The sequence below is a fragment of the Scyliorhinus torazame genome, chromosome 25, assembly GCF_047496885.1.
Source record: "Scyliorhinus torazame isolate Kashiwa2021f chromosome 25, sScyTor2.1, whole genome shotgun sequence".
In the NCBI taxonomy this organism is placed as follows: Eukaryota; Metazoa; Chordata; class Chondrichthyes; order Carcharhiniformes; family Scyliorhinidae; genus Scyliorhinus; species Scyliorhinus torazame.
Window position 1 is genome coordinate 17,594,615 of NC_092731.1, and position 72,089 is coordinate 17,666,703.

Here is a 72,089-nt window from a genome sequence, read left to right on the forward strand (position 1 = left end):
GCCACAGTGCTATCCACTTGTGCTACCGTGCTGACTTGTACCCATGGGCAATGCTCACAGGAGATTGACTAAATATTTCTTCTGCAAGCTTGAAACTTTTAACCTTTGAAGGCACCTACAGTTCGTACATAACTACGTTCTACTTGTATATATCCAGTTGTGGTTGGTAGCTACATTCTTTTCTTTACCAATCCCAGAGTTGGTTTGCAGTCTGGTCCACCACAAACTTCCAGACAGTCCTTGGTGAGGGGTGACTTTAGGTCACTCACCCCCAAAGATCTGGCAATTTGCCACCAATAATAATAATCATTATTGTCACAAGTCGGCTTACATTAACACTGCAATGAAAGGGGCAGCACGGTGGTGCAGTGGTTAGCACTGCTGCCTCACGGCGCCGAGTCCCAGGTCCGATCCCGGCTCTGTGTCACTGTCCGTGTGAAGTTTGCACATTCTCCCCGTGTCTGCGTGGGTTTCGCCCCCACAACCCAAAGATGTGCAGGGTAGGTGGATTGGCCATGCTAAATTGACCCTTAATTGGAAAAAATCAATTGGGTACTCTAACATTTTTTTTTTAAAACACTGCAATGAAGTTGCTGCGAAAAGCCCCTAGTCTTTAGACCCAAGCGGGAATCGAATCCTGTCCCTGGAGCTATGAAGCAACTGTGCTAACCACTATGCTACCGAGCCACCCATACTCCATCTGCATCTTGTTGCCTACTCACTCATCTGTCATATCTCTTTGCAGCCTTTGTGTCTTCCCCGCAGCTTGCATTCCCACCTAGCTTTGTATTGTCAGCAAACTTAGATTCATAACTCTCTGCCTCTCCAGATTCTAAACAGCTGAGGCCCCGGCATTGATCCTTGCGGCACTCTAATAACTCACAGCTTGCCAACTCAGTGATATTTGCTTGAAATCCAAATTAAATCTGTCTTCCTGTCAGGCTCGCGGGCAGCAAATGGAAGAGGAGGATGGAGGGGGGAGGGAACCTTGAGGCGAATCACAGATCAGTGAAGGAGATTACGCTTGAAGAAACATCCAGGTGCCTCTCACGGGTCAATTGGTAAGTCTACCCCCTCGAGCCGAGCTCAGCCATGCCAAAGCAGTTCAGACCACGGTCCAGTCTCTCAATCGTGCTGAGTTCATCGTTCCCAGTCAGAGTCGCAGTTGTGTGGGCTACGATTGGCCTCAGCATCTGTGGGCTGGTGGTAACGGGGAGTGGAGAATTAATCAGGGCACCAACTCCTCGAAAACATGCAATATTTTGGGCATTGGTGGGGTCGGGTTTGAGTGCATTTGTGAAGCCCCCTCCCCCGACATGGCTAAAGAAAAGTCACGGTGGCACAGTGGTTAGCACTGCTGCCTCACGGCACTGAGGACCCGGGTTCCATCCCGGGCACTGGGTCACCGTCTGTGTGGAGTTTGCACATTCTTCCTGTGTCTACGTGGGTTTTGTCCCCACAACCCAAAGATGTGCAGGCTAGGTGGATTGGCCACGCTAAATTGCCCCTTAATTGGGAAAAAAATAATTGGAGACTCTTAAACTTAAAAAAATGACAAGTCGCTTGACTGAGACATTGTAGGCCGGGATACGCTGCATTTCTGGAGCCCGTACCCTGGCACCAGCAAATGTTTGGAGGACCCATAATCTAGAGGGTGAGCGCCTATGGAACACGCACCCGAACAAGAGCCAGCACCTCCAAGAGAAAGCTTAGTCTCATTGGCAAAGAGAATAATTTGTGATGGGGGAGAAAATTCCAATGTTTATTTACTTCCAATAATGATTTGCAGGCAACACATAGAGCGCAGACTGAAAGAACTCAATTGCGAAATGTCCCAGCAGAGTTTATTTCCGAAGACCTGGCTGGCCAGAAGAGGGCCTCCGTATGAAAACATTCACTAATTTTGCACTGCTGTTTGCGAAGTGTTTTGCTGCAATTTGATCCCCACATCTTAACAGCCGCCTGCTGTTCAACAAACAGGAATGATCGGAAGGCTAAGAAACTGAACTCACAAATATTAAAAGTTATAAATACATCTCACAGGGGAGTTTCGGGGAGGGATAAACACAACAGAGGCAGAGATAGCAGTTTCAGGAGAGGGGTTATTTTGCCCTTCCCAGCCTGTGTTGACCCTCTCAAAGAACTGTCCAATTAGTTCCATTCCCCTGGCCTTGGAGCAGGACACATGCATAGGAACAGGAAGAGGAGCAAGAATGATCTGCGACACAGACAGATGAAAGCATTTTAAAGTTGATTTTTCCGTATCGTCTGCCAATCACCGTCCACTCACAGATTTCCTCTCATTATCCCTGATGTGTTGGGTGCTCTGGATCCGTGGATCACATACAGACCACCAACACTTAAAATAGTGCAACACTATTTTATTAAGTTAGAAACTGTTGAACATACTTTCACTGTGGGTTAACACGATGTTAGATTAAACTAAAGACCTATGCGTGTCTGAACCAGTCTATGCACTCAGCACATGGTGAGGATCTGTGCTGTAAGCTGTAAACTCTGATGCCCCCTGTCTATATAGTGAGTGCGCTCTAACTGGTGATTGGCTGTGGTGTTGTATGTGTTGATTGGTCCCACTGTGTGTCCATCAGTGTGTGTGTATCTGCACCATGATATACTGGTGTATATTATGACAATCCCAGCCTTCCAAAGTTGCAGATCCCAATAGCGAAGAGCACAGATCCAACTTCCCTTCCTCAGGGGTGTCGTTCCCTTTGGACGAGGTGGCAAATTGAATTGGCCACCCTGGCATCTTGGGTGACAGTAAGCTCACCACACCTTCAGGAGGACAACCCACCGGACGGGACAGGGAGGAAGGCTGTTTCTTGGGTGACAGGACTTCATAAAGCGCATCCTGGGCCGTAAAGCGCCTTGTCGGTTCTGAAAGGTGCTATAGAAACGCGGGTCCTCCTTTGTGCAAAAGCAAAATACCGGGGTTGTTGGAAATCTGAAGTGAAATCAGGAAGTGCTGGAAAAACCCAGCAGGTCTGACAGCATCTGTGGAGAGAGAAACGGGGTTAACGGGCGCAATTCACCTGGGAACAATGTCCCATAAGCGAGCGGGTTTAGCCGTGTGTTTCCCGGAACTCGCAGCGCCGAGAGTAACATGGCTATACAACGCGACTCACGACCTCAGTGGGGAACTCGCGGCTGAGGCCACACATAGCCCTGTTTTGTACAGTGGGGAGTTCCACTCGCTGGAATTCCCCAGTGTAGCAAGCCATCTGGACACCATTTTTTAATAGCATCCCAATCTCCTAGGTCCCCAAAGCGACACCCGAACCCCGAATCCCCCCTCCCCCGAGCCCAAACCCACTATGGGAGTGTCCCCGGCCTCCCCTGCACCCCTCAACACCCATGCAGGGCACCTCGGTCTGATCGCCCGTACACAAACAAAATGCCAGCTTGGTACCTTGGCAGTGGCATCCTGGCAGTGCTCATGCCAGCTGGCAGTCACCCAGGTGGCACCAGCAGTGTCGGCGTATGCAGCTCCGATCCCCTGAGACCCCTACGACTGCTATTCTGCCTGGTCCCTGTCTGTGGGGACCAGTGCTAAACAGCGCTCGCCCGAGGTCTCCGAGGTGAAGGGGATGAATCCCAAAGCCTCAGGTGCCTCGGGTATCTGGACATTAGAGGGAGACTCGCTGTCTCGTTCTAATATGCAGAACAAGTGATCCCGCCCACAATGGGCAGGGTTTACATCACATCATCTCGTGAGATGACGTTGGATCTCGCGAGGCGTTGGGAGCCAGGTAGGTCCCAGGAGCGGGGTCTCCCGGCTTTTATAAGCCATGCTGGGCCGCGGGCGAGCTGCTTTTCAGGCAGTGTGGCCATTGGTTCCCGCCCAACGTTTCAAGTCTCGTCATACGGACTCAAAACGCTAACGCTGTTTCTCTGCACAGACGCTGCCAGACCTGCTGAGCTTTTCTAGCATTTTCTGTTTTGAAGTCTTCCTTTGGGTTAGTCATGGCTTGGTGGACAGCACCCTCACCTCCCGGGGAGTAGGTTGGAGGCTCAAGTGGTGCGAGAGAGTGCTGCACTGTCAGAGGTGTTGTCTTTCAAATGAGCCATTAAAACAAGGTCCCGCGTGGTTGCTCAGGTGGGTGTAAAAGCACTTTTTTGAGGAAACGGTTGTCAAATTATAATAGTGGAATGCTACCGTGATCAGTGCTGTGGGCTCAACTATTTACAATCGATATTAGGGCAGCACGGTGGCGCAGTGGGTTAGCGCTGCTGCCTCACGGCACCGAGAACCCGGGTTCGATCCCGTCTCTGGGTCACATCCGTGTGGAGTTTGCACATTCTCGCCGTGTCTGCGTGGGTCTCACCCCCACAACCCAAAGATGTGCAGGGTAGGTGGATTGGCCACGTTAAATTGCCCCTTAATTGGAAAAAGGAATTGGGTACGCTAAATTTATATAAAGAAAAACTGTGATTGCCAATTCCCCATTAGCAATAGCCTTCAGCCACACGGCCAGAGGCCTCCGCGGTCAGTGGGAGTTATGGGTGGTCGGTGGGGCAGGCGGGCAGGGGATGGGGTTGTCCCCGGAACAGGAACACATGATCCAGGGGGCAGCTCGGCAGACCCACGGGGATTAGACACCTATTTCTCCCCCCCCCCCCCCCCAAATCCAGGCCTTGGACAGGCAGCACCCCCCCCCCCCCACCCCCACCCCCACCCCCAGCCCCCCAGGCCATGGGCAAGCACCCCCTCCCCCCCAACCACCACCAATGACGGGCCACCCCAATTGAAAGCTGCCCCCACCCCCTTCTCCGAGCACCGGGACAGGTCAGATTGCAAACTGATCGCCGCCCCCGCGGTTCTTGATTTTGGCCTCTTCCGCAATCTGACGTCCTTCGTCGCGCTCTCGCTTAAGCGCAACGCAGCCATCAAATCACACCCAATATATAAATGCAAGTCTTTTAATTTTATGCGACTACAAAATTGAATTTGCAGCTGACAACCAGCAGAGGGGGTTTCAGAACCAATTCACTCACATGAACAACTTGGGCTGGATTCATCGTTTTTGAGCCTAAATGCGTAGGATCTGTGGCATTTTACGTCAAAACAATCGGCACCAACCCCTCGCCGATCCTGCGACTGGCCGGCGCCGGGTAAAACTCCCCGCTCCCACGATATAAACGGCTGGAGAATGGCCCGGTACATGGTCGCCCATGCGCAATGCGATGACCTGCAGCGGTTGCGCTGTAAAACATGGCGCCGGCCTTGCACAGACCCGACCTGCCTGATAATGCCCTCCTGGCCAGCCCTCACCAGTCCCCGGGGAAGCAGCCCCCCCGGGCCAGCAGCACGGCTCCTGCCCGACTGTGGCGGCGCTGGACACGGTCCTCTGCCGCCACGCCGGGTTCCCGCCCGCTGAGAGCACACGTCAACCGCGCGGTCGGGAACTCGGCCCATCGGGGGGGGCGGAGCATCGGGGGAGGGCCTTCAGGTGACGCGCTGACTCCGTTCCAACGGCGAGCGGCGCACGGCACGATGATGCCAATTCGGGGGGGGGGGGGGGGCAGAGGATACAAAACCTGCGTCAGGCACCATCCCCCGATGTTGGCGTCAAAAGGGATTCTCCACCCGATCGCTGATTACAAAATTGCCATCGGGGGACGGTGAATCCCGACCCTAGTATTTGCATAGCACCTTTAATGTAGTAAAATGCCCCAAAGTGCTTCGCTGTTTCACTGCTAGTAAGCAAACAAAATCTGCTGGTGTGCCACACAAGGAAATATTAAAATAAAAGCAAATTACTGCGGATGCTGGAATCTGAAACAAAAACAGAAAATGCCGGACAATGTCAGCAGGTCTGACAGGGTCACAGAATAATACAGTGCAGGAGGCGGCCTTCAGCCCATCGGGTCTGCACTGACGCATGAAAAACACCCGACCGGCCTACCTAATCCCACTTGTCAGCACTTGGCCCATAGCCTTGCACGTTAAGACGTGCCAAGTGCTCATCCAGCTACTTTTTAAGGGATGTGAGGCAACCCGCCTCTACCACCCTCCCGGGCAGCGCGTTCCAGACCCTCACCACCCTCTGGTTTTTCCTCAAATCCCCCCCCTGAACCTCCCGCCCCTCACCTTGAACTTGTGTCCCCCTCGTGACTGACCCGTCAACTAAGGGGAGCAGCTGACCCCCTATCCACCCCGTCCGTGCCCCTGTGGACAGCCTCTGTGGAGAGAGAGAGAGAGAGAACGGAGCTCACGCTTCGAGTCTGGGTGACTCATTGTTCAACGTTTTCCATTATTGCTGACGGAGGAGAGGGTTAGGGAGGCGGAGGGGTTTAGGGAGAAAACTGCCAAACCTAGGGTCCAGGCAGCTGCAGGCACGAAGCGATTAAAATCAGTGACGTGTAAGATGATAACATTGACAAAAATGAGAGATTGTGGAGGCTTGGACATGACTCAGTCGCTGGATTTACACGGGTATTTGTTCAATATAAAGCACGTTGTGAAATCTTATGATTTAAACCCGACCCCCACCACCGCGTCAGGAATACAGTTAAAGTCTGTGAATGCGAGACTGGAGAGGTTGGGACTGTTCTCCTTGGAGAGAAGAAGGCTGCGAGGAGATTTGACGAGATGTTCAAAACCAGGAGGGGGCCGGACAGAGTCGCCGGGATGAAACTGTTCCCGCTCCCTATCGGAATGGAGAACGAGAGGGGCACAGATTTTAAAAAGTGTTTTGCAAAAGAAACAAATGAGGAAAGAAATATGGGCAGCATGGTAGTACAGTGGTTAGCACTGCTGCCTCACAGCGCCAGGGTCAATACCAGCCTTGGGTGACTGTCTGTGCGGAGTCTGCACGTTCTCCCCGTCTCTGCGTGGGTTTCCTCCGGGTGCTCCGGTTTCCTCCCACAGTCCAAAGATGTGCAGGTTAGGTGGATTGGCCGTGCTAAAGTGTCCAAAAAGGTTAGGTGGGGTTACGGGGATAGGGTGGAGGTGTGGGCTTAAGTAGGGTGCTCTTTCCAAGGGCCGGTGCAGACTCGATGGGCCGAATGGCCTCCTTCTGCACTGTAAATTCTATGCTGCTATAAAATAAATGCCCACAGCAAATGGCTGGGGTCTGGATCGCACTGCCTGGAAGTGTGGTGGAGGCAGGTTCAACCAGGGAATTCAAGAGGACATTTGACGATTCTAGAGTCCTACAGTACAGCCCATCAAGTCTGCACCAACAAGTGTTTGAATGGAAAAAGTTGAGCATCTCGTTGTAAAATGTTTTGTTTTGTCTGGCTGTTAGAAGACATGAGCTCATTGGTAAGCTGACCATCTTCCAGTGCCAAGAAAGAAAGCGATTCGCACCGAAATAGTGTCAGGACATTCCAAAACGTAGGCACTTGCAGCGTCAGGCAAACGTAGTCGCCAATCTCTGCACTGATTCCACAGTCAGGAAAGTGAGATAAAAGGAACCAACTTTGCCTTTTCCATGGGTTGAGGGTTGAAAAGCACGCTCGGAGAAACTGTTTCTGGATTTCCTGCCACCCCATTTCCCCCACTCACGCCCCCAGCCACGTAACCCTCTGACAGAGCACAGACAATCCCTGGGCCAATACGGCGGAGGGTGGGGGGCATTCTCCAGAATGTTCCTCCACCTCAGGCAGTGGGAACCAATCCAGGAGACGACGTGGACCTCGGGAATGCCGCTGACCTTCTCGATGTCGAAGATAAGTACAAATTAAGAAGAAAAACATGGGAAATAAGCATGTCGGTTAGCAGCTGATGGGTGCGATAACAATCAGCTGGCATCTTATGTGACATTATGTGAAATGTTCAGAATACAAATGGTTACTGCCATATCATAATTAACCACCAGGGAGGGTAGGCAATATGTTCCTGGAGGGGAGCTTTGCGAGTTTGAGGGGCGTGGAGGAAACATTTGGGCTGGTAAGGGGAAATGACTTTAGATACTTACAGGTGCGGGACTTTGTACGCAGACAGGTCCCATCCTTCCCACGCCTCCCGCGAATAGGGATCCAGGACAGAATAGTCTCTAGAGGAGAAGGAGGAGAGGGTAGAGTCTCAGATATTTACAAGGTGCTCATGAAGGGGGAAGAGTCCCAGACGGAGGAACTGAAACTCAAATGGGAGGACATCGGCGGGGAGATGGAGGACGGGGTATGGGCGGAAGCCCTGAGTAGGGTAAACTCAACCGCAACATGTGCCAGGCTCGGCCTGATTCTGTTTAAGGTCGTTCACCGGGCCCACATGATGGTGGCTCGGTTGAGCAAATTCTTTGGGGTAGAGGACAAGTGCGCTAGATGCGCGGGAGGACCAGCGAAACATGTTCACATGTTTTGGGCATGTTCTAAGCTTAGGGGGTACTGGGAGGGATTTGCGGGGGTCATGTCCCGGGTGCTGAAAAAAAAGGTGGTGATGAGTCCAGAGGTGGCAATTTTCGGGGTTTCGGAAGACCCGGGAGTCCAGGGGGAGAAAGAGGCAGATGTTCTGGCCTTTGTTTCCCTGGTAGCCCAGCGGCGAATACTGCTGGCATGGAAGGACTCAAAACCCCCGAAGACCGAACTATGGCTTTCGGACATGTCGAGTTTTCTGCCGGGGTAATTAGACGGGTAGTGTTTTTGGGAGAGAAGCGGGTATGTGCATTATGGTTTGGTTGAAGTGTTGGTTTTCCATTGATGTTTGCATATTTCTGTAATCTGTAACTGTTTACAATGCCAATAAATACCTCAATAAAATTGTTTGTTAAAAAAAAAAATTAACCACCAGATGGGGCTAGATGCAGAACTATATAAAAGCACCGACTCACAGGCTTCTGGGAGAAGGCTGGAGAGGAGCAGTGAGAGGGTGTAGAGTACAGAGTGTAAAGACTAGTGTTAGTAGATTGTAGATTATTGTTTACTATAGGAGTAAGTCGTTGAGCTTTAATAAGTAGTGTAAATAAAAGTAAGCTTCGTGAATGAACTTAGCCTCTGTGGTCTTTGTGAACACTACGACATCCATCCTGATAACAGAATCACAAAGAACACCATATCTTACTCTGAAGAAAGATCCCCCCCCCCCCCCGTTCGTTAGAGTTGGGTGCATTAGGGAAAATGTATCTGGTCAGGAGGAAGAATAGAGGGGTGGTGGGAGGGAGGGGAATCAACATTTTGTTCTGAAACATGCCAGGCCTTTTTAACAATCTAAGCAATGAGTTAGTTTCTATCCCGCACAGTATGTTGCATTATCCCTGGATTTGACAGTTTCTGATGTTCATTCCGGCACAAAGAAAAGCACACATTACTTTGGGGGAAAAAAGACAATTTAGTTTGACTTCTGGTGGTGTTTTATTGTCCAGGTATTTGCTGAATTGTCCACATTGCCAAAACAAACCCTCTTGAGCCTAACCCTGGACTCCGCCCCAGACTGATCGGTGTGGGGAGGGGTTCAGAAGGGGCTGCCCAATTAGACCTTACCTTGTCCAATTATGATAACATTTCAAAACACTGACAGAGACACACACGCACACACATACACACACCACACAATTGGCCCAAATGCAAGAGAAAAACACACTGTGCGTTTCGAAACATCCACAGACACACAGGAAGTTGCTATACCGCCACAAAATGGAAATTCGAAACATACAAGGTACAAATGCACATGACAGGAAACGGGAATACAACTGCACTTTACCAAGCGCAAAACACGAAAGCACCTAACACCATAATTACTCCCAGCCGTGAAGGAGACACGCCCCCCCCCCATCAAAGTGGAATCAAAGTTCCAGCACCTTAGGCCTAACCCCAGAAGCAAGTAAAGCCTTTGGCCTACATGGACTGAAACATTTGTATTTTCGAGCCTCAAGGGCCATAATTCCCAGGTCGCTCAAGTTGTCGTTGTGAAGCCAAGAAAACAAGAGAAAATCTAAGAGCCAAGGCTCCTCAAAAATTCAAACAGCACAAACAAGTGAGCAGAGGAAGCGTAGGTATAGGCCGAGATGCACTGTGTGTGCGTGTGTATCTATACCCCAAGGACCACGTCGATTCAAGGCTCACTGTCACCTCCTGAAGGACAATTAGTGATGGGCAATAAATGGTGGCCTTTCAAGTAAGGCTCACATCGCCTGAGAGAATTTTTAAAAAGCCCCTCATGAGCCATGTTGTCAATATTCAAAGAATGGATAGTGGCCACTAGCCTTAGTTTAGACAGCCCTGTCCTAGTCTGTATGCAGTTAGCAACTATATATTATAGCTTCACTTATAACCTTCCCGCTCAATGATTTTGACCATTTTCAATCATAACCACTGTTTCAATTAGTCGCTATTGGTAATGTTCTGCTGTTGCCATTTACATCTCCTTGAGGCTCTTCTAGTTTCCTTGCCCTTTTACACCCTCCTCCTGCCTCCATATGATCCCTACAATTTAGAAGGAGGCCAATCAGCCCATCGAGCAAGTACCGATCCACTCTGCCCTACACCCTAACCTGGACACCAAGGGACAATTTATCACGGCCAATCCACCTAACCTGCACATCTTTGGACCGTGGGAGGAAACCGGAGGAAACCCACGCAGACATGGGGAGAACTTGCAAACTTCACAAAGTCACCCAAGGCCGGAATTGAACCTGGGTCCCTGGCGCCGGGAGGAAGCAGTGCTAACCACTGTGCCAGCAGGTCTTGTACAGTCATCCCTTTTGTCATTTAATCGCACCTGTCCGCCACTCCAGCACGGTCCTTCCCCTTTGTGATCTATCTTCCCCTTTCTGCGCAATGCTTTAAAATAAACTCCAACTCTTCTGAGGACTGAAGGAAGTGCGGAGACGTGAAACATCAACCTTCAGTCCTTCTCCAGACTGTAATGAAAGTCTCCCGGGTTTTGTGTGGCCTAGTGGTTATGTCACTGGACTAATAATCCAACGAGCGAGGGTAATGCTCTGGGGAGCCGGGTTCGAATCCCACCCCGGCAGATGGTGAAATTTGAATTCAGTAAACATCCGGAATTAGAAGGTCGAACGATGACCACAAAACCATTGTCGCTTGTCGTAAAAATCCATCATTAACGTCCTTTAGGGAAGGAAATTTGTCGTCCTTACCCGGTCTGGCCTACATGTGGCTCCAGACTCAGGGCAATGTGGCTGACTCTTAGATGCCCCTGTTAATCACTCAGTTCAAGGGGCAATTAGGATGGGCATTAAATGCAGGCCCAGCCACATCCCCTGAATAAATCAGAAAAAAACAAGTATCAAGTATTCCAAGCTCTTTCTTTGGCCTAAACCTGCTGGCCCCGCCTGTCACGGGCATGATGGAGACTTTGACGCACAAGTGAAAGATCGCGTGAGAATTTTCAGTCCACGGGCGGCACGGTGACGCAGTGGTTAGCACTGCTGCCACACGGCGCTGAGGACCCCGGGTTCGATCCTGGCCCTGGGCCACTGCCCGGGTGAATGTTTGCACATTCTCCACATTGTTCTCACCCCCCCCCCCCCCCCACACACACACACACACAACCCAGAAATGTCTAGGGTAGGCGGGCTGGCCACACTAAATTGTTCCTTTCTTTGGGGAAACGAAAAGAATCGGGCACTTTGAATGATTTTTAAAAAGAATTTCAAGTGCGGAAAATTGTGTTTGCGTAAAGTGCACGTCGTCAGGGAGCCCAATAAGCTGAATATCGCTACGTTTGATCGCTTTACTGGGGTCCCCGAGACGTTTTCCCAAGAGGTGATCCCGCATCTAAGAGCCAGCCACATCGCTGTGGGTCTGGAGTCACATGTAGGCCAGACCGGGTAAGGTCGGCAGATTTCCCTCCCTGGAGAGCATCAGTGAACTAGATGGGTCTTCACAACAATCATCGAGTAGTTTCGTGGCCTCCATTATTAATACTAGTGTTTTTATTCCACCGTCACAATTTAAAGTCCTCGGCTGGCTTGTTGGGATTCGAACCCGTGTCCCAGGTCATAATCGGGATCGCTAGGCCAGTAACGTAACCACTGTGCTACTGTACCGCGTTCAAAGACTTATTGGAAGATTGTGTGCAATGGATACAAGGGAGGGAATCCTGTTGTCTAGTTAGGCTTAAAAAGTTGCAATAGCAGTTCTTCAAACCCGGAAACATTAGCGTCCCCGTCACTGATGACAATGCACCATATGTCTGCCTATTATTTATATTAGTGATGTTATAATTGGCAGGACTGTACCCCAATGTTATACAGAGACAGACCTGTACCCCAGTGCTATACAGTGACACACCTGTCCCCACCAGTACTGTACCCCAGTGTTACACAGGGACAGGCCCGTCCCCACCAGTACTGTACCCCAGTGCTATACAGTGACACACCTGTCCCCACCAGTACTGTACCCCAGTGTTACACAGTGACAGACCCGTCCCCACCAGTACTGTACCCCAGTGTTACACAGTGACAGACCCGTCCCCACCAGTACTGTATCCCATTGTTATACAGTGACAGACCCGTCCCCACCAGTACTGTATCCCATTGTTATACAGTGACAGACCCGTCCCCACCAGTACTGTACCCCAGCTTTATACAGTGACAGACCCGTCCCCACCAGTACTGTACCCTAGTGTTATACAGTGACAGACCCGTCCCCACCAGTACTGTACCCCAGTGTTACACTGTGACAGACCCGTCCCCACCAGTACTGTACCCCAGCTTTATACAGTGACAGACCCGTCCCCACCAGTACTGTACCCTAGTGTTATACAGAGACAGACCCGTCCCCACCAGTACTGTACCCCAGTGTTATACAGTGACAGACCCATCCCCACCAGCACTGTACCCCAGTGTTATACAGTGACACACCCACCCCCACCAGTACTGTACCCCAGTGTTATACAGTGACAGACCCGTCCCCACCAGTACTGTACCCCAGTGTTATACAGTGACAGACCCGTCCCCACCAGTACTGTACCCCAGTGTTATACAGTGACACACCCACCCCCACCAGTACTGTACCCCAGTGTTATACAGTGACAGACCCGTCCGCACCAGTACTGTACCCTAGTGTTATACAGTGACAGACCCGTCCGCACCAGTACTGTACCCCAGCATTATACAGTGACAGACCCGTCCCCACCAGTACTGTACCCCAGTGTTATACAGTGACACACCCACCCCCACCAGTACTGTACCCCAGTGTTATACAGTGACAGACCCGTCCCCACCAGTACTGTACCCCAGTGTTATACAGTGACAGACCCGTCCCCACCAGTACTGTACCCCAGTGTTATACAATGACACACCCGCCCCCACCAGTACTGTACCCCAGTGTTATACAGTGACAGATTCCTCCCCACTAGTACTGTACCCCAGTGTTATACAGTGATTAAACCTGACCCCATCAGTATTATACCCCAGTATTAATATCGTGATAAACTTGTCCCCATCAGTATTGTACCCCAGTGTTATACAGTGACACACCCACCCCCACCAGTACTGTACCCCAGTGTTATACAGTGACAGACCCGTCCGCACCAGTACTGTACCCTAGTGTTATACAGTGACAGACCCGTCCGCACCAGTACTGTACCCCAGCATTATACAGTGACAGACCCGTCCCCACCAGTACTGTACCCCAGTGTTATACAGTGACACACCCACCCCCACCAGTACTGTACCCCAGTGTTATACAGTGACAGACCCGTCCCCACCAGTACTGTACCCCAGTGTTATACAGTGACAGACCCGTCCCCACCAGTACTGTACCCCAGTGTTATACAATGACACACCCGCCCCCACCAGTACTGTACCCCAGTGTTATACAGTGACAGATTCCTCCCCACTAGTACTGTACCCCAGTGTTATACAGTGATTAAACCTGACCCCATCAGTATTATACCCCAGTATTAATATCGTGATAAACTTGTCCCCATCAGTATTGTACCCCAGTGTTATACAGTGACAGACCTGTCCCCACTAGTACTGTACCCATATTCTACAATGACAGACCTGTCCCTACCAGTACTGTATCCCAGTGTTATAGTGACACTTCCCCGCCAGTACTGTATCCAAACGTTAATAGTGACAAATTTGTACGGATTGGGTTCGATTCCCGGTTTGGGTCATTGTCTGGGTGGAGACTGCACATTCTCCCCGTGTGTGCGGGGTTTCCTCCGGGTGCTCCGGTTTCCTCCCACAGTCCAAAGATGTGCAGGTTAGGTGGATTGCCCGTGCTAAATTGCCCTTAGTGCCCAAAAAGGTTTGTTGGGGTTACTGGGATAGGGTGGAAGTGTGGGCTTAAGTAGGGTGCTCTTTCCAAGGGCCGGTGTAGACTCGATGGGCCAAATGGCCTCCTTCTGTACTGTAAATTCTATGATATCTATGATACCAGTACTGTACCCATGTTATACAGTGACAGACTTGCACCCCAGTCCTGTATCCGTGTTATACAGTGACTGACCCGCCTGCACCAACTAAACAGCTCAATATGTTTGTGACAGACAAAACCCATATTTGGAAGAACCCAATCTTAATGGTTCAGCTTGTTGAATTCCGGCGGGCGAACACATTTTAGTTCAAAAGGGAATTTGATAGAGGTTGGAAAAAGGGAAATCTATACCGGCAGATGTGGAAAACCTGAGAGGTCTGGGATCAATTGGATAATTGTTTCAAAGAGTTGGCACACAAAAGATGGGCCGAATGGCTTCCATTTTGCATTATATGATTGCACAGGATTGTCATCGATTTTTTAAGGAGCGGAATCATTCTAAGGAACAGGAGTAGATCATTTAATGAGACGAAGTTTGATCCGAGCCAGAACTCCAAGTAACCTTTGCTCCAAGTTCCTTAATACCTTTGGTTTAAAAAAAAAGTATCTCAAGATTTGAAATTAACAATTGATCTATCGATTGCTGTCTGCAGAATAGGATTTATGTTCGGAAATATGTTCCCTAATTTTACCCCCCGAAAATTCTGGCTCTAATTTCTAGACTATGCCCCTCTTAGAAACTACTTGTCCCCTTAATACCTTGAAAGCATCAATCAAATCACCTCTGCAACCTCCTAAATTCTACAGGGCACAACCCCAGCGTGTGTACTTGGGCCACTTAGTTAAAGCTTTAGTCCAGGTGCCATTGTGGTAGAAGCTGAAGCAATAATTGGCAATCTGAACAAGGAACAGGAAATGCTGAAAATGCTCAGTGGGTCATCCATGGAGAAAAAGTTCATCTTTCAGGCATACATTATATATCTCTGAATGTGTGGTGCCTAGAACTGATCACATCATCTCCAGGTCTGGCCTAACTAAAGATTCACATAACTAACACATTATATTCTAGTCCTTAAATATTAAAGATCGGCATTCGTCTAACCTTCTCGACTTTTTGACCGGCCAAATTCTGATTGGTCCACCTGTCAGCCTGTACTGCAAATCAACAATCTTGACTTTGTTCTACTTTGTGCTCGAGACGGTTACTTTTCCAGGTCAAGCAAAAAAGATGAAAATAATCCCTAATATTTCTACAACATACGCAGTACCAACCTGCCCACCCGACAGGCGCCGCACGCTTACTCGTGTTCCGCCACGTAACGTTTTTTGCCTTTCAATCAACCCTAATGTTCCTCCGCACTGGCGTGCGCCAGTTTAAAAGGAAGACTCGAGCCGCTGGAGGCCTTTACCCAGTCTCTTAAAACGTGGGAATATCCCGGGAAATCAGGGAGGGGTTTGTAAAATGAAGGAAGTTCAAGTTCCCTTGCAGCTCTGGGGCGGGGGGGGTGGCCACAGTGTGTTGAGAGAGGGCGGATAGCAAGAAACGGTCTTCATTCCACCCTGCGCCGCCCCCTTCCCGGATACATATATATATATATATATATTTCAATTCAAGAAATTGGGCAAGTCAGTAGAGAGGGTTAATGAGTCTCAGTATGTGAGACTGACAAACCTAAGGTGTGGGCATCTTGCCTTTCAGGTGCTGACCAGAGAGAGAGAGACAAATCGGTCTGGGGTCTCCAGTTCATAGGTCCCACCCTCTTTCCCCATTCAGTCTATAGCCTGCTGGCAAGGTGGCCTTGTTCACGTGCTCAGAATAACACCTCCAAAAATGCGCACCAGATTATTCCCTGCCCTGCCGTACCACCACCCCACACCGCCCCCCCCCCCCCACGCCTCCGATTATGTAGTGTTTTCCCCCATCTTTCATTGTCACTGCAAGTTATAGATCTTCAAAGGGTCTGTTCCAACTCAATCTCCCAAATTGACAACGTGATGTTAAAAGAACAATAGCCTCTGCCCAAACCCCCTCCCACCTCTCCCCAGATCCAAAACCCAATAAAAGAAAGGTCCTGCATTTGTATAGCACCTCTCACCACCCTGGGATGTCCCAAAGTGTTTCGCAGCCAGGAGTATCTGTGTCATCACTGAAGCAAATTTAGCAGCCAATTTGTGCACAGTAAGCTCCCACAAACAGCAAGGTGGCAACCGTTCAGATCATCCGTTTTTAAGATGTTGGTTCAGGGATAAATATTGACTATAGCACCGAGGAGAGCTCCTTGGGCTTTTCTTTGAGGTAGCGACTTGGAATCTTTCACGTCCACTTTGAGAGGGTAGACGGAGCCTGGATTTAACTCCCATATGAAGAGAATGACTGCGCGAGGGGCCTAGCACTCGTCTTGGGCCTGGCACTGGGAGTGTCAGCCTGCGCACTGCGCCCCCAAGTGTCTGGAGTGGGACGTGAACTCTCATCCTCTAGCGTGGGAGCATGACCAACGCGTGATGCTGAGCTGCGCTGTTGCTAAAAGAAGACTGCCTGGTGACATCGCCACACAGCGGCCATCTATTCACCCACACAAAGCAGTCCACTGGATTCCAAGATAGAACGGAGACACTACAAGTGTTCGTTTCATTTCCTCTCTTCTTTGTCCCCCCCCCCCCTCCCTCCCCAAAGTAAAAAGCCTCTTGCCAGAGGAAGATGGGGCTTTGCAGATTGGTCATTCAAGTTTTAATGCCCCCCCACCCCACACTCTCCTATCTAACGGTAACTAAAGACGATCACAGACCTTAGCGACACAGAGAAAAGCACACAACGCAAGTCACAGCACAGCTGTAACAATGGATAAAAGAGAGAGGGACTGTCAGAGACTCCATAAATCCAAGTGGAAAATGGCACTCCCGCTGAAGGCAGTGTCAGTGTACAGTGGGATTACAAACCACCCCTAATACACGATTGGTTTAAAGATCAAAACTGTCCGAAGATGTGAATGCCGATGCCTTTTGTCAAAATCCCCCTCACAGTTGATAGTGAAACTTCGGAACTCACAAACCCACCAGGCCTCAGGCACCTATGGTTTCTAGGCCAAAGGGGAGGGTGGGTGGTGTGGAACGGCAGTGAAGGGGGAAAATAATGCCAAGTATTGTCATGGACGTCTCAAAATAAAACCTCATCCTCCCCAGTCACGCTCTTCACAAGTCCCCACGTTTCATGGGAAAGGGCTAGAGGATTTTCCAACTTTCCAAGCAGGAGGTTCTGAAGTAACACTGTCCAATCCGCACAGCGAGGCCTCACATCACCGATTCCTTCTCCAGCGAGCTGTTCCCCGTTTCCAAGGTCACCTTCACGTCTTTCTTGAGGAGCGGTGACCCTTCCTCTTCGGACTTCTCCGGAATCGCCGCTTCCGTTTTCACCTCAGCAAGCCCCTCCTCCTGATGCTCCAATTTCTGCTTGTCAGCGTAACACTGGAGGAGCCCAGCTCCGAAAGCGTCGCCTTCCACATTGAGCACCGTGCAGGTGCGATCCCTGCAAACAAAACACAAGTGTCAGTCATGGCTGGATGTGCAAGGGGCCAGGCTCTGAAACTATGGACACTAGCTTGCAACCTCGCGTGCCACTGGCGGTGAGGAACCATTTCCATTGCCCCCCCCCCCCCCGAGGATTGGTGCTGTCCCATCAGGAGTGCTGGCCACCTATTTGACCCTAGCGGACATCACAAACTAATGCGAATGCTTGTTCACTTCCCAGCCTAGCTGGGGTGGGGTGGTGGCTAGCTTCCAACAGTGGTAATTCTGACTGATTCACCCCCTTTCTCACTGCTGAACGAGGCCTGGTCAGTTGGAGGGGGATGAGGGGAGCACTAGAGCCCAGTGCCCCTGGCTCCAAAGTTCCTCACTCAGGTTTACAAGTTATGACAGTATATTACAGTGCGCGACACGGTAGCACAGTGGTTAGCACAGTTGCTTCACAGCTCCAGGATCCCAGGTCCAATTCCCAGCTTGGGTCACTGTCTGTGCGGAGTCTGCACGTTCTCCCCGTGTGTGCGTGGGTTTCCTCCGGGTGCTCCGGTTTCCTCCCACAATCCAACGGTGTGCAGGGTGGGTGGATTGGCCGTGATAAATTGCTCTTAGTGTCCAAAAAATGTTAGGTGGGGTTACTGGGATAGGGTGGAGATGTGGGTTTAAGTAGGGTGCTTTTTCCAAGGGCCGGTTCAGATCGATGGGCCGAATGGCCTCCTTCTGCACTGTAAATTGCTGACTGGTGTCGCCAGATGTAAAATCCCGTGGCTACAGGAGCAGGTCAGAGGCTGGGAATTCTGCGGAGAGTAACTCACCTCCTGACTCCCCAAAGCCTGTCCACCATCTACAAGGCACAAGTCAGGAGTGTGATGGGATACTCCCCACTTGCCTGGGTGAGCGCAGCTCCAACAACACTCAAGAAGCTCGACACCATCCAGGGCAAAGCAGCCCCGCTTGATTGGCACCCCCTTAAACATTCACTCGCTCCACCACCACCGACGCACAGTGGCAGCCGTGTGTACCGTCTACAAAATGCAGCAACCTGTCAAGCCTCCTCCGATTTTGTTTTTAAAAACGCTACTTACACTAGCCAATCAACAGCAAGGACTAGCGAGATCTCTTGGGTGGGCAGCCCCACAGCCTCCAGGATGATAGCAAGCGTCAGCACGCCACCTGCAGGAATCCCAGCAGCTCCAACACTCGAGGCAGTGGCTGTCACTCTGTAAGACAATGATCAGCAAGTTTAGAACAAGAGGACGCTTAATGCAAGAGAAATGGGACCTTCAGCCCGTTTCCCAACCTGGGTGCGAGTAGGTGAGCTGCCTTCTATAATGGATCTGAATGGCTTACCAGGCCATTTCAGAGGGCAGGTAAGAGTCAGGAATACGCCCAGATTGAGTCAAAGGAAGAGGGTTTTAATGCAACAGAACGAGAGTACAGAGCAGTTACTCTACTACAGGAGCCAGCACACAGTTCATGGCCCTCCTGTTTAATACAGGAAGTGGGGGAGTGTGTATTCCTGTAGCTCTTTGGCAATATCAATCCCCCAGTCTCACAAGTGTCCATGACCTGCTTAACCCCTGGTTATGACAGGAACTATACCCCAAAATGAGTCTTTGCCCTCAATTGCCAGGGGCTCACTGTTGATTATGTTGGCCCTTTTCGATGCAGCTCCATCCAGTGGCTGGATGGCGGCAGGGCAGGGATCCTTCTAGTACTGCCTTGTATAGACCAGCGAGGAGAGCCAAGGGCATTCCCCGTTCCAGGAGGTTTGGTGAAAGGTTCAGCAATTTTAAAAAATACAATAGGAAATGATGATGCAAGTTGAGAGTGTTGACATCTGGGGCTTGACCGACTAATGTGAATGGTTGGGAGTCGTTGAACAAACATTTTTCTGCCCACGTTTTTGAAGCTTTTCAATACGTTTTTTTTTCCATCTCTCCCTCTCGGCGGGGGCGGGGGGAACACACACACACACACACACACACTGCATCACAGAAACAAGTTGGATCCAGGGCGAGAAGAGCTGGCAGAGGTAGGGAGGGGCGAGGCCAGGCAGAGATTGGATAAAACAAGGACGTGATGCCACACCAGGAGCAAAGTCAGCGAGCACAGAGGTGGTGGGTGAATGGGGCGGTGCAAATTAGAATCTAGGCAGGTGGCGATGGGGACCTTTCGCGACTTAGGATACAGGTGGCAGGGTTTTGGGTTCGTTCAAACTTATGGAACGTGGAGGATGGGAGATGATCCTGGAGAGCGTTGGAATGGTCAAGTCTGGAGGTAACAAAGGCACAGAGCAGGCTTTCAACAACAGATCAGGGATGGCACGGATGCAGATGGGGGATGTCACAAAGGTGCAATTAGGGATTGTTGGGGCTGGAACAGATCGGTTTTCAGGTCAGCGCAGAGGGCTTAGCCCAGTGGGCTAAACAGCTGGCTTCTAATGCAGAACAAGGCCAGCAGCGCAGGTTCAATTCCCGTACCAGCCTCCCCGAACAGGCGCCGGAATGTGGCGACTAGGGGCTTTTCACAGCAACTTCATTGAAGCCTACTCGTGACAATAAGCGATGTTCATTTCATTTTATTTCAACAACATCATGCACCATTGCCTACTCGAAGAAATTCCCTGGGACTCCCCTCTCCCTTGGTCTAATCTTCTGGAATACCTTTACTTTGGCACTATCCAATCATTATATCACGGCGTATGTGGCCTGATGGATTTGGATTTGTTGATCGTCACACGTACCGATGTGTGCAGTGAAAAGTATTGTTTGTGTACAGTTCAGACAGATCATTCCGTACATGAAAAGAAAATACATAAAAGGGCATGCATAAAATACACAATGCAAGTACACAGACACCGGTATCGGGTGAAACATACAGGACGAAGTGCAGTACTACTTGCTAGAGAAGATGTGTGAAGAGATATGTCCATAAGAGGGTCGTTTAGGAGTCTGGTGACAGTGGGGAAGAAGCTGTTTTTGAGTCTGTTCGTGCGTGTTCTCAGACTTCTGTATCTCCTGCCCGATGGAAGAAGTTGGAGGAGTGAGTAAGCCGGGTGGGAGGGGTCTTTGATTATGCTGCCCGCTTTCCCCAGGCAGCGGGAGGTGTGGATGGAGTCAATGGATGGGAGACAGGTTCGTGTGATGGACTGGGCGGTGTTCACGACTCTCTGAAGTTTCTTGTGGTCCTGGGCCGAGCAGTTGCCATACCAGGCTGCGATTTGCTTTGATTTATTGTCTCATGTACCGAAGTACAGTGAAAAGTATTTTCGCACACTCGCGTCTGAGTCACAGGGTTGCAGGCCCAACACCTACACCAGGGTCCGAGTCCAAAAATCAAGGCTGACATTCGAGTGCCGTACTGAGGGGGTGCTGCGCTGTCAGAGCTGCTATCAAACCAAGGTCCCATCGAAAAAGAAAAACCCATCACGCTATTTCCAAGAGGTGCAGGTGAGTATGGTGTACGGGAAATTGGCTGCCATGTTTGCTACATTACAGATGTAAAGTGTTTTGAGACATTTGGAGGTCATAAAACGAGCTGTACATCTTCAAGATATTACCCCTTTTGCTGCGTGGAGCTCAAGAGATTCTCCACTTACGAGAGCAAAACCTTTCCTCCGCTCCCATGTCTTCATTGTGTTGAAATGAGGGCAGAGATAGTCCCATTTTCACCCCCCCCCCCCCCACCCCCCCACCCCAGGACTGCAGGACTATCACCCCTGCACCTAACCGCCACCACCACCCCTCAGTCTCTCCCAGCCCCCGCCACACCGACCACCATAATTCACATCATTTCAGTCCCAACTCAAACCTCAGGGATGTCCCACACTGTAGGCCGTGAGCCTGGGTCAGAATCATAGAATTTATAGTGCAGAAGGCGGCTGGGGCTGGATTAGCACACTGGGCTAAATAGCTGGCTTGTAAAGCAGAACAAGGCAGGCCAGCAGCACGGTTTAATTCCCGTACCAGCTTCCCCGAACAGGCGCCGGAATGTGGCGACTAGGGGCTTTTCATAGTAACTTCATTGAAGCCGACTTGTGACAATAAGCGATTTTCATTTCAGAAGGAGGCGATTTGGCCCATTGAGTCTGCACTGGCCCTTGGAAAGAGCACTCTAATTGCGCCCACACCTTCACCCGTAACTCCCACCTAACCTTTTTTTTGGACACTACGGGTAATTTAGCGCAGTCAATCCACCTAACCTGCACATCTTTGGACTGTGGGAGGAAACCGGAGCACCCGGAGGAAACCCACGCACACACGGGGAGAACGTGCAGACTCCGCACAGTCATCCAAGCCGGGAATCAAACCCAGGTCCCTGGCGCTGTGAAGCAACAGTGCTAACCACTGTGCCACCGCGCCGCTCACCCAGCAGCTCTTCCTCCTCTGCAGTGGCTTGGTGTGAGATTTTTCTCTACCACCGGCTTTAGAATCATACAGCCCAGACGGAGACCAATCTGCCCGTCGAGCCTCTTTGAAAGAGCTATCAAATTAATCCCGTTCCACTGTTCGTTCCCTCAAAGCTCCCAGAAATATTGCTTTAAGTATTTATTCAATGGTACTAATCAATAGGCCCGTTCAGGCAGCGCATTGCAAATCCTAACAACTGACCTCGTAAAGACTTAATTATATTAAGTGAACAATACTCACAGTATGGTGATGATCTGGACAAAGTTGAGTGAGACGTTGTTAAGCTGCGCAATGAACACAGCAGCGACACACTGGAACAGGGCAGCACCATCCATGTTAACCGTCGCCCCAATAGGCAAGATGAAGCGGCTGATCTGTTTACTGACGCCATTATTTTCCTCCACGCACTTCATCATGAGGGGAAGTGTGGCCGAACTGTGGGGGGGGGGGAAAGAGTGAGAGAAAGAGTGATAGAGAGAGGTGGGGAGAGAAGGCGGAGGGGGGAGAGGGTTCGGCGAAAGGAACAAAGTTTCATTCAAAATTAAAATATCAAGAGGTGAAATCCAATTTTTTTAACAATTGTTCCCCCCCCCCCCCCCCAAAATTAAGGGGCAATTTAGCGTGGCCAATCTACTTAACCCTGCACATCTTTGGGTTGTGGGGGTGAGACCCACGCAGACACTGAGGAAAAGGTTGGAGAGACTAGACCTGTATCCACTGGGGTTTAGAAGAGCAGGAGACAACTTGATTTAAACACAGAGGTCCACCAGGTTCAATGTGGTGAGAATGTTTCTTCTGATGGGACAATCTAGTATTACGGGCCACCTATTTAGGATAGTGAGTCTTTGGAACCCTCAAGTGGTGGAAGCAGAGTCTTTGATTATATTTAAGGCAGAGGTAGACAGTTTCTTGATTGACAAAGGGGGTGAAAGGTTATCAAAGGTAGGCAGGAATGGGGGGGGGGGGGCGGTTTTACAACCAGATCAGTCATGACCTCAGCGAATCCGGCAGCACAGTGGTTAGCACTGTTGCTTCACAGCACCATGGGGCAGGGTTCGATTCCCAGCTCGAGTCACTGTCTGTGCGCACCTCGGAGAATCGCCCGTCGGGGCGCGGTGCGGCGATCCTCCAGCCCGGGGGGGGGGGGCCCGGGGGGGGGGGCTCGGGGAATCGCCCGTCGGGGCGCGGTGCGGCGATCCTCCGGCCCGGGGGGGGGGGGGGGGGGGCTCGCAGAATCGCGCTCTATGTGTCTGCGTGGGTTTCCTCCGGGCGCTCCGGTTTCCTCCCACAAGTCCCGAAAGACGTGCTTGTTGGGTGAATTGGACATTCTGAATTCTCCCTCTGTGTACCCGAACAGGCGCCGGAATGTGGCGACTAGGGGCTTTTCACAGTAACTTCATTGAAGTGTTAATGTAAGCCTACTTGTGACACTAGTAAAGATTATTATTGAATGACAGAGCAGGCCCGGAGGGCCGAGTGACCTCCTCCTGCTCGTAATTCATTTGTCCGTACATATTCCCCCAAGTAGACTCAAAAGCACCCACGGCACTATTCAAAAGAGCAGCGACCAATATGTATCTCTCAATCAACACCATTAATAACATTATATCTGGCTGTCATCACATTGCGGTTTGCCGGTTTTTGCAACTTGGCTACACGCTTCCTGCATTATAACAGTGACTGCACGTCAAATAAATCCCTCTGGCTGCATAGCACGTTAGGACACCCTTAAAACCTGGACAAAGAGAGAAAACAAATAATCCCACACTTGCTACATCGGATTCTCCAGTTTACCTGGACGCTGTTCCGAAGGCAGTAGCCAGAGCCGTGAAGATGCCCCACAAGAAGCTGTAAGGGTTTTTACGGGTAAAGATGAAGTAGATGAGAGGCAGGACGATGAGCCCATGAATGAGGTGCCCCACGATGCAGCAGCAGATGTACTTCCCGAGGCTGGTAAAGAGCAGAAGGACATTTTCCATCTCCACAATCTTCCCGGCAACTAGGAACATGATGCCGAAAGGTGCGTACCTGACCAGGAAAGAGCATCAGGTTAGTGAGACTGCTCCCGGGGATGGACCGACCGGTGCTCAAAACTGCCTTCCAGCCCAGCTTCCCTCTTTGAATTCTAACATTACACTAAACGTTGACAGACACGAGAGAGAGAGCGAGTTAAATGATCATTTATTATCCACTGTTGTTTCAGCTCAGTGATCAAGAAGTCACAGTATTAATAGACAATGGTCAGGGAAAAAGGCTCTACATAATGGATGATAAGCCGTTCGTTCTGAAAAATAATTGGTAAGTGTGGCTGTTTTTTCTGTTATTTCTTAATATATTCAAGCTATTTAAGCCCATCATCGTTCCGTTTTTGTTGTCTAAAACAAGGTGGTCGCCAATGAATCCAACCCACCGGTTCATAGAATCAGCGCTGAAGGGGGCCACTCAGCCCATTGAGTGCACCCACCCTCCGAAAGTGCACCCGCCTAGGCCCACTCCCCGTAACCCCGCCTAACCTGCACATCTCTGGACTGCGGGAGGAAACCGGAGCACCCGGAGGAAACCCACGCAGACACGGGGAGAACGTGCAGACTCCGCACAGACAGTGGCCCAACGGGGAATCGAACCTGGGACCCTGGAGTTTGCCAGCTCAAATCCCACTGCTGGATGATGTGAGTCACAATTGAAAAAGTAAGTCACCGAGGCACCAGATAAAAGGCAACTATCAAAAACTTCCAGATTACGATGGTGCGCAAGTGGCTGATGGAGGGGGCTGCATGGAAGAGGCTGGAGACGGCGTCCTGTGTGGGCACGAGTCTGGGGGCACTGGCAACGGCGCCGCTGTTGCTCCCTCCAAGGAGGTATACCACGAGCCCGGCGGTGGTGGCGGCCCTCAAAATTTGGGGGCAGTGGAGGCGGCACAGGGGGGGGGAAGTTGGGGCCTTGGCGTGGACCCCATTACGGGGGAACCACCGGTTCGCCCCAGGAAGAACAGGTGGAGGGTTTTCGGGGTGGCACAGGGCAGGGATACGAAGGTTAGGGGACCTGTTTGTGGACGGGAAGTTTGCGAGCCTGGGTGAGCCGGAGGAGAAGTACGGGCTCCCCCCGGGGAACACCTTCAGGTACTTACAGGTAAGGGCGTTTGCTAGACGGTGGAATTCCTGCGGCTGTTGCCACGCACAGTACAGGACAGGGTGCTCTCGGGGGGGGGTGGGTGGGAGTGGGGAAGATCTCGGAAAACTACCAGGTGATGCAGGAGGAGGAGGAGGCCTCAGTGGTGGAGTTGAAAGGTAAGTGGGAGGAGGAGTTGGGAGAGGAGATCGAAGAGGGGACGTGGGCAGATGCCCTAGGGAGGGTGAACTGTTTCACTTCGTGCGCGAGGCTCAACCTCATACAGATTAAGGGAGCCCAGCAAATCACACCCATATGTTCTGGGCATGCCCAGCGCTGGAGGAATTTTGGAAGGGCGTAGCGAAGACGGTGTCGAGGGTGTTAGGATCCAGGGTCAGACCGGGCTGGGGGCTCGCAATATTTGGGGTGGCAGAGGAGCCGGGAGTGCAGGAGGCGAAAGAGGCCGGAATTCTGGCCATTGCGTCCCTGGTAGCCCGGCGGAGGATTCTTCTTCAGTGGAAAGATGCGAGGCCCCCAAGCGTGGAATCCTGGATCAGCGATATGGCAGGGTTCATTAAATTGGAGAGGGTGAAATTCGCCTTGAGAGGGTCGGTACAAGGGTTCTTTAGGCGGTGGCAACCGTTCTTAGACTTTCTGGCAGAACGATAGACATTGGTCAATGGCAGCAGCAGCTCGGGGGGCGGGGGGAGGGTTACTTTATTTTTGTTTATGTTATTTACACTGGAGGGTCTGAGGGGGTGTATACACCTGTTGTGTTAAGTCGGGGTGTTAATGTTAATTTATTATTTATGTACAGGGGGGGAGGGGTTTGGGGGGTTGCTTTTTTAGATTGTGTTTTGTACTTAACCCTGTTGGGTTCTTTTTTCTTTCTCATTTTGTTATTGATATTTTATGAAAACCTTTAATAAAAATTATTTTTTTAAAAAAAACAACTTCCAGATCGTTGCAAAAACCCAACTGGTTCACTGACATCCTTCAGAGTCAGGAACCTACAATACTTCCCTCGTCTGGGCCTACACATGACTCCATCCCATGTAAAGTTTAAAGGAAAAAGGGTTGACTTGGATCGAAACCTTTAAGTCCCTGATGAGGTCTGGACAGGACGGATCAGGAGATGTTTCCTCTTGCCAGAGATTCTAGAACCAGGAAACAGTGTTTAAAAAATAAGGGGTCGTCCATTTAAGGACAGAGATGAAGGGAATTGTTTTCTCTTGGACGGTCACGAGTCTCGGGGCAAGGCCGGCACCGCTGGAAACCGTTAATTGGTCCACTTAATGAGGCCCCACGGGCTATGGCAAATCATGGTCCCGTCGGCTGATTCGCCAGGACCGTGCCCACCAGCAAGGTGCACTTAAACCGACCCTGTACTGCCAACTCCACTCAACCTGCAGCCATGCCGCCGAGACAACTAGCCCCATGACCTGGGCAGGCGACTGGAAGCAGTAGCGGCCAGACGGGATGCCCTGTTCTCCCCGAGGGTTATGGAGGGTCAGCCACTGCCAACTGGGAAGTGGCAGCGGCCGTCAGCTCGGGGAGCATGACCAGGAGGACCGACACCCAGTGGCGCAAGGTCAACGACCCCAGGTGAGTGGGCACTGAACCCCCGACCCCCGAATCTCCTCCATCACCCCAAGCACCCCCACCCCCCCCCCCCCCAACACGTATCCACGCGTGCGGATAACAATGTGTCCAGGTTCGGATCCTGCCGACTACGCATCTTCGTTAACAATGTGTCCCCACAGGAGAAGTTGACCCACAACCGACAGGAGAGGGCGCAGGATGGGCGGCGGGGTGCCAGACACCAGAGTCTCGCCGGCTATGAGGAACGGGCCTGGAGGTCGCGGGGGTGGCCGAGGACAGAGCACCATTGAGGTCAGCGCACGGCTGAGGATCCATCGGCCCCCATCCATTTGCCCTGTCGCACGCTAGCTGTTAATGCCATACAGACTGACCCATTCCTCGTTGACCACATGTCCATTCTCCTGAAGGACCCGCAGCCAATGGCGCCAACCAACCCGGGGTACCCCCCCCCCCCCCCCTCCCCGGTAACCCCCCCCCCCTCTCCCTCCCACTGCCTCCTAAGAGAATACCTCAGAGGAGAGACCGAAGATGCCACCGTAATAGTCGCAGCACATCCATCATCCCCACCCTCCACCAGCGCAGGTGGGCGACAGTAATGATGAGGCTTCTGGGACACATTCTGGTGAGCACCACACAGATGCTGATGCGCATCAGGTGGAGGCAGGAACGCGCAGGCGAGACGGCAGTCGGAGGTCTGCTGGGTGCCAGGACCCAGCTGGGACCCGGCTAGACGCTGAGCCTCTGGAACGGATTTGCCCAGAGCTGACGCAGATGGTAGGAAGCGGCCGGGACACTCAGAGGGAGATGTCAGCGATAGGTCCATAGCCGATTGAGGAGTCCCAGAGGCCACGTGCGCCGGCAATCTGTGCCACCGAGGCCAACACTGTTGGGGTGGCGACCGCAGAGGAGAGCCTGGTGCACGATGTTGGCAACATCAGTAGGTATCCAGGGCATGGCTCAGTCGATGACATCCATGGCCGAACGCCTGGACAGCATTTCCGAGTCGCTGGGGGACGTGACCAGTTCCAGGTGAACCTTGATGAGGGACTGTGGAGCACGTCCCAGTCACAGGCAGGCATTGCTGGGGCGGTCCACAGCACACGGTACAGCGGTCGGTGTGGTGGACCCGTGGGCATTGAGAGACACACATCTCTTCCTTGCCCCCCCCCCCCCCCCCCCCACCCCACCCCCTCCAGCTAGCCCAGACAATGGATGGCCATCCACCCCCCTTTCCAACTGAGGCTGCCCCCCCCCCCCCCCACCCCATTTCTCCTCCAAGTACTGCCCCCACTGCAGCCCTCCCGCTAGCGTACTAATCGGCACTCGCGTGACCACTTGCTGGGGAGGCCTTTAGATAGGGGGTCGCGCCCATTAATTGTATGGAGATTGGGCTTAAGAGGCGATTATTCGTTTCTTGCCACACTACGGCAGGATCCGGATTCCGCCAGCGGGAGCGGGCCGGTGAGATCGCAAACAGATCGCCGCCAGGCACGGTTCTCGTTTCAGGCCTCTCTTGCTTAAGCCTAATGCAGCCATCGAATCACACCGAGTCTTTGAATATTTAGAAGGCAGAGTGAGATTTAATTAACGGGGGGGGAGGGGTAGCTATCGGGGGTAGGCAGGAACACGGGGTTGAGGTTGCAGTCAATCTTATTGAATCGCGGAGCAGACTCAAGGGGCCGAGTAGCCTATTCCTGCCCCTAATTCCTGTTTGTAAATTAATTAATGGCCTCTCGATACATTCAAAGTGTCCTAACAAGGCGCTGTGCAACTATCACTACAAATATAGAAAGGCGCCCACTAATCTCTCCCCAGGGCAATTACAGACGAACAAAGTCTTTTTAGTAATATCAGTAGCCAGAGAACACATTTTAAACAAAAACTTTTTTTTTTTAAATAAATAAATTTGTTTTTTTAAATAAATTTAGAGTACCCAATTATTTTTTTTCCAATTAAGGGTCAATTTAGCGCGGCCAATCCACCTATCCTGCTTATCTTTGGGTTGTGGGGGCGAAACCCACGCAGACACGGGGAGAATGTGCAAATTCCACACAGACAGTGACCCAGAGCCGGGATTGAACCTGGGACCTCGGCGCTATGAGGTAGCAGGGCTAACCCACTGCGCCACCGTGCTGCCCTTAAACAAAAAGTTGGCCTTTGATATCAGTGGAAAGATCACAGTGTTTGAAAAACGTAACAGCTGAAAAATATTATCCAAAGTTTTAGTCACAATGTTATTAAGGCTTGCTATTGGTTAACTTGGATGTGACACAGGTATTTGAAAGCTCAAGGTCCCAGCAAAGATTTGGCTGTGGATGTGATGGATGACTTAACAACAAATTGTGGGGGTGGAGTGCTCGCAAAGAACAATTCAATTGGTTGGCACAGAGCTCGGAGGACCTTTCCATTCCTTGCAGAATGTGTTTACTACCAGAGTAAAAGCACATCAGGCCCTGGCAAGGCCTTGTGGAATGGAGCCATGGGCAGTGAGATGGTTGCACTTTGCAGCATCTGTGCTTCACCAAGTGAATCGATCTCAAACGGTCAAAGGGGAGCTTGACGAAGATCTTTTGAGCAATAAAATTCAGAATCACAAACTCTGTTGACAGTGATTCCACTTCTTTTCCTATTGATGGGCCGAGTGGTCTAATTCTGCTCCTATGTCTTATGGTGCGGTAATGCAGACACTGGTCCATTTCCCAAAGGCTTATAGCTGGAGGACGTCACTCCACATCAATCGTGGCTGACCAGGGGTCTCTCCCGCTCTTACCTCCAGCCATTTTGGCGTGTCTGGGAGGATTTTGCAAGTCTGATCGCGTTGTGAACGCACCTTCCTTGGTCACCTTGGACACCAAGCCCCGAGGTGGAACTTGAACCCGGAGCTTCTGGCTACAGTTCAGGAAGAGGCCATTTGGCCCATTGAATCCCTACAGTGCAGGAGGAGGCCATTCGGCCCATCAAAGTCTGCACTGACCCTCGGAAAGGGCAACTTACCTAGGCCCACTCCTCCCGCCCTATCCCCGTAACCCGACCCAACCGGCACATCTTTGGACGCTAAGGGGCAATTTTCACGTGACCAATCCACCTGACCTGCACGCCTTTGGACTGTGGGGGGAAACCGGAGCACCCGGAGGAAACCCTCGCCGACACGGGGAGAACGTGCATACTCCGCACAGACAGTCACCCAAGGCTGGAATCGAGCCCGGGTCCCTGGCGCTGTGAGGCAGCAGTACTAACACTGTGTTGCCCATTAATTATATTAATTGTAGAGTCTGCATAATGTGTTAAATAACAAGCTTAAGTTCTGCTGGGCATTCCTGCCCCTTGTGGGTGGTCCAGGACCTCAAACTACCACACACAAAATTCACATGGCCAGTCACCGAAGACAGCACAAAGCCACAACATCTCCTTTCCGTTGGTTATGAACGACCCACTGCTAAAACTTCCCATTTATGTTTACACATCAACCTTGAGCACTCCTGAATGGCTCACGCGTAAATCTTGCGCAGTTTGCTGCTGACGTACATAAAACAAAGTTCCTGGTGTGCAGAGGACAGTCTGTAGGATGTCAGCCAAAACAGGGATGATACCCACTGCATCACAAGAACTCCTTGTTGACATTAAGCAGGTCTGAATATCACTTCCTCCACCCCTGAATCATAGCCATGTGTTTTATATTGCAGGAAGCCAGTCGGGGAAGGGTAGTACTGGAACCAACCTTTAGTCATACATTTATTTATAGAGTGTCTTTATATGTGCTCGAGTGAAGCCTCAGTTAGCGCCTGTCACCTGCATAAACAATACGAAGAAAGTGCTGGCATTCATAGAACATAGAACAATACAGCGCAGTACAGGCCCTTCGGCCCACGATGTTGCACCGAAACAAAAGCCATCTAACCTACACTATGCCATTATCATCCATATGTTTATCCAATAAACTTTTAAATGCCTTCAATGTTGGCGAGTTCACTACTGTTGCCGGTTGGGCATTCCACGGCCTCACTACTCTTTGCGTAAAGAACCTACCTCTGACCTCTGTCCTATATCGATTACCCTCAGTTTAAAGTTATGTCCCCTCGTGCCAGCCATATCCATCCGCGGGAGAAGGCTCTCACTGTCCACCCTATCCAACCCCCTGATCATTTTGTATGCCTCTATTAAGTCTCCTCTTAACCTTCTTCTCTCCAACGAAAACAACCTCAAGTCCATCAGCCTTTCCTCATAAAATTTTCCCTCCATACCAGGCAACATCCTGGTAAATCTCCTCTGCACCCGCTCCAAAGCCTCCACGTCCTTCCTATAAAGCGGTGACCAGAACTGTACGCAATACTCCAAATGCGGCCGTACCAGAGTTCTGTACAGCTGCAACATGACCTCCCAACTCCGGAACTCAATCCCTCTACCAATAAAGGCCAACACTCCATAGGCCTTCTTCACAACCCTATCAACCTGGGTGGCAACTTTCAGGGATCTATGTACATGGACACCTAGATCCCTCTGCTCATCCACACTTTCAAGAACTTTACCATTAGCCAAATATTCCGCATTCCTGTTATTCCTTCCAAAGTGAATCACCTCACACTTCTCTACATTAAACTCCATTTGCCACCTCTCAGCCCAGCTCTGCAGCTTATCTATTCAATGATAAAGCAACTCTCAGCGGCCACAGAACACGGCAGTTGTGTGTAATGTCTACACGCTGGGATGCAGCAACTGACCAAGGCTTTCACCACTAGCACATCCCACCCCCAAAACCTCCACAACCCCGGAAGGGCAAGGGCAGCAGGGAGCAATGGAAGCTCCACCAATGGGAACGCCTCTAAGTCACGGGGCCCATTCCGACGTGGAACATATATGACGGCCGCTCCTTCAATGTTGCTAGAATGGCTGCCCTAACAGGACCGTGGGTGCACCTGCGCCCCCACTGCAGCTGTTCAAGAAGGCAGCTCACAAAGAATAGATATTCTAATCTTCTCTCCGACCCCATGAGGGGTTCCAGTACCACGGCCCTGCGTCCGTTCCAGGAAATCCATAGCAGTGGAGCATGTTAGTGACTGGATTGCTCAGATTTTCTCTGGCGTCAACGCGGACAGGATTGTAGTCTTCGATTGTGTGTGTGTGAGAACACAGCCGAGTTGTGCAAACTGCACAGACCGAGGGAGTTAGACCCACAGCACCGTGGTACGTAAGCACTTGGTTAAACCCAAGACACAGAGTGAGCCACTTACCACATGATCCATGAGACCAGGACCATGGTGGCCTCGTTGAAGGAGCTGAAGAATCGGATCAGGTTCTCCCCTTCCGGTCCGAGTTTCCGTAGTGCGATTCCGAAGACAATAGCGAAGACGACCAGTCCCAGAATGTTCATACCATCCACGTTGCTTCCGACAGGAATCTGGAGCAAAACAGAGGCCATTAAGAGACAGAACGAGATTAGAATTTATAACTCTGGGCTCCCTATATTGCCGTACAGCCGATGAAGTACTTTCGAAGTGTCGACACTGCTGCAATCGAAATGCGGCAGCCATTTTGTGCACAGCAAGCTCCCATAAACAGCATTGTGGTCAGGACCAGGCCTTTTTTTAATGTTCAAAACGTGATGTTGGTTGAAGGACAAATATCGGGTCAAACACCAGGAGAACCTTCCTCCTCAATGGTGAGAAATATTAGAGATTCTTTTAACAGAGAACAGAAACAAACCATTCGGCCCAAGAGGCCCATTCTGGTGAAGAGAGAAGGTGCCCCTGTGTCTGTAGCACGCGGGTTGGTTGAATGCCATGTTGCTCTTTGTGGAATCTTGCTGTGCGCAAAGTGGCTGCCACGTTCACCAAAATGATAACAGGGACTGTACAATCTCTTAACAATTAATTCACGGTGAAGGTGTTCAGGCTGCTTGAGAGGTATGATGGGCGCTATATAAATGCACGTACTTTACAAGTGAATGGACTCAGAATAGATTGGTTTTATTTGTCCCGTCTTTTACACTCACTTTTAATTCTTCAATGGTCTCGTTGATATTTCCAAACTCATCAGTGACGTTCTTTGGGATTTTGATGATCTTGTAACTTGAAGCGTACTGGAAAGAAAATACCGTATGTTCATGAGTGTCCGAAAGAAAATATATCAACTAGACTTCATCAAACGGAAAAAAAAATCAAGAAAAAATAATTCTATCCAACGATGTTGTGGATTTATTTGGTGTAGACAGAGTGAAGAAATTAGATTTTTCAGAACTGCACACTTTCTCAAAGCCAATCCCTCTCCTTCACTGAATGAAGGCTGCTCTTCTCCTTTGGGAGAGAGCTGACTGGTGGTGATTTAACCGGAAGGTCACCACACCTCAGGCGAGGGGCAAGGTGGAGAAGGCGGGGCCTTCATGGATAACCTCAGCCGGTACGGGGAATTGAACCCATGCTGTTGGCCTCGCTCTGCATCACGTACCACCCGTCCAGCCAACTGAGCTAACCGACCCCCTCTCATTCACTACCATTTGGTCAAAGCCCAACACTTACACCCCAACGATCCCCTTGACAACTGCCCCTCTGGTACTCTAACTTTCGCACTCGCCAATTTGGGACTTACAATATTCTGAAGGGGCTTGACAGGGTAGACACAGAGTTTGTTTCCACTGGCTGGGAAATCTAAACATGGGGCACAACCTCAGGATAATGGGGGGTGTGATCATTTAGGATTGTGATGAGGAGAAACCTCTCCCCTCAAAGGGTTGTGAATTTTGAAATGCTGTCTATCCCAGAGACTTGGGATCTACTATTGCTGAATATATTTAAAGATGGGATTGACAGGCTTTTGACCTCCCTGGGAATAGACTCATAGAATTTGCAGTGCAAAAGGAGGCCATTCAGCCCATCGAGTCTGCACCAGCCCTTGGAAAGAGCACCCTATCTAAGGCCACACCTCCACCCTATCCCTGTAATCCAGTAACCCCACCAAAACTTTTTTTGGACACTAAGGGCAATTTAGCGTGGCCAATTCGCCTAACCTGCACACCTTTGGGACTGTGGGAGGAAAACCGGAGCACCCGGAGGAAATCCACGCAGTCATTTTAAAAAAATAAATAATTTAGAGTTCCCAATTATTTTTTCCAATTAAGAGGCAATTTAGCGCGGCCAATTCGCCTATCCTGCACATCTTTGGGTTGTGGGGGTGAAACCCACGCAGACACGGGGGGAATGTGCAAACTCCACACGGACAGTGACCCGGGGCCGGGATCCCACGCAGACATGGGGAGAACATAGAACATAGAAAAATACAGCACAGAACAGGTCCTTCGACCCACGATGTTGTGCTGAACCTTGTCCTAGATTAATCATAGAATTTACAGGGCAGAAGGAGGCCGTTCGGTCCATCGAGTCTACACCGGCTCTTGGAAAGAGCACCCTACCCAAGGTCAACACCTCCACCCAACACTAAGGGCAATTTTGGACACTAAGGGCAATTTATCATGGCCAATCCACCTAATACAGGAAGGATGTGATTGCACTGGAGAGGCTGCAGAGGAGATTCACCAGGATGTTGCCTGGGATGGAACATTGTAGCTGTGGAGAGAGGCTGGTTAGGCCGGGGGTGTTTTCCCTGGAGCAGAGAAGGTTGCGAGGGGACCCGATTGAGGTGGATGAGATTATGAGGGGCATAGACAGAGTGGGTAGAAAGCAGATGTTCCCCTTAGATGAAGGGTAAATAACGAGTGGGCATCATTCTAAAGTTTGGAGGGGGGGTTGAGGAAAACATTTTTCACACAGGGGGTGCTGGGAATCTGGGATGCAGGGTAGTTGAAGCAGGAAACCTTTAAACATATGTGGAAGAGCACTTGAAATGTCACAACATTCAAGGCGTTGGGCCAAGTGCTGGGAAGTGGGATTCCTGTAGATCAGAGTCGTTTTTTGTTGTTGTTGGTGCAGGTTTGATGGGCCGAAGGGCCTCTTCTGTACTGCATGATTCTATGTATACCTTAGTAACCCATTTCATTGAGGAGTTCTCCAGGAGATCTTGTGGTAGTGGTCCTACCTCTGGACCAGAATCTACGGTTTCAAGTCCAATGCTAGGCCTTGTTGGCCACAAGAGGTGTGTTGCGAACAGATTTCAACGGTCCGATAACCAGCTCGATAATCCTTCCGCCACTATTCCCCAAAGGGAAAAGCACTGAAGGGGGGGGAAGATACACTAAAGAGGAGATAGAAACAATCACAGTGGCGTGGGACTGGAGTCACCTATAGCCCGGACTGTGTAAGGATGACAGCTTTCAGTCGCGCACTAGATGGGTTTTTTAAATGACGATCCTACGTTTTGATGGTCGTTTTCAACGCTAGTCTTTCCCCAAAACATAGTTTTCAAATTTGGAACTAAATTCTCAAACTGCCTCTAGTCCGGTAACATCCAGTCAGTTAAAATGCTCCTTCCTCTGTCTTCACTTAATGTGCAACACTGTCAAGAGAGTTTCACATAATCTGTCACGAAATAAGAACTCACCGACTCAAAAGCAGCCGAGACAAGGTTCGATGGGAAGATGTTTCTGAAAGAAAAAAAAAAAGAGGGCATAAAAGATTTTCTTCAGAAGCTCCCAAACTATCTAAACCATCTAAGTTATGTAAGCATTCAGCTCCTATACCTAGTCAGCGGAGGCACCATCTTGTGCTCTATTCCAAAATGTCAGTAGAGGATTCTATATTCTAGGATGGGTAACATTGGAGTCTATCTTTACTCAGTCCTACATTTATTTACGGAGTGAAATATTACATGCATTTACCTCCTACCTCAACCACACCCCAGTTTCATTAAGCATGTCTTCATACTCGTTTGTGAAAGTCATAGAAACCAGAGTGCAGAAGGAGGCCATTCGGCCCATTGAGTCTGCACTGATCCTCTGAAAGAGCACCCTATCCAAACCCACTCCCACCCTATACAAATAACCCCTTAACCTAACCGACACATCTTTGGACACTAAGGGGCAATTTATCATGGCCAATCCACTTAGCCTGCACATCTTTGGACTGTGGGAGGAAGCCGGAGCACCCGGAGGAAACCCACGCAGACACGGGGAGAACGTGCAGACTCCGCACAGACAGTGACCCAAGCCGGGAATCGAACCCGGGACCCTGGCGCTGTGTGACAGCAGCGCTAACCACTGTGCTACCTTTCTTTATTCTCGGGTACAATTAACAAATTAATGGGCTGGTTTAGCATAGTGGGCTAAATTGCTGGCTTGTAATACAGAACAATGCCAGCAGCGCGGGTTCAATTCCCGTACCAGCCCCCCTGAACAGGCGCCGGAATGTGGCGACTAGGGGCTTTTCACAGTAACTTCATTGAAGCCTACTTGTGACAATAAGCAATTATTATGATTAATTAAACTAACAGCCACTTAAAGGGATACTGTAACAAAAAACTAATGAAAGACAAAACTTTAAAGGAAACTTATATACTTAAATTAAAATGTATCTGGGGCTGATGTAGCACTCCAGCCACTGAGATGCCCACCGGTCACGGGAGGCTTCAAGGGTACCAGTAGATCTCACGTGGTCCCTCTCCAGGAACACCGAGTGCAAAGATTGCCGTGGAAGAGGGACAGACAGCCGGGCTGTACGACCCTCTCAACTGCCAATTTATATGCAATTAACATCTTAGGCATAGAATTTGCAGTGCAGAAGGAGGCCATTCGGCCCATCGAGTCTGCACTGGCCCTTGGAAAGAGCACCCTACCCAAGCCCACAACTCCACCCCATCCCTACAACTCCACCTTATCCCCGTAACCTCACCTAACCTTTTTTGGACACTGAGGGCAATTTAGCATAGCCAATCCACCCAACCTGCACATCTTTGTGGACTGTGGGAGGAAACTGGAGCACCTGGAGGAAACCCACGCAGACACGGAGAGTGACCCAAGCCGGGAATCGAACCTGGGACTCTGGAGCTGTGAAGCAATTGTGCTAACCACTGTGCTACCGTGCTGCCCTAAAACATAAAACAACCCATTGTGACTCTTCCAATACACATTCCTCTATCAACACCACAGGAAAAGAAAATAATCTGATCATTAGTGGGACCGTGTTGAACGCAACTCAGCTACCATGTTTCCTACATACCAACAATGGCTACACTTCAAAAAGTTCTTAATTGGCTGTAAAACGCTTTGGGAGGTCCCAAGCTGGTGAAAAATTCCATATAAATGGAAGTCTTTCCTTTGCAATATCAGAAAAGGTTGGCATTTAAAACACTCCCCGTCAGATTTTCAAGCACTATTAATGACGGGGAAACAGGCGAGTTATTCTGTGGGCAGACTGAAGATTCAAAAAAGGACTCCCAAATATAAATTTTTAAAAAGGGGGGAGGGGGGTGTTGTATCCCCGCATACAAAGAATAAAAGCTTTGCATGTGTCAAATACCACAGAAAGAAAGCCAGTCTTTCACTATTTTTTTCCCCTTAGTCTGGGAAGATCCAACTACAACAAGCACTTCCAACCTACAGAGAAACAATTGCCCTCTGGCTGACCCTACTCTTCCATCCACCACACACAAGGTTGACCTGAAACCACTCTTTCGATCATCTCCCAAACTCTCCCTAGCTCTACATTCACCCCTGGAGCATCTCCAAAAGGACTCCATCAGACTCCTATTTATTGACTACAGCTCCGCCTTCAACACCATAATCCCAGGTAAACTCATATCGAAACTCCAAAACCTAGGACTTGGCTCCTCCTTCTGCAACTGGAACTGGATCCTCAACTTCCTGACCCACAGCCCACAATCAGTAAGGATAAACAACAACACCTCCTCCACAATAGTCTCAATACCGGGGCACTGCAAGGCTGCGTACTTAGTCTCCTACTACAGTGTTTTTCAAAGTTTTTTTCCGGAGACCCATTTTTACCAACTGGCCAACCTTCGCGACCCGCGTCAGCCGACCTTCGCGACCCACGCCGGCCGACCTTCGCGACGCGCGTCGGCCGACCTTCGCGACCCACGCCGGCCGACCTTCGCGACCCACGCCGGCCGACCTTCGCGCCCCACGCCGGCCGTCCTTCGCGATCCACGCCGCACGACTTGTGCGACCCACCATTTTCTCTTACATTTTTTGTTGCTGACAAAAATGGAGGAAATGGTTTTGGGTCCCTTAGGCCCCAATGGTCCCTTTGGCCCCCCCTAAATTGGAAAAAAAAAGGTTGAGACCATATAAAAATAATACGGCCGCACTGCGTGCCCGATCTTCTCCCCGTGTCTGCATGGGTCTCACCCCCACAACCCAAAATTGGCCACGCTAAATTGGCCCTTAATTGGAAAAAAACATAATAGGGTACTCTAAAAAAAAATTTTTTTTTTTTTTTTTTTTTAAAAAGCACTTTGGTATCTCTAAAACCAAACTTAAAAAAAAATAATAAACCTGTTTAGCTGCCTTCTCTCGAACTTTAAAAAAAAACTTTAGTTGCCTCCTCCATGTTTCCTGGATTGCTACAATTTCCCAGCGCCACCTCTATTGTACTTTATAAACAGTATCACAGTTAAATTGTTCTCCTGTGTGGGGGAAGTCAGAATTATTGAAGATAATGGTCCACCCACTCGTCACATACCTGGCAATGCAAAGCATGTATTCAATTTCCGAATAAAGTGCTGACTCACTGCTCAGAGAGAATAGCATGGGTTGCAGCCTACTCAGTTCCCGACAAATGTGCATCGCCATGGCCTTGCCTCACAATCTGATCTTCTGAGTGAGGTGACAAAGGGCTTGGAGAGCTGCCCAGGAGGGCGGTGGAACCCGTCGACATTTCTTCCATAATGGAAGGGAACAAGCGACAGATTGGCAAGGGCTGCACGCAGTCCTTCTCACGCATGCCGCCCCACAAAATGTACCACTTTGTACCAGCTTCTGCGTGATGGGGCAGGTTCGGGCAAGCAGTGCAGGAGGCCATTCAGCCCTTTAAGCCTGCCTACTAGCCCAGTGATCCAATGTTTTAAATCACATGGCCCCATGCTGCAGAATGCTCCACTCAGTTGGACCATGCCTGTTTCTTGGGGACAGGTTTTTGATAAAGGCCTTTGACCACAGTTCCGGCTGTTTACATGCAAGGTCCCACAGGAAAGGGAGGTGGTGGGGCCTGTTGGATGGTTCCCTGCCGAGATTGTCAATGTTGTTCAGCAGAACTTTCAAACAACATGCAACTTGGCTGCTGGCAGAGATCTCCCCATCAGATCCTCACTGCACACCACAGGTCTCCCCACAAGGCAGCTTATCTTTAAAAATTCATTCATGGGGATATGGGTGTCGCTGGCTAGGCCAACATTTATTGCCCACCTCTTGTTCCCCTTGAGAAGGTGGTGGTGAGCTGCCTTCTTGAGCCGCTGCAGTCCCTGTGGAGTAGGTGCACCCACAGTGCTGTTTGGGAGGGAGTTCCAGGACTTTTACCCAACGACAGTGAAGGAACGGCCAATATATTTCCAAGTCGGGATGATGAGTGGCTTGGAGGGGAACCACCAGCTTGTGGTGTACCCATGTGTCTGCTGCCCTTGTCCTTCTAGATGGCAGCGGCTGTGGGTTTGGAAGGTGCTGTCTAAGGAACCTTGGTGAGTTGCTGTAGTGCACCTTGTAGATGGTACACACGGCTGCCGCTGTGCGTTGGTGGTGGAGGGAGTGAATGTCTGTAGAAGGGGGAGCAATCAAGCGGGGCTGCTTTGTCCTGGATGGTGTGCTTGAGTGTTGTTGGAGCTGCACTCATCCAGGCAAGTGGAGAGTCCATCACACTCCTGACTGGTGCCTTGTAGATGGTGGACAGATTTTGGGGGGGGGGGGGGGGGGGGGGGGGGGGGGGGTGGTCAGGAGGGGAGTTACTTGCCACAGGATTCCTAGCCTCTGTTCTTGTAGCCACACTATTAATGTGACTAGTCCAGTTCAGTTTCTGGTCAATGATAACCCCCAGGATGTTGATTGTGGGGGATTCATTGATGGTAATGCCATTGAATGCCAAGGGGAGATGGTTAGATTCTCTCTTGTTGGCAATGGCTCTTGCTTTTGTGGTGCAAATGTTACTTGCGACATCAGTCCAAGCCTGGATATTGTCCAGGTCTTGCTGCATTTGGGCAAGAACTACTTCCCTATCAGTGGAATCGTGAATGTGCTGAACACTGTAGAGTCGTCATCAATGAACATTCTGACCTTATGTTGGAAGGAAGGTCAATGATGAAGCAGCTGAAGATGGTTGAGCCTGGGACACGACCCTGAGGAACTCCTGCAGTGATGTCCTGGAGCTGAGATGATTGACCCCCAACCACCGCAGCCATCTTCCTTAGTCCCAGGTATGACTCCACCCAGCAGAGAGTTTCCCCCCTGACTCCAGTTTTGTTCGGGCTCCTTGATGTCGTATTCGGTCAAATGACGCCTTGATGTAAAGGGTAGTCACTCTAACCTCTGTAATTCAGCTCTTTTCTCTTGCCACACTCTCGGGCAGCACATTCCTGATCCGAATCACTCGCTGCACGGCAAACATTCCTCCTCATGTCCCCCATTGATTCTTTCGGCAAATATCTCAAAAATCGGCGCTCTCTGTGCTGGGCCTAAGATTGGGAGGATCCCGCAAACTTTCTTTACTTCATCTCTTTTTCTTAAGGGTGTCTATAAAGGACGGTGCAGTGGTTAGCACTGCTGCCTCACGGTGCCGAGGATCCGGGTTCGATCCCAGCCCCCGCGGGGGTCACTGTCTGTCTGGAGTTTACACATTCTCCTGTGTCTGTGCGGGTGGGGTCTCACCCCCACAACCCAAAGATGTGCAGGGTTATGTAAATTGCCCCTTAATTGGGGGAAAAAACCGAATTGGGCACTTTACATTTTGAAAAAGAGGGTGCGTATAAAGAATCCGTGATTGGTTCCTGTATGGGGGGCAAACGGGTCTGGAATTAGAGGGGAGGATTAGAGTCCTCTGATCCTGGTGGCTCTGCCACTTCTGCGGGCGATGTATGTGCTGGAGCGCCCGAACATGGCGCGGAAAACGTATCCTGGACTCTCGTGGGAACACCGGGTAGCAATGGCTGCGTGGGAAGGTGTGCTCCATTTTACCATGTTTTCATGGCCTTATCCTGGTTCTCCCTTGTTGTCCAGTGGGACTTATAGAGGCATCAGGTTATGTCTCATGATTGTATGGAGCTCTGTTATACTGCTGTTCCCCATCCCCCTCTGTATTCATGTATGTGGAGCCTTTTTTCCCCTTGTTATGCTGTATCATTCGTGCAGTTTTGTTGCAATATTTGTGGAATGACTTAGGCCAGGACTTTGGGATTGGCCAATTAGAATACGAGTTCCCTGATTAGTGGCCCAATCAGGGGACCCCTGTCTGTGTACATAACAGGGAGTGTCAGATCCTCTGCACTCCCGGTGTAGACAGCAGACGGAATGGTCACGGTTGTTCAGCTGGTGACGGGACCTCTGCCTCCGTGGACTTATTACAATTTGTCAAAACGTGAAACCGCAAATGAATATGCATTTTTTTTTTTTTAAAAGACCATAATCTTATCTTCTCGAGAGAACACGACTGACTTCTCCAATCTACGCAAAGTCGCTCATCCTCAAATCGATTCTCTGAAAGCCTTTCCTCTCTGAAGCCTTCACTGTGCTCTGAAGGTGAACCCACACCCCCCCCCTTCCACCGCTCCCTCCGCCTCCACGCCCCCCAACCCCCAGTCTTCAACCTTGTGAAATCGCAAGCTTGCAATCTCCTTATACCTCCTCTTTCGAAACACAACAGCTTGGCGTAAAGCCCTTTTAACCAGTGGTTGTCATCACTTTTTAAAAAAATATATATTTATTAAAGTTTTTCAACAACACAATTTTTTCCCCTTACAAACAATAACCCCCCCACCCCGTAACAAAATAACACAAAATCGCACTGAGCAAGATATATACATGGCAAAATGGTATATTTACATAGCTTTATACACTGGCTCTCTCCCGCACGTGCCAGTTTCCCCCGCCCTTCATGTTATTTCCTGCTCATCCATCCCCCCCAAGCAATCCCCCATTCCCCCCCCACTTCCCAAGAGCCCCCCCCACCCCCCCCCAGGGTTGCTGCTGCTGCTGACCGATCTTCCTCTAACGCTCCGCGAGACAGTCTAGGAACGGTTGCCACCGCCTGTAGAACCCCTGCGCAGACCCTCCCGTGTCCGCGTCTCCCTCACCCCCCCCAGTCCCCCAGCCGGGGGACCTCCATCCCGACCACCTCTTCTGTGTCCCATTCCCTTTCGGCCAGTGCAGCAGCAAACCTCCCCCCCCCCCCTTCCCCCCTCTAGACCCCTGTCTAGCATTTTTGCTCCCCCCATGTCACTCCCGTGACTCAGCTGACACCTGCTGACCCCGGCTTCCCCCGCCGTCCCTTTGACCCCCCCCCCCCGTGTGGGAGTCTCCCAATCAATATACGTTCCTTCGTTCCCCTTCCCGCCTTTCTTCCCTCGCGCGGGAAAAACCCCGCGCTTTCCAAAGCCTGCCCCACCCCCTCTGGCGCAGCTCCTGTCGCGGCCTTGTCTCTCTCCCCCAGCCCATATAACATTTCCTGCGCGTGATTGACCCCCTATATACAACAACCATCACACATCAACCCTCAAACATCCCCCCACCCTCACAAACCCTCAGTTAGAGTCCAACTTTTCAGTTTGTATAAAGGTCCACGCCTCTTCAGGTGTTTCGAAGTAATAGTGTTGGCCCTTGTATGTGACCCACAGTCGCGCTGGCTGCAGCATTCCAAATCTCACTCCTTTCCGATGCAGCACCGCTTTGGCCCGGTTGAAACCCGCTCTCCGCTTTGCAACCTCCGTACTCCAGTCCGGGTATATTCGGATCTATGCATTGTCCCACTTACTGCTCCGCTCCTTCTTGGCCCATCTCAGGACCCACTCTCTGTCCGTGAACCGGTGAAATCTCACCACCATCGCCCTTGGCAGCTCATTTGCCTTGGGCCTCCTCGCCAGCACCCGGTGTGCCCCGTCCAGCTCCAGTGACCTCGAAGGGGTCTCCGCGCCCATCATCGTGCCCGCCTATGCCGCGGCGTCGGTCCCCTCCACTCCTTCTGGGAGACCCAGGATCCTTGTGTAGCGCCTCGTGCTGCTCCACTCTCACCGCCAGGCCCAAGATCTCGTCCTCATTCTCACTGACTCTTTTCTGTACCTCCTGGATCTTCACCTCGTGGGCCTTCTGGGTCATCCCTAGTCCTTCAATTACCGCCAGCATAGGCGCCAGCATCTCCTTGCGCAGCTCCTCGAAGCAGCGCTTGATGAACTCCTGCAGCTCCGGCCCGCACTCCGCTTTGTCCCCGGCCGCCGCCATCTTGTTTTTTTCCCTCTCTTCTCCCGCTGCTCCAATGCCGCTTTTTTGGCCGTTGCACTTCTGGTCCGATCCATAAAAGTTGGAGGGGGACCTCTCTCTTCCCTTCCCCACGGGTTGTCTTCGAAAAAAATTCCGTTGGGGCTCCTCCAATGAGCCCGAAAGTCCGTAGTAGCGGGAGCTGCCGAATCGTGCGGCTTAGCTCCGCATAGCCGCAGCCGGAAGTTGGTTGTCATCACTGACAACAGTCTTCAATTTGGCATCCCAATTTTTAAAAAAGAAATCTCAAAATCATTCTCGTTGGCCCTCTATTCCACCCGAGCGCCCTGGTGGTGCACACCCCAATGAGGCCGAGGTATTGGGCTAGGAGGACTTGATTGCCAGGTTTCCTGCACTCAAATGCATTCTGGAGGTGCTGCAGTGCACAACACAAGACTGCTTCTGAGCTGTAAGTGGTCAGTGCACTTCGCAAAGGCCGGCTTTGCAGAGGGTTGGGACAAGAGGCCAAGTAGAATCATTCCTACAGCGCAGACGGAGGCCATTCGACCCATCGAATCTTACACCAACCTTCCGAAAGAGCACCCTGCCTAGGCCCACTCCCCTACCCCATCCCTGTTACCCCCCCTAACCTGCACATCCTTCTGCAGGTAATACAGAACTGGAGTACTTCTGCACAGCAATACAGAACTGGAGTACTTCTGCACAGTAATACAGAACTGGAGTACTTCCGCACAGCAATACAGAACTGGAGTACTTCTGCACAGTAATACAGAACTGGAGTACTTCTGCACAGTAATACAGAACTGGGGTACTTCCGCACAGCAATACAGAACTGGAGTACTTCCACACAGCAATACAGAACTGGAGTATTTATGCACAGTAATACAGAACTGGAGTACTTCTGCACAGTAATACAGAACTGGAGTACTTCTGCACAGTAATACAGAACTGGAGTACTTCTGCTCAGCAATACAGAACTGGAGTATTTCTGCACAGCAATACAGAACTGGAGTACTTCTGAACAGCAATACAGAACTGGAGTACTTCTGCACAGCAATACAGAACTGGAGCACTTCTGAACAGCAATACAGAACTGGAGTACTTCTGCACAGCAATACAGAACTGGAGTACTTCTGCACAGTTATACAGAACTGGAGTATTTCTGCACAGTAATACAGAACTGGAGTACTTCTGCACAGCAATACAGAACTGGAGTATTTCTGCACAGCAATACAGAACTGGAGTACTTCCGCACAGCAATACAGAACTGGAGTACTTCCACACAGCAATACAGAACTGGAGTACTTCTGCACAGTTATACAGAACTGGAGTATTTCTGCACAGTAATACAGAACTGGAGTACTTCTGCACAGCAATACAGAACTGGAGTATTTCTGCACAGCAATACAGAACTGGAGTACTTCTGAACAGCAATACAGAACTGGAGTACTTCTGAACAGTACGCAAGAATGCTAAAACGTAAAGAGACCAACCATTTATGGAGTGCTGATTTGTTGAAAAGTGGACTCGGATTGGTGGAAGCGTGCCCCGGAGAATGCACCAGTTTACTGGTGACTGACAGTTAACTGCCAAGCTTTGTTTAAATACAAACCAGGCAGGTTGACTCGGATTGGTTAAGGCATTGCCCTGGGGTGGATAAACCAGAGAGATGCCTACTTTTGTTTAGTTGAGACAGACGCAATGTGTGTGCACCTTCTTCCTGTCTGCAAAGAAGAGGGCCCGGTGTATTGGTATATGTAACTTCTAGTATACACAAGTGCACCACTTTGCGAACTCTCGCTCAGTCACCATGAGAAGCGAAGGAAAATGTTCATTCAAATGAGCCGGTAAGGTAATCGGCAAAAGAGCCGATGGAAAGAGGAGATTTTATTTTAATAATAATAATCTTTATTATTGTCGCAAGTAGGCTTACATTAACATTGCAATGAAGTTACTGTAAAAATCCCCTAGTCGCCACATTCCGGCGCCTGTTCGGGTACACAGTGGGAGAATTCAGAATGTCCAATTCATCTAACAAGCACGCCTTTTGGAGTATGTGGGAGGAAACCCACGCAGACATGGGGAGAACGTGCAGACTCCGCACAGACAGTGACCCAAGCCGGGATTCGAACCTGGGATCCCGGTGCTGTGACGTTCAGGCAGGCATGGGAGTATGGAGCGCTGTTACCAAAGTTGGCGTAGTCAAAGAGCCGAGGCAGAAAGCGGAACAGTTCACACACGGACTAATAATAGACCTCGAAACTGGATAGTTGCTAACCACACGTGTTTTGATAGTTCAGGGGTGAGGGACTGAAAAGGATACAAGAACACAGACAGCAGCTTCTGGAGGTTTAAGACGCCAGACTAGGCCGCGTGCTCTACCCAGAGAAAGCCCGGGGAAATACGACAAAGGTGCTGCAGACGCGGTAAAGCTCGAACAAAAACATACACTGCTGAAAAGGTTCAGCAGGTCCGGCAGCGTCGGTGGAGAGAGAAACGGAGTTAGAGTCCTCAGGACTCTTCCATCAGAGCGGAGGAGAGGTAGATGTGATAGATTTTAGGTTGTTGAAGAGAGGGGGAGGAGCAAAATAGGAGGGAACTCACGAGAAATTAAGTGCCATAGATATCACGGACAGGTTTAAAAAAAAAAAAAAATTTTGAGTACCCAACCTTTTCTTTTCCAATTAAGGGGCAATTTAGCGCGGCCAATCCACCTAACCGGCACATCTTTGGGTTGTGGGGGTGAGACCCATGCAGACACAGGGAGAATGTGCAAACTCCACACGGACAGTGACCCGGGACCGGGATCGAACTTAAGGCCCTTGGTGCCGTGAGTCAGCAGTGCTAACCGCTGCGCCACCGTGCCGCCCTGTGTCACAGACAGGTTAATTTCATAGAATGTACAGTGCAGAAGGAGGCCATTCAGCCCATCGAGTCTGCACCGGCTCTTGGAAAGAGCACCCTACCCAAGCCCACACCTCCACCCTATCCCCGTAACCCCATCCAGCACTAAGGGCAATTTTGGACACTAAGGGCAATTTATCACGGCCAATCCACCTAACCTGCACATCTTTGGACTGTGGGAGGAAACCGGAGCGCCCGGAGGAAACCCACGCACACACGGGGAGGATGTGCAGACTCCGCACAGACAGTGACCCAGAGCCGGAACCTGGGACCTCGGCGCAGTGAGGCCGCAGTGCTAACCACTGCGCCACCGTGCTGCCCCATGTGGCCAGCATCTTTTTTTAAATAAATATTTTATTGAAAACTTTTGGTCAACCAACACAGTACATTGTGCATCCTTTACACAATATTATAACAACACAAATAACAATGACCTATTTTATAAACAAAAAATGAATAAATAATAAATAACAAAAATGAAAACTAACCCTAATTGGCAACTGCCTTATCACAAGTAACACTCTCCAAAAATATAATTTAGCAGTCCAATATATAATTATCTGTCGCAACGACCTATACATATTATACAGTATATATTAACAACCCTGAGAGTCCTTCTGGTTCCTCCTCCCCCCTCCCCCACCCCCCGATCCTGGGCTGCTGCTGCTGCCTTCTTTTTTCCATTCCATCTATCTTTCTGCGAGGTATTCGACGAACGGTTGCCACCGGCTGGTGAACCCTTGAGCCGACCCCCTTAGAACGAACTTAATCCGCTCTAGCTTTATAAACCCAGCCATGTCATTTATCCAGGTCTCCACCCCCGGGGGCTTGGCGTCTTTCCACATTAACAATATCCTGCGCCGGGCTACTAGGGACGCAAAGGCCAAAACATCGGCCTCTCTCGCCTCCTGCACTCCCGGCTCTTGTGCAACCCCAAATATAGCCAACCCCCAGCTTGGTTCGACCCGGACCCCCACTACTTTTGAAAGCACCTTTGTCACCCCCATCCAAAACCCCTGTAGTGCCGGGCATGACCAAAACATATGGGTATGATTCGCTGGGCTTCTCGAGCACCTCGCACACCTATCCTCCACCCCAAAAAATTTACTGAGCCGTGCTCCAGTCATATGCGCCCTGTGTAATACCTTAAACTGAATCAGGCTTAGCCTGGCACACGAGGACGACGAGTTTACCCTGCTTAGGGCATCTGCCCACAGCCCCTCCTCGATCTCCTCCCCCACCTCTTCTTCCCATTTCCCTTTTAGTTCATCTACCATAGTCTCCCCTTCGTCCCTCATTTCCCTATATATATCTGACACCTTACCATCCCCCATCCATGTCTTTGAGATCACTCTGTCCTGCACCTCTTGTGTCGGGAGCTGCGGGAATTCCCTCACCTGTTGCCTCGCAAAAGCCCTCAGTTGCATATACCTGAATGCATTCCCTTGGGGCAACCCATATTTCTCGGTCAGCGCTCCCTGACTCGCGAACTTCCCATCCACAAACAGATCTTTCAGTTGCGTTATTCCTGCTCTTTGCCACATTCCATATCCCCCATCCATTCCCCCCGGGGCAAACCTATGGTTGTTTCTTATCGGGGACCCCACCAAGGCTCCAGTCTTTCCCCTATGCCGTCTCCACTGTCCCGAAATCTTCAGCGTAGCCACCACCACTGGGCTTGTGGTGTAGTTCCTCGGTGAGAACGGCAATGGGGCTGTCACCATAGCCTGTAGGCTAGTCCCCCTGCAGGACGCCCTCTCTAATCTCTTCCACGCCGCTCCCTCCTCCTCTCCCATCCACTTACTCACCATTGAAATATTAGCGGCCCAATAATACTCACTTAGGCTCGGTAGTGCCAGCCCCCTCTATCCCTGCTACGCTGTAAGAATCCCTTCCTCACTCTCGTGTCTTCCCTGCCCACACAAAACCCATGATGCTCTTTTCAATCCTTTTTAAAAAGCCTTCGTGATCACCACCGGGAGGCACTGAAACACAAAGAAGAATCTCGGGAGGACCACCATCTTAACCGCCTGCACCCTCCCTGCCAGTGACAGGGATACCATATCCCATCTCTTGAAATCCTCCTCCATTTGTTCCACCAACCGCGTTAAATTTAACCTATGCAATGTGCCCCAATTCTTGGCTATCTGGATCCCCAGGTAACGAAAGTCCCTTGTTACCTTCCTCAACGGTAGGTCCTCTATTTCTCTACTCTGCTCCCCTGGATGCACCACAAACAACTCACTTTTCCCCATGTTCAATTTATACCCTGAAAAATCCCCAAACTCCCCAAGTATCCGCATTATTTCTGGCATCCCCTCCGCCGGGTCTGCCACGTATAGTAGCAAATCGTCCGCATACAAAGATACCCGGTGCTCTTCTCCTCCTCCAAGTACTCCCCTCCACTTCTTGGAACCCCTCAACGCTATCGCCAGGGGCTCAATCGCCAGTGCAAACAATAATGGGGACAGAGGGCATCCCTGCCTTGTCCCTCTATGGAGCCGAAAATATGCAGATCCCCGTCCATTCGTGATGACCAGCATCTTAACGTCAATCATCAATCTTCGTTCCATGCCATTGCCATACTTGCTCAACACCTAATAGGTTCACAGAATCGACACAGTACTGGAATGGACTCGTCAAATAAACACTGTGGCTACCAGAGCACATCAGAGGCTGGGAATCCTGCTGTGAGTAACTCACCTCCTGGTTCTCTCTAAGCCTGTCCACCATCCACAAGTCAGTGTGATGGAATACTCTCCACTTGCCTGGATGAGTGCAGCTCCCGCAACACTCAAGAAGCTCAACACCATCCAGGACAAAGTAGCCCCGCTTCATTGGCACCCCTTCCACAAATATTCGCTCCCTCCACCACCGACACACAGTGGCAGCCTTGTGTACCACCTACAAGATGCACTGGAACTCGCCAAGGTTCCTTCGACAGCACCTTCCAATCCCATGACCACCGCCATCTAGAAGAGCAAAGGCAATAGACGCATTGGGATCCCAACACCTTAAGTTCCCACCATCAATTATTGTAAAGTTTGGGTTTCCTGTGCAGTCATAAATCAAACACCCCCCCCCCCACCCCCACGGGCACAGATTTTGGCAAGTGGGAAGTAGGTTTTGGTGGTCACCATTCACACCTATCAGTAACACCCCCTCCGTCAGTTCACGTTGAACCTGCCTGGTTAAATTGAGCAAGGACACAGAGGGCTGGCTCACTCACAATGAACTCCATGGGTGGGATCTTCTGCATCCCATTGGGGCGCGTTTCATGGCACCAGGGGCAGGATCTTCTTGTCGGTGTGGTGGTTTGTGGGGGGGGGGGGGGTAGGCACAGCCAGAGAATTCCAGCCAAAACCAATTCACATTGATGTAGCAATTTTCACATCATACAGTGCTTGCAGCCAATGGAGGCTTTGTCCCAGGGTACAGTGGTCAATTACTAGGGGCCATAGGTTTAAGGTGCGAGGGGCAAGGTTCAGAGGAGATGTACGAGGAAAGGTTTTTTTACACAGAGGGTAGTGGGTGCCTGGAACTCGCTGCCGGAGGAGGTGGTGGAAGCAGGGACGATAGTGACGTTTAAGGGGCATCTTGACAAATACATGAATAGGATGGGAATAGAGGGATACGGACCCAGGAAGTGTAGAAGATTTTAGTTTAGACGGGCAGCACGGTCGGCGCAGGCTTGGAGGGCCGAAGGGCCTGTTCCCGTGCTGTACTTTTCTTTGTTCTTTGAATGGTAGTTCCTGTTGTAACATAGGAAACACAGCAGCAAGATCCCATAATGCAAAGTGATCATCTGTTTTTATTTAAACATTGGTTGAGGGATAAATATTGGAGAGGACGCTCGAGAGAACTCCCCTACTCTTCATCCAAATAGTGCCATCGGGCAAAATTCTCCGGTATCGGCGCGATGTCCGCCGACTGTGCCCAAAACGGCGCAAATCAGTCGGGCATCGCGCCGCCCCAAAGGTGCGGAATGCTCCGCATCTTGGGGGGCCGAGCCCCAACCTTAAGGGGCTAGGCCCGCGCCGGACTAATTTCCGCCCCGCCAGCTGGCGGAAAAGGCCTTTGGTGCCCCGCCAGCTGGCGCGGAAATGACATCTCCGGGCGGCGCATGCGCGGGAGCGTTAGCGGCCGCTCACGGTATTCCTGCGCATGCGCTGTGGAGGGAGTCTCGTCTGCCTCCGCCATGGTGGAGACCGTGGCGAAGGCGGAAGGAAAAGAGTGCCCCCACGGCACAGGCCCGCCCGCGGATCGGTGGGCCCTGATCGCGGGCCAGGCCACCGTGGGGGCACCCCCCCGGGGCCAGATCGGCCCGCACCCACCCCCCCAGGACCCCGGAGCCCGCCCACGCTGCCTTGTCCCGCCAGTAAGGTAGGTCCTGGTTTAATCTACGTCGGCGGGACAGGCATTTTAGCAGCGGGACTTCGGCCCATCTGGGCCGGAGAATCGCGGGGGGGGGGGGGGGGGGGGGGGGGGGGGGGGGAGGGGGGGGAGCCCGCCAACCGGCGCAACACGATTCCCGCGCCCACCGAATATCCAGTGCCGGAGAATATGGCAACCAGCGGGGGCGGGACTCACGCCTGCCCCCGGCGATTCTCCGACCTGGAGGGGGGTCAGAGAATCTCGCCCAAGGTTTTTAAAATTTATGTGTTCACAGGATGTGGGCATCACCTGCTACACTGGCAATTATTGCCCACCCCCAAATGCCCCTCGAGAAGGTGGGGGGGGGGGGGGGGTGAGCCGCCTTCTTGAACCCGCAGCAGTCCCTGTGGCATAGGTACACCCACCGTGCTGTCAGGGAGAAAGTTCCAGCATTTTGACCCAGCGACAGTAAAGGAAAGGCCTATATATTTCCAGGTCGGAGGGGCGGCACGATGGCGCAGTGGTTAGCACTGCTGCCTCACAGCGCCAAGGTCCCAGGTTCGATCCCGGCCCTGGGTCACTGTCCGTGTGGAGTTTGCACATTCTCCCCGTGTCTGCGTGGGTTTCGCCCCCACAACCCAAAGATGTGCAGGCTTGGATTGGCCATGCTAAATTGCCCCTTAATTGGAAAAAATTAATTGGGTGCACTAAATTTTTTATTTTTTTAATTCCCATTTCTTATGGTCTTATTTACAGGGAAAGAACAGGAAAATGGACACGAGGAATGCCGGTCAGCCCTAATGCTATTGGAGCAGGCCCAAGGGGCCAAATGGCCTATTCCTGCTCCGATGGTCTGAAATGGCGGAGGTTGGGGTCAATAAGTTCTATTTTACCTGCTCCGTCATTTAATAAGACCCTCGCTGACTAGATGTAGGGAGTAGGAAAAGGTCACTCAGCTCTTATATAAGAATAATCTTTATTGTCACAAGTAGGCTTGCATTAACACTGCAATGAAGTTACTGTGAAAAGCCCCTAGTCGCCACATTCCGGCACCTGTTTGGGTACACCGAGGGAGAATTCAGAATGTCCAATTCACCAAACAAGCACGTCTTTCGGGACTTGTGGGAGGAAACCGGAGCACCCGGAGGAAACCCACGCAGACACCACACAGACAGTGACCCAAGCCGGGAATCGAACCTGGGACCCTGGCGCTGTGAAGCAACAGTGCTAACCACTGTGCTACCGTGCCACCTCTTCGAACCCGCAGCGCCATTCAATGGAGTCATGGCTGACCTCTGCTGTGGTCTCAACTCCAAGCGGGTCTAACCTGGATAGTTCCCCCCCACCCCCCCATCCACAAACCAAAAAAAAAGCTGACACAGGCACGACGGGCTGAATGGCCCACCTTCAGCACCACATAGAATTTAGTGCAGAAGGAGGCCATTCGGCCCATCGAGACTGCACCGGCCCTTGGAAAGACCGCCCCATTTAAGCCCATGCTTCACCCTATCACCGTAATCCCACCTAACATTTTTGGACACTGAGGGCAATTTATCATGGCCAATCCACCTAATCTGCACATCTTTGGATAGTGAAGGGCAGCACGGTGGCGCAGTGGTAGCACTGCAGTCTCACGGCGCCGAGGTCCCAGGTTCGAATCCGGCTCTGGGTCACTGTCCGTGTGGAGTTTGCACATTCCCCCCCGTGTCTGCGTGGGTTTCGCCCCCACAACCCAAAGATGTGCAAGGTAAGTGGATTGAACACGCTACATTGCCCCTTAATTGGAAAAAATGAATTGGTTACTCTAAATTTTAAAAAAAATCTTTGGTTAGCGACAGAAATAGCATAGCAGCGTGCTAGCTGATTTAACCATTCGACTGTATTGCATCAGCAAAGCATTGATCCAAGACTGCACCCTTCCATGTACAATTCAGAAGGGAAAATAAAGGCTCTCCCACAAACAAATAACTCGCATTGAAACATTTGGCCGGGAGCCGGGTCTATTTCACACCAAAGTGGCGCCAAATAGTTACCAAATTGAAATTACATTGACTGATTCAACACTTAACGCACTTCCCCCCACCAGCCACAATGTTTCCTTGTAGTAAAACGAGGTTGCTTGAAAAACGCACCTTAACAGTATTTTGCTTTTATTTAACAAACTAAACCTTGATAAATATCGATCAGTGTCAGCTCAATTTTTTTTTTGCTGGGTGCAATGTCCGGGGTCAGGATGCCCTCCTTCCCACCCCAGGGTGCTGCCTCCGTCCCACCCCAGGGGGGGCTGCCTCCCTGCCACCCCAGGGTGCTGCCTCATTCCCACCCTGGGGGTGCTACCTCCTTACCACCCCAGGGAGGGCTCCCTCCCTCCCGCCCCAGGGTGCTGCCTCCCTCCCACCCCAGGGTGCTGCCTCCTTACCACCCCAGGGAAGACTACCTCCTTACCACCCCAGGGAGGGCTCCCTCCCTCCCACCCCAGGGTGCTGCCTCCCTCCCACCCCAGGGTGCTACCTCCTTACCACCCCAGGGAGGGCTCCCTCCCTCCCACCCCAGGGTGCTGCCTCCCTCCCACCCCAGGGTGCTACCTCCTTACCACCCCAGGGAGGACTACCTCCTTACCACCCCAGGGAGGGCTCCCTCCCTCCCACCCCAGGGTGCTGCCTCCCTCCCACCCCAGGGTATACCTCCTTACCACCCCAGGGAGGACTACCTACTTACTACCCCAGGGAGGGCTCCCTCCCACCCAACCCAGGGTGCTTCCTCCGTCCCACCCCAGGGAGGGCTCCCTCTCTCCCACCCCAGGGTGCTGCCTCCCTCCCACCCCAAGGTGCTGCCTCCCTCCCACCCCAGGGTGCTACCTCCTTACCACCCCAGGGTGCTGGTCCACATTTACCTGACCAGGTCCAAGAATGAATCGGTGACTTCTTTGGGCTCCGGCAGCTCGGCCTCCAAGCCGGGCAGCGTGGGGTTGGCCTCGGCGCCGTCTCCCGGCTTGATGATGGAAGCCATGGTCACGCCGATGGCCGAAGCCGTCAGGGTGGTGAGGAGGAAGAAGAGCATGGCCCAGCCGCCCAGCTTGCCCAGGGCTCGGGGATCCAGGCTGGCCGCCCCCGACACCAGGCTGCACACCACCAGCGGGATGATGATCATCTTCAGCAGCCGGAGCAGCAGCTCCCCGGGGAAGGAGAAGTAGAGGACCTGCAGCCGGCTGAGGTGCAGGCTCCTCACCGACAGGCCGATCACCACCCCGGCGATCACCCCCACCACGGTCAGGATAACGAGCAGGTTCGCCCTCATACACCCTTTGAGCTTCTTCATCTTGCCGGGGCTCGCTACATTGTAGCCTGGATTCGTTACATCGTTGCCGCCAGTCGATACATTGTTGCCATTTGTAGCTTTCTCAGCCATGTGAATGTCACCATTAGAAGTGGCTTTCAGATCATTACCTCTCGATGCTGCCATAATTCTTTCCTAATTCCCCCCCTTCCTCTTCCGTAAAGTTTCTGGCCACGGACAGTTTACAAGATTATTCTAAAATATATACATAAATATGTATCATCGCAGTTCTCAATTCAGGGCGAAATCCAGCACAGGACGAAACTGACACGAGGAAAGAAACGTGTTTGAAACTGACTCGCTCGCCCTCTTGTTGTGGACATTTCAAGGGTGCCGGTTGGGGTGGGGGAAGCTTTTTATTTGGGGTGTATTACACAATGTGCTGTAGCCAATCAGGTTGCCAGCCAGAGGAGGGACTTGTTTCCTGATCCATATCCCCTTTCACAGGCAGGGGAAGGTGGGAGTGCTTTGACGAGCTTGTTTTCTGAATAAAGTATTTTTTTTTGGCGAGGGCGGGCAAAAATATGAGCCACACGCACTGGAAACGTCTACCTCTGTCTCTGTCTCTCTCCACAAATGCTGCCCCTGCTTTTGTTCCCTTCCAATAAAAAATGTAATTTCCCTGTACAGTTCTGGTCGCCACAGGGAAAGGGCGCGGAGGAGATTCACCACCATGCTATGCCTGGGCTGGAGCGTTTCAGCTGTGAACAGAGGTTTTTATAAAAATAAATTTAAATGCCCAATTCTTTTTTTTTCTCCAATTAAGGGGCAATTTAGTGTGGCCAATCCACCTAACCTGCACATCTTTGGGTTGTGGGGGGTGAGACCGCATGCAGACACGGGGAGAATGCGCAAACTCCACACGGACAGTGACCCGGGCCCAGGATTCAAACCCTGATCCTCGGCGCCGTGAGTAACAGAGGCTGGTTAAGCTGGGGTTGTTTTCCTTGGAGCACAGAAGGTTGAGGGGGCACCTAATTGAGGCTTGTAAAATTATGAGGGACACAGAATGGATGGATAGGAGGGAACCGCTTAGTTTATGGGTCAATAACCAGGGGACGTAGATTTAAGGTAAGGGCAGGTGATTTAAGGGCTGCATGGTAGCACAATGGGTAGCCCTGTTGCTTCACAGCTTCAAGGTCCCAGGTTCGATTCCCGGCTTGGGTCACTGTCTGTGCAGAGTCTGCACGTTCTCCTTGTGTCTGCGTGTGTTTCCTCCGGGTGCTCTGGTTCCCTCCCACAAGTCCCGAACGACGTGCTTGATAGGTCATTTGGATATTCTGAATTCTCCCTCTGTGTACCCGAACAGGCATCAGAACGTCACAGCACCGGGGTCCCAGGTTCGATTCCCGGCTTGGGTCACTGTCTGTGTGGAGTCTGCACGCTCTCCCCGTGTCTGCGTGGGTTTCCTCCGGGCGCTCCGGTTTCCTCCCACAAACCCCAAAAGACGTGCTTGTTAGGTGAATTGGACATTCTGAATTCTCCCTCTGTGTACCCGAACAGGCGGCGGAATGTGGCGACTAGGGGCTTTTCACAGCAACTTTATTGCAGTGTTAATGTAAGCCTACTTGTGACAATAAAGGTGATTATTATCTGGAACTCCCTGCCTGAAAGGGTGGTAGAGGCGGGAATTCTATGTATTATATAGGTATTTGTATATGTCCTGTGCTTTTGTTTTCTTGTGTATGGAACAATCTGTTTGGACTGTACGCAGATCAGTACTTTTCACTGTACCTCGGTGCACATGACAATAAAACAAATCTAATCCAATCCAATCTTACAACATTTAAGAAGCATTTAGATGAGCAGTTGAACACCACAGCACCGAAGGCTACGGACCATGTGCTGGAGAATGGGTAGGTGCTCGATGGCTGGCAGAGACACGCTGGGCCGAAGGGCCTCTTTCCGTGCTGTAAAACTCTGTGAATCTATAATTGTGGGCTGCCGAGTCTTTCCAGCATTGTATGCATTTTGTTACATTAAAGAATCATAGAATGGGTACAGCATAGGAGAAGGATCATTAAAAAGAATAGGGAGAAGCCATTGCCTAAAGAGGCCTTTCCACCATAGTGCATCAAGGGGCTAGTAACATTGTAGAACCCCTTGGACTGTGTGCCTGACAGTGAATGTATGTTGTAAATATCACACGAATTGCAACTGTGAGAAGGCACCTCAGAGTGCAAGGTGCACAATGCAGAAAAGTTGAATATAATCACACTTCCTGTGATGTCCAATTTGAAATTGTTTGTAATTTTGTTTATTCATTTAGGGGATGTGGGTGTCGCTGGCTAGAACAGCATTCATTGCCCATCCCTAATGGCCTGGACCGCTGCAGTCCATGCAGTGTAGGTTCACCCACCGTGCTGTTAGGGATGGATTTTGACCCAGCGACAGTGAAATGACGGCCAATATATTTCCAAGTCAGGATGGCGTGCGACATGGAAGGTGCTGGTGCTGCCATATATCTTCTGCCCTTGTCCTTCTGGATGGGTGACATGGCGGCACAGTGGTTAGCACTCCTGCCTAATGGTGCCAGGGACCCGGGTTTGATTCCGGCCTTGGGTGACTGACTGTGTAGAGTTTGCACTTTCTCCCCGTGTCTGCGTGGGTTTCCTCCGGTTTCCTCCCACAGTCCAAAGATGTGCGGGTTAGGTAGATTGGGCATGATAAATTGCCCCTAGTGTCCAGGGGTGTGCAGGTTAGGTTACGGGGATAGGGCGGGGAGGACAGTGGACATGGGTAGCATGCTCGTTCAAAAGGTCAGTGCAGATTCGATGGGTCGAATGGCCTCCTTGTGCTCTATATGGATTCTATGGTTGTGGTCCTGTTTGGAAGGTGCTGTCTAAGTGATTGCTGCAGTGCATCTTGTAGATGGTACACACGGCTGCCACTGTACGTCGGTGCTGGAGGGAGTGAATGTTTGTTTGTGTCAATCAAGCAGGGTTGCTCCCTTGTCCATGGTGATGACCAGCTTCTTGATTGTTGTTGGAGCTGCTGATATACTGGTACTTAAAAAGCATTTTATGAAGGGCAGCACGGTGGCGCAGTGGGTTAGCCCTGCGGCCTCACGGCGCTGAGGTCCCAGGTTCGATCCCGGCTCTGGGTCACTGTCCGTGTGGAGTTTGCACATTCTCCCCGTGTTTGCGTGGATTTCGCCCCCACAACCCAAAAATGTGCAGGGTAGGTTCAATTCCCATGCCGGCCCCCTGAATAGTCGCCGGAATGTGGCGACTAGGTAACTTCATTGAAGCCTACTTGTGACAATAAGTGATTATTATTAGGTGGATTGGCCACGCTAAATTGCCCCTTAATTGGAAAAAATGAATTGGGTATTCTAAAAAAAAATTTTTTTTTAAAGCATTTTATGAATAAAGTATATTCTGGGGGGAGAAAATTAATGATCAATACAAAATGCTAGAAAAGCAAGTCTCCACAACTGAGGAGGAGTAAAAATGTGATGGGTTTTAAACTGTTGAAAAAATGGGGAGGGTCAGATGGAGCAAAATGGATGGTTATGGACAGGTTAGAAGGTGGAGATACTAAATGACAAATATCATAGACCAAAAGAGGAAGAGAGTGGTTATGGTAGTAATAAAGGATCAAAGCATTGGATTAGAGTAGGTGTTAAGAGCAGAGTAAGGGCCAGCGTTGCCTGAAAGCAAAACATGAGAACAAGATACAGACAAGGGGGAAAAGACAAAATGGAGGACAGAGTTCATGGTCTGAAGTTGTTGAACTCAACGTTGAATCCAGAAGGCCGAATGAGGAGACGAGGAGCTGTTGCTCCCGTTGCGTTGGGCCGAGGACAGAAACGAGAGCACGAGGGCAAGGTGGCGAATTGAAATGGTAAGCGACGGGAAAGGTCGGAGGGGTCACGCTTGCGGACTGAGGGAAGGTGTGCCGCAAAGCGGTCACCCGGACTGCGTTTGGTCTCCCCAATGTAGAGGGGTCCGCACTTTGAACGGCCAATACAGCAGACTAATTTGAAAGAAGCACAAGTGAATCGCTGCTTCACCTGGAAGGAGTGACCATTCAGCCCCTCCCGTCTGTGCCAATCACCTGGTTCTATTTCCCCCTAGCCTTGGAATCTTTTTTTCTTCTCATCTTTTTTTTATTTTGAAAGCCATGACTGAATTTGACTCCCCCATTTTCCCAAAGTACGTTTTGAAGTTCCGGTCACTGTCGGACAAGAGGAAACGCAGCGACTAATTTGGGCACAGCAAGCTCCCACAAACTGCAACATTACAAAGACCAGATAATGGGCAGGATTCTCCGTTTGGGAGACTGTGTTCTCCCGCCAGTGCTGAATAGGTTTGCGCTGACACTGGGTGGCGGGCGGTCTGAAGCGATTCACTGCCCTTGACATGAAAATTTAGGCATTACGGAGATTGCGAGGGATTCCATTGCGAAACCTGCAATTGGGCTGCCATTTTGAGTGGGCGTCCCAATAATCAGGTCCACTGGCTGGCCCACCTCACCCCGACAATGCATGTCCTGCCCCCAACCCCATTGACAAGTAATGACTTTCACCCCCACCATGGGAATTGCTGGGCTACCCACCCCCCACCACAGTACACACACACATGAGGGTGACCCGACCCCCACCCACTGACCCCCCCCACCAGACCAACCCATCAGAAGCCCCCACCAGACCCTCTCACCAAACCCCACGTCAGGCTGCCTAATCAGACCGCACCACAAGACTCCCCCACCAGACCACCCACACCATCAGCGCGTTTTCACTTACCTATCCCTTACACCTGCTGCCTCATGCAAGTGTCTGGAAAGCAGCAGCTGTAACTCCATAGAAAGTGACAGGAACTTCCGGGTGCGGCGATGACCAGCTGAGTCGCACGTTTCGGCAGCTCCCTGTGAAACGGACTTTTGGGCTCTTGATAGGAGCCCCAACGGCAATTTTAACGGCTGAAAACACCGTGCGGTAAACCAGAAGGGTGTTCCCCCTGGACACGGATGGAAAAAGGAGAGGAAAGTGGCCGGATTGCAGCGGATCCTTTGGAGCAGCGGCAAGGAAGGCAAGCAGAAACCAAGATGGCGTCGGAAGGTGGCAGTTTCATATGGGGCCCTGAACAACAAGAGTTTTTGAAACGCTGCGTGGAGGAGATAAAAAAGGAGATGAAGAAAGAGTTGTTGGCCCCGATATTACAGGCGATTGAAGGGCTGAAAGAGGAACAAAAGACCCATGAGCAGGAGCTTCGGGTCGTGAAGGCGAAAGCAGCAGAGAATGAAAACGATATACAGGGCCTGGTGGTGAAGTCGGAGATACAGGAGGCACACCAGAAACGATCTGTGGAGAGGTTGGAGGCACTGGAAAATAACGCAAGGAGGAACAACTTGAGGATTCTTGGCCTTCCTGAAGGTGTGGAGGGGGCGGACGTCGGGGCATATGTGAGCACGATGCTGCACTCGTTAATGGGAGTGGAGGCCCCGACGGGTCCGTTGGAGGTGGAGGGAGCATACCGAGTTATGGTGCGAGGATCGAGAGCAGGAGAAGCTCCCAGAGCCATAGTGGTGAGATTTCTCCGTTTTAAGGAAAGAGAAATGGTCCTTAGATGGGCGAAGAAAACTCGGTGTAGTAAATGGGAGAACGCGGTGATCCGCGTCTATCAAGATTGGAGTGCGGAGGTGGCGAGAAGGAGGGCGAGCTTTAATCGGGCCAAAGCGGTACTTCACAAAAAAAAGATAAAGTTTGGAATGCTGCAACCGGCAAGACTGTGGGGTCACATATCAAGGGAGGCACCACTACTTTGAGACGGCGGATGAAGCGTGGACTTTTATTGTAGAAGAAAAATTGGAATGAATGGACTACGAAAATGAACGTTTGGACAAAGTGGTGGGTCGAGTGGGGGGGGGGGGGGGGCGAAGAGGGATTGTATGATTAATCCTGCGGTATGGTAACTTTTCTTTCTCCCACAGGTGGTGATGGGGGGAGGTGGGGAGGGAGAGGAGATGGGGCGTTGGCCATGGGAGGCGGGGCCGAGGGAGAGGCGCGGGCTTGGTTCCCGCGCTATGATAATTATGGCGGGAATAGAGAAGCAGGAAGGAGGGGGCGCCGCACGGGGCGAGCCGTGATCACGGGGGGAAGCCGAGGTCAGCCAGAGTTTGCTGACTTCTGGGAGCAACATGGGGGGAGTAATTACGCTAGCGGGGGGTCTAGCGGGGGGGGGGGGGGAGGGGGGAATTACTGGGTTGCTGCTGCTGGGGAAAGGGGGGAGTGGGTACGGGAAAGGATGGGCGGGGGGGCACCGTCTGGGAGAAATACAGCTGCGTGGGAACTGGGCGAGAAGCTGGAAAAAGATGATGGCTAACCGGCAAGGGGGGGGGTGGGAAGCCCCCCAACTCGGCTGATCACGTGGAACGTGAGGGGGCTTAACGGGCCGATAAAGAGGGCACGAGTACTCGCACACCTTAAGAAACTTAAAGCAGATGTGGTCATGTTACAGGAAACGCACCTGAAACTGATAGATCAGGTTAGGTTGCGCAGGGGATGGGTGGGGCAGGTGTTCCATTCGGGGCTGGATGCGAAAAACAGGGGGGTGGCTATATTAGTGGGGAAGCGGGTAATGTTCGAGGCAAAGACTATAGTGGCGGATAACGGGGGCAGATACGTGATGGTGAGTGGCAAATTACAGGGAGAGATGGTGGTGTTGGTAAACGTGTATGCCCCGAATTGGGACGATGCCAATTTTATGAGGCGAATGCTAGGACGCATCCCAGACCTAGAGACCGGAAAGCTGATAATGGGGGGAGACTTTAACACGGTGTTGGAACCAAGGCTGGATAGGTCGAAGTCCAGGACTGGTAGGAGGCCGGCAGCAGCCAAGGTGCTTAAGGATTTTATGGAGCAGATGGGAGGGGTGGACCCGTGGAGATTCAGTAGACCTAGGAGTAAGGAGTTCTCGTTTTTCTCCTATGTCCATAAAGTCTATTCACGCATAGACTTTTTTGTGTTGGGTAGGGCATTGATCCCGAGGGTGAGGGGAACGGAATATACGGCTATAGCCATTTCGGATCATGCCCCACACTGGGTAGACTTGGAGATAGGGGAGGAAACAAGAGGGCGTCCACCCTGGAGAATGGACATGGGACTAATGGCGGATGAGGGGGTGTGCTTAAGGGTGAGGGGATGCATTGAAAAGTACTTGGAACTCAATGACAATGGGGAGGTTCAGGTGGGAGTGGTCTGGGAGGCGTTGAAGGCGGTGGTTAGGGGGGAGCTGATATCAATAAGGACACATAAAGGGAAGCAGGAGAGTAAGGAACGGGAGCGGCTGTTGCAAGAACTTTTGAGGGTGGACAGACAGTATGCGGAAGCACCGGAGGAGGGACTGTATAGGGAAAGGCAAAGGCTGCATGTGGAATTTGACTTGCTGACCACAGGCACTGCAGAGGCACAATGGAGGAAGGCGCAGGGTGTACAGTATGAATATGGAGAGAAGGCGAGCAGATTGCTGGCACACCAATTGAGGAAAAGGGGAGCAGCGAGGGAAATAGGGGGGGTGAGAGACGAAGATGGAGAGACGGAGCGGGGAGCGGAGAGAGTGAATGAAGTGTTCAAGACATTTTATAAAAAATTGTATGAAGCTCAACCCCCGGATGGGAGGGAGAGAATGATGGAGTTTTTGGATCGGCTGGAAATTCCCGAGGTGGAAGAGCAGGAAAGGATGGGATTGGGAGCACAGATCACGGTAGAAGAAGTGGTGAAAGGAATTAGGAACATGCAGACGGGAAAGGCCCCGGGACCGGACGGATTCCCAGTTGAATTTTACAGAAAATATTTGGACTTGCTCGCCCCGCTACTGACGAGGACCTTTAACGAGGCAAAGGAAAGGGGACAACTGCCCCCGACTATGTCAGAAGCAACGATATCGCTTCTTTTAAAGAAGGAAAAGGATCCGCTACAATGCGGGTCCTACAGACCAATCTCCCTCCTCAATGTAGATGCCAAGGTCCTGGCCAAGGTAATGGCAATGAGAATAGAGGAATGTGTTCCGGGGGTGGTTCATGAGGACCAAACTGGGTTTGTGAAGGGGAGACAGCTGAACACGAACATACGGAGGTTGTTAGGGGTAATGATGATGGCCCCACCAGAGGGTGAAACGGAGATAGTAGTGGCGATGGATGCCGAGAAAGCATTTGATAGAGTGGAGTGGGATTATCTGTGGGAGGTGTTGAGGAGATTTGGGTTCGGAGAGGGGTATGTTAGATGGGTGCAGCTGTTGTATAGGGCCCCAGTGGCGAGTGTGGTCACGAATGGACGGGGATCGGCATATTTTCGGCTCCATAGAGGGACAAGGCAGGGATGTCCTCTGTCCCCATTACTGTTTGCACTGGCGATTGAGCCCCTGGCGATAGCGCTGAGAGGTTCCAAGAGATGGAGGGGAATACTTAGGGGAGGAGAAGAACACCGGGTATCTTTATATGCGGATGATCTGCTACTATATGTGGCGGATCCAGCGGAGGGGATGCCAGAAATAATGCGGATACTTGGGGAGTTTGGGGATTTTTCAGGGTATAAATTGAACATGGGGAAGAGTGAGCTGTTTGTGGTGCATCCAGGGGAGCAGAGTAGAGAAATAGAAGACCTACCGTTGAGGAAGGTAACAAGAGACTTTCGTTACCTGGGGATCCAGATAGCTAAGAATTGGGGCACATTGCACAGGCTAAATTTGACGCGGTTGGTGGAACAGATGGAGGAAGATTTCAAGAGATGGGATATGGTAGCATTGTCAATGGCAGGGAGGGTGCAGGCGGTTAAGATGGTGGTCCTCCCGAGATTCCTCTTTGTGTTTCAGTGTCTCCCGGTGGTGATCACGAAGGCTTTTTTCAAAAGGATAGAAAAGAGTATCATGGGTTTTGTTTGGGCCGGGAAGACTCCGAGAGTGAGGAAGGGATTCTTACAGCGTAGTAGGGATAGGGGGGGGCTGGCACTACCGAGCCTAAGTGAGTATTATTGGGCCGCTAATATTTCAATGGTGAGTAAGTGGATGGGAGAGGAGGAAGGAGCGGCGTGGAAGAGATTAGAGAGGGCGTCCTGTAGGGGGACCAGCCTGCAGGCTATGGTGACAGCCCCATTGCCGTTCTCACCAAGGAACTATACCACGAGTCCGGTGGTGGTAGCTACACTGAAGATTTGGGGACAGTGGAGACGACATAGGGGAAAGACCGGAGCACTGGGGGGGTCCCCGATAAGAAACAACCATAGGTTTGCCCCGGGGGGAATGGATGGGGGATATGGAATGTGGCAAAGAGCAGGTATAACGCAATTGAAAGATCTATTTGTGGATGGGAAGTTTGCGAGTCTGGGAGCACTGACCGAGAAATATGGGTTGCCCCAAGGGAATGCATTCAGGTACATGCAATTGAGGGCTTTTGCGAGGCAACAGGTGAGGGAATTCCCGCAGCTCCCGACACAAGAGGTGCAGGACAGAGTCATCTCAAAGAAATGGGTGGGGGACGGTAAGGTGTCGGATATATATAGGGAAATGAGAGACGAAGGGGAGACTATGATGGACGAACTAAAAGGGAAATGGGAAGAAGAGCTAGGGGAGGAGATTGAGGAGGGGATGTGGGCAGATGCCCTAAACAGGGTAAACTCGTCGTCCTCGTGCGCCAGGCTAAGCCTGATTCAGTTTAAGGTATTACACAGGGCACATATGACTGGAACACGGCTCAGTAAATTTTTTGGGGTGGAGGATAGGTGTGCGAGGTGCTCGAGAAGCCCAGCGAATCATACCCATATGTTTTGGTCATGCCCGGCACTACAGGGGTTTTGGATGGGGGTGACAAAGGTGCTTTCGAAAGTAGTAGGAGTCCGGGTCGAACCAAGCTGGGGGTTGGCTATATTTGGGGTTGCTCAAGAGCCGGGAGTGCAGGAGGCGAAAGAGGCCGATGTTTTGGCCTTTGAGTCCCTAGTAGCCCGGCGCAGAATATTGCTAATGTGGAAAGAAGCCAAGCCCCCGGGGGTGGAGACCTGGATAAATGATATGGCGGGGTTCATAAAGTTAGAGCGGATTAAGTTCGTCCTAAGGGGGTCGGCTCAAGGGTTTACTAGGCGGTGGCAACCGTTCGTCGAATATCTTGCGGAAAGATAGATAGGGGAGAACAAAGAAGGCAGCAGCAGCGGCCCAGGACTTGGGGGGGGGGGGGGGTGTGGCCTGAGACAAGGCAGTTGCCAATTAGGGCTAGTTTTTATTTTTTCTTATTTAATATTTATTTATTTGTTGTTGTTTTTGTTTAAATTTAAAAAGGTCATTATTATCTGTATTGTTACAATGTTGTGTAAAGGATGCACAATGTACTGTGTTGGTTGACCAAAAATTTTCAATAAAATATTATTTAAAAAAAAAAGAAAGTGACAGGACAGACAAGACATACCCAGCAGAGGGTGGCAGAACAGTGGTATACAGTGGAGGGACGAGGGCAGTTGCCCTGGGAGTTCTCAACATTGGCTCTGGTCTCCATGGATTTTCATAGCATAGGGTCAAAAATAGCCAAGGAAACTTCCAACTGACTACCCTCCCTCAGCTGATGAACCAATGCTCCTCCATGTCGAACACCACTTAGATGGGGCACCTAGGGTGGCAAGGGCACAGAATGTACCCTGGGTGGCGGTCTTCAATGTCCATCACCAAGAGTGACTCAGGGGCACCAGTAGTGATCGAGTGGCTGAATTCTGAAGGGCATAGCTTGTCAGACTGGGTCTGTGGCCGGTGGTGAGGCAACCAACGAGAGGGCGAAGCATTCTTAACCCTTTCCTCAGCAGTCTGCCTGTTGAAGATTGCATCTGAACGTGAAGGTATAAGTAGGAGTGACCACCGCATGGGCTGAGTGGAGACAAAGTCCTGCCTTCACAGTGTGTGGCACTCCCAACGCACTAAATGGGATAGATTCAGAATGGATCGAGCAGCTCAAAGTTGTTGGGTATTCATGAGCCGTTGTGTGCCACCAGCAGCAGAATTGTTTAACGTCCTATGGTCCAGCATATCCCCCACTCTATCATTACCATCAAGCTGGGGATCTTGAATGAAGAGTGAAGGAGGGCATGCCACGAGCAACGCCAGGCATACGTAAAAACGAGGTGTCAACCTGGTGAAGCAGCAACACAGGACGAATAATAATAATCTTTATTATTGTCACAAGTAGGCTTACGTTAACACTGCAATGAAGTTACTGCGAAAAGCCCCTCGTCGCCACACTCCGGCGCCTGTTCGGGTACACGGAGGGAGAATTCAGAATGTCCAATTCACCCAACAAGCACGTCTTTCGGGACGTGTGGGAGGAAACCGGAGCCTCCCGGAGGAAACTCACGCAGACACGGGGAGAACGTGCAGACTCCGCACAGACAGTGACTCAAGCCGGGAATCGAACCCGGGATCCTGGCGCAGTGAGGCAACGGTGCTAACCACTGTGCAACCGTGTTGCCCAGGTGGAGCTAAGCGATTCCACAATCAGCAATTCAGATCTAAGCTTGGCAGTCCTGTCACAATCGGTGTCCCAACATCCTGGTCATAGAATCATAGACGTTTACAGCATGGAAACAGGCCCTTCGGCCCAACCGGCCAATTCCAGCCCCACTTGACCCAGAGTCCCACAACACAGGTGAAATTAGATGTTATTTTTAAATACTCAAGGTCCCTAGTTGAGCCCAATAAACTACAGTCACCCGGTTTGTAACTTTAACACACATAATCTTTTATCATGTACAGTATTATAATTAAACAGACAAAAAATGTAACTGCTCACTACTCCTTTCCCAACCCCTCCCCCTAACTCACCCCACTCTCTACACACACACAGACAAACAACACAGAGAGGAAAGGGTAGTGGAAAGGAAAAGAAAATAAACATGAAAGAATAAGAATCTTTGATGAAAGCAAATTACTGCGGATGCTGGAATGTGAAACGAAAAAGAAAATGCTGGAAAATCTCAGCAGGCCTGGCAGCATCTGTAGGGAGAGAAAAGAGCGTACGCTTCGAGTCCGATGACTCTTTGTCAAAGCTAACAGACAGAGAAAGTGGGAAATATTTATTCTGTGGAGTGAGAATGAAAGATGAGTCATAGCCACAGAAACCCAGGGAAACCGGGTGCTAATGGCCACAGAAACCAAGGGGACAGAGTGCTAATGGCAGTCTCCAGAGAGAACAAAAGATGTGAAAGGCCAAACAGCAGAGAAACTAACATCAGAGGGTGAACTGTAGATGTGGGGGAGGGGAGGGGGAAGCAAAGAGGAGAAAGGTTAAGGAAAGGTGGATAAAATTGGGGGGGTTAAATATATATTAAGAAAGAAAGAAATGGTAAAATACAGTTAAAATGAAATGGGATGAAAACAAATAGGTCAAGGTGGGGTAGAGCTAATCATCTGAAGTTGTTGAATTCGATGTTCAGGCCGGAAGGCTGTAGCGTGCCTAACCGGAAGATGAGATGTTGTTCCTCCAGTTTGCGTTGAGCTTCACTGGGACATTGCAGCAGGCCAAGAACAGACATGTGGGCATGGGAGCAGGGTCTTGTGTTAAAATGGCAAGCAACGGGAAGGTCAGGGTCCTGAATGTGCACAGACCGAAGATGCTCGGCAAAGCGATCACCCAGTCTGCGTTTGGTCTCTCCGATATAGAGGAGACCACATTGGGAGCAGCGAATGCAGTAGACCAAATTGGAAGAGATGCAAGTGAAACGCTGCTTAACCTGGAATGAGTGTTTTGGGCCTGGGATGTTAAGCATGGAAGAGGTAAAGGGGCAGGTGTTACACCTTCTGCGATTGCATGGGAAGGTGCCATGGGTGATGGGAGAGGTACTGAGTATGGTGGAGGAGTGGTCTAGATTGTCTCGGAGGGAACAGTCTCAGCGGAATGCTGACAGAGGGAGTGAAGGGAAGATGTGTTTAGTGGTGGCATCACGCTGGAGTTGGCGAGAATCTTTGATGGACTGGGATGACTTCCAGTCAATTTCTTTCTGAAGTTCAGGCTTTTGTTTTGGTACTTCTTCCTTCCAGGCTTGAGATGGTTTTCTCTGGCATGGTTGTCTACTTTCTCTGCAGACTCAATATCATTTCAGGTTCATGGCAAAGTGTGTGCCAGGCAATCACTGCCTTACAAACAATGGAGCAATTCTCTCACTTCAGCAAGCAGGGAGAGAGAGAGAGGGAGCGTTCCTTTCACTTCCAAGGTCTAATCACTTCTGCTCAGTTCTCTCCGAAAGCATCACTCGGGAAACAATCACTGACTGTTATCAGGCAGAACACTGTCCCTGGCCAACCAACCGATTGTCAGTTAACCAATCGAACCAAGTCCCATCAAAGCTGGTTCCTAAGATCCACTCGGTGCCGAGGAGTCTGGTTTCTTCTCTCCAAAATACAAAACCTGGGAACACCGTTTCCTGGCAAAGAGGCTGTTTTAACTGAATCTTCTGCTTAAAGCACATCCCAATTATGGGTCCACGGACCAAAAGTAATAAAATAAATGGGAACAAAGGAAATAACAGGAAGGGCTCTTACACCAGCCAGGAATGATGGTGGACAATTAATAAACGCCCTGGAGGAGGAGGCTCCACAAATATCCCCCGTCCTCAATGATGGAAGAGCAAAAGACATTAATGCCAAAGACAGGGCTGAAGCATTCGCGACAATCTTCAGCCAGGAGTGCTGAGTGAATCGCAGACAGAAACACAGTGCAGAAAAGGCCATTCAGCCCATCGAGTCTGCACCACCAAACGATCCACCCCCCCCCCCCCCCCATCTGAAGGTGCCCCAGCATCACAGACGGCGGTCTTCAATTGATTCACACAGTCTCAGAAAACGGCCGTAGGCGCAGGACCCAGAGACGCGAGTGCTACCTATTAGACCGTGGCTGACACTCACAACTCCCCTGTTCTGTTTTGAGAGAATGCTGCCTGATATTTCACATCCGCCTCAGAGAGCCAAAGGGGCCCTGGGTGTTAATATCTCTCGACATGGTGCCCCCCCCCCCCCCCCCCCCCAGTACAGCCCCGGGGTTCGTCAGCCTGGATAACGTGTAAGCCTGCGGCGTAGGCCCTGAACCCACAATCTTCTGACTGAAGTGACAAATACGTTACCCAGTGAGTCACAATAGCAAGCAAAGTTAGAAAGACGAGAAACTTAAGAATGCCTTCTAACCTGTTTGTTCAGTAAGTCTGATAAAGGGGTGGAGAGATCCTGTTAGCTTTTGTTGACATCCGTGTAGATCTGAAGGTGTGGTTGGCAATCCTCAGGGTGAGGTGGATAAAGTACGGAATGTGTTTCCGAAACAGGAAAGAATATAGAAACAAAAATGGAATTTGGTGAGAGCAGTTATTTAACACACCGTTTGTTAATTTCCGCATATTAAACATTCCATTTTTGTATATCGCCATGTACGGAACTTTATATACATATATTTTAGATTTCCAAGTGTTTCATCCATCCAAAACCTCCCCAGAGCGATTCACACGGGGAGCGACTTTCTTGGCCACTGAATGTAATTGGGTCTCCAACTTTTACTCATTAGGTTTCCATTGGTGAGGTTAAGGAGAAAGTTAACAGGACATACACAGTGCTCTTTCCAAGGGCTGGTGCAGACTCGATGGGCTGAATGGCCTCCTTCGGCACGGTAAATTCTATGATACTATGGTGGCGTCTGCGAAATGGGACTGGCAGCTTTCTGACTCAGGGGGTGGATGTGGGTGGGAGTGCTATCAACTGTGCCATGGTCTGAGCTTCAGGGGGGGAATGCAGGCAGGCTGTCACAGGGCTCCCAGAAGTAAGAAGTATGGCTGATGTTACTTTCCTTGACCCAGAGAGTGCTGAGGCAAGTTATAGCATTTCCACTGCTGGCCCCAGCACAGAGCGGGGATCAAGCCTACAGATTTATATCTGTAAACATCACCGACAATCTGTCCTGGTCCTCCCACGTCGACGCTATGACCAAGAAAGCACATCAGCGCCGATACTTCCTCAGGAAACTAAGGAAATTTGGCATGTCCACACTGACTCTCACCACCTTTTACAGATGCACCATAGAAAGCATCCTATCGGGCTGTATCACAGCCTGGTATGGCAACTGCTCGGCCCAGGACCATAAGAAGCTACAGAGAATCGTGAACACGCCCAGTCCATCTCACGAACCCGCTTCCCATCCATTGACTCTGTCTACACTTCCCGCTGCCTTGGGAAAGCGGGCAGCATAATCAAAGACCCCTCCCACCCGGCTTACTCACTCTTCCAACTTCTTCCCTCGGGCAGGAGATACAGAAGTCTGAGAACACGCACGAACAGACTCAAAAACAGCTTCTTCCCCGCTGTCACCAGACTCCTAAATGACCCTCTTATGGACTGGACTGGTCTCTCTACACATCTTCTCCACTGAGTAGTACTACACTCTGTATGCTTCACCCGATGTCTATGTATTTACACTGTGTATTTATCGTACATCCTATGTTTTTCGTATATGGGACAATCTGTTTGGACGGTGCCCTGAACAATGCTTTTCACTGTACCTCGATACACGTGACAATAAATTAAATCTAAATACCTATCATTTTACATTTATCTAGAGCCTTTCATGACCTCAGTTCAGCCAAACAATTGTGCAGACAACAAAATAGTTTTGAAGGCGTGTTATTCTTCTAAGAACTCTGTGGGAGAGGTTGGCACATGTATTCCTTTCGGATTAGGCAGCATTTCCCTCCTTCAATTTGGTGTACTGTATTCACTGCTCTCAATGCGACCTCCTCTACACTGGTGAGGCTAGACGCAGACTGGGTGACCGCTTTGCGGGACACCTTTGCTCATCCCGCGAGCATGACCCCCGACCTTCCCGTCACTTGCCATTTCAACTCACCACCTCGCTCTCATGCCCTCCTGTCCGTCGTTGCTCCAGTGAAGCCCAACGCAAGGTGGGACAGCATCTCACTCATAAATTAGGAGAGGGGAATGTGCAACGTGACCTGGGTGCCCTCGTACACCAGTCACTGAAGGTAAGCGCGCAGGTGCAGCAGGCGGTAAAGAAGACAAAATGGAGGGCAGCACAGTGGTTAGCACTGCTGCCTCACGGCACCGAGGTCCCAGGTTCGATCACGGCTCTGGGTCACTGTCCGTGTGGAGTTTGCACATTCTCCCCGAGTCTGCATGGGTTTCACCCCCACAACCCAAAGCTGTGCAGGGTAGGTGGATTGGCCACGCTAAATTGCCCCTTAATTGGAAATAAATGAATTGGGTACTCTAAATTTTTTTAAAAATCTTTGGTTAAAAAGGCAAATGATATGTTGTCCTTCATAGCAGGAGGATTCGAGTACAGGAGCAGGGGTCTTGCCGCAATTATACAAGGCCTTGGTGAGGCCGCATCTGCAATATTGTGTACAGTTTTGGCCTCCTTATCTGAGGAAGGATGTTTTAGCTATGGAGGGAGTACAGCGAAGGTTTACCAGACTGATTCCTGGGATGGTGGGACTGACGTACGAGGAGAGTCTGAGTTGGTTAGGATTGTATTCACTGCCATTCAGAGGAATGAGGGGGGGATCTCATAGCAACCTATAAAATTCTAACAGGACTGGACAGGGTAGATGCAGGAAGGATGTTCCCGATGGTGGAGGTGTCCAGAACCAGGGGTCACAGTCTGAGGATACGGGGTGGACCATTTCGGACAGAGATGAGGAGAAATTTCTTCACCCAGAGAGTGGTCGGCCTGTGTAATTCACTACCACAGGAAGTAGTTGAGGCCAAAACATTGCATGTTTTCAAGAAGCAGTTAGATGTAGCACTGGGGTCCCTGTGCCTGCGTGGGTTTCACCCCCACAACCCAAAGATGTGCAGGTTAGGTGGATTGGTCACGCTAAATTGCCCCTTAATTGGAAAAAAAAGTAATTGGGTACTCTAAATTTATTTTTAAAAAGATATAGCACTGGGGGAGAATGGGATCAAAGGATATGGGGATAAAGTGGGATTAGGTTATTGAGCTGGATGATCAGCCATGTTCGTAATGAATGGTGGAGCAGGCTCGAAGGGCCCAATGGCCTCCTCCTATTTTCTATGTTTCCAATTAGGCGCGTTACAGCCCTCAGCGATTCAACATCGAGTTCAACAACTTCATACTGTGACCTTTCTCCTCCATCTTAAACCCTTAAAAAAAATATCCCATGCATTTATTGTCACAATGCAACCCCCCCCCCCCCCCCCCCCAAACACCAGACCACCTGTCTCGGTTCTACAGTTTGCTACATCTTGTTGCAATCTCTCCCAGCTGCAGTTTAATAGCCAACACTTCCCTCTCTCCAGTTCTGAAGAGCCAAAAGGACTCGAAATGTTAACCCTGTTCTCTGTCTATGGATGCTGCCCAGCCCCCTGGGTTTTCCCAGCATCCTCTATGCTCATCGCACAAGTACAATTGGCATCCTACTGCAGGCAAAGTTTCATGACTGGTTAGGTGGGGTTACTGGGTCATGGGGATAGGGTGGAGGTGTGGGCTTAGGTAGGGTGCTCTTTCCAAGGGCCGGTGCAGACTCAATGGGACGAATGGCCTCCTTCTGCACTGTAAGTTCTCTGATTTTGTTTGTTAAATTTAGAGTACCCAATTCATCTTTTCCAATTAAGGGGCAATTTAGCGTGTTCAATCCACCTACCCTGCACATCTTTGGGTTGTGGGGGCGAAACCCACGCAGACACGGGGAGAATGTGCAAACTCCACACGGACAGTGACCCAGAGCCGGGATCGAACCTGGGACCTCGGCGCCGTGAGACTGCAGTGCTACCACTGCGCCATCGTGCTGCCCCAGTTCTCTGATTCTCCACCGTCTGTTGGCCTTAACATTCCTGGGTTAGGAGGGGGATGGAAATTGGACAGAATAAGAAAGGCAATTTGCTGATGAGGGGCCTGACAATCTGCGATTTAAAAAACACAGAAAGTGCTGGGGAAACTGTCGGCATCTGTGGAGAGAGGAGCAGCTAACATGGAGTCCCTTCCATTCTTACAACCTACCATTGCCAGTTTTGGAAGGATTTTGCAGGTTGACATCCTGCTTGTTTGGGCCACATTATGAACACAACTTCCTTGCCCTTCCACCAAGTGCTGGGGTGGGACTTGAACCGAGAACGTTGGACACTAACCCACTGCACCACCAGACTTCCATTCAATTCCCCCTCTGATTGCACACATGTATATTTGTTGAAGATAAACACAGAATTCACTCAGGTTGACCTTGAAGAGTGTTGCTTGATTGAATAATGGCACGGAGATAACAATGCTTTATTAGCTCTAATCAGGAAGCTGAAACAAACTCTACGCTCAGTAAGATAGGCTGCACAGCAGGCAACGAGCAGTGC

General features: G+C 50.8%; 1 protein-coding gene across 1 annotated transcript; it reads right to left on the reverse strand.

The window, feature by feature from the left end:
• Positions 1–4,927: 4,927 nt before the first annotated feature.
• slc1a5 (solute carrier family 1 member 5) lies at positions 4,928–54,084 on the reverse strand. Its single transcript, XM_072490118.1, has 8 exons — positions 53,318–54,084; positions 35,322–35,364; positions 32,824–32,910; positions 32,063–32,229; positions 23,919–24,152; positions 22,365–22,559; positions 18,798–18,932; positions 4,928–17,719 (listed from the first exon to the last, which is right to left on the reverse strand). Exons 1-8 carry the CDS (start codon positions 53,884–53,886, stop codon positions 17,485–17,487), a joined length of 1,665 nt encoding a protein of 554 aa, XP_072346219.1. The 5' UTR covers positions 53,887–54,084; the 3' UTR covers positions 4,928–17,484.
• Positions 54,085–72,089: the final 18,005 nt, after the last annotated feature.

Excerpts from the sequence above, each read along its gene's own strand:
- slc1a5 (XM_072490118.1), bottom strand. The coding sequence starts at position 53,886 with ATGGCAGCATCGAGAGGTAATGATCTGAAAGCCACTTCTAATGGTGAC. Across the intron at positions 35,365-53,317 it reads TCATTCTTGGACCTGGTCAG|AAACATCTTCCCATCGAACC; the intron begins GTAAATGTGGAC and ends TTTTTCTTTCAG. Across the intron at positions 22,560-23,918 it reads GCCTTCGGAACAGCGTCCAG|TTCGGCCACACTTCCCCTCA; the intron begins GTAAACTGGAGA and ends CCCCCCCCACAG.